A 72,089-nucleotide genomic window follows, 5' to 3' on the forward strand; every position below is an offset into this window, starting at 1 on the left:
CCTGGGATTCTGGCTAGCCTGTGTTACAGCATTTTCCTCTGGGAAGGAATGGACGTGCCCCTTCCAGGGCTCCCACAAACCGCTGCTGGGCTTGGGGACGGTCAACCACACATGGGAGACAGCCGCCCAAGGCCAGGGACATGACCCTGACAGTCCTGCAGTGCTGGATGCAGAATTTCCCTCGGGGTAGGGATAGGGACCCTGCCGGGGCTCCCTGGGACAGCCACTGCACTTGGGGATGGTTTCCCCACATGGTAGACAGCCGCCCAAGGCCAGCGACATCTCCCACAACCATCTTAGAGCTCTGGGTGGTCTGTGTTACAGATTTACCCCACCAGTGAGCCCTCTCAGTGTGCCAATATATCCCCGGAGGGAAAAGCTGCAATGCAGCCCAGCCAGAACTCCAGGACGGTTGGAGGTGATTTCTCCAGCCTTCTCCATCCGTCTCCCATGTGAGTCTACCGTCTACAAGCACAGCAGCAGCCCCAAGGAGCCACGGCAGGGTTCCCATCCTTTCCCAGAGGGAGAAGCTGTAATGCAAGCCAGACACAGCTCCAGAATAGTCGGTGGGAGATGTCCCTGGCCTTTGGAGGCTGTCTCCAATGTGGGTCCACCATTCCTAAGTGCAGCGGAAGCGGCAGAGAAAAATGTAGAGAAAAATAAAAACTAGCCTAGACATGTCAGTGAACAAAAACAAGTGGCCAAGATATGTGATGTTATCAGTGATGTCATCAATGACATTTGTGATGTCATCTTTCATGAACTGGGTATTTGTCTTAGCAGTGCACGAAGTGGTGCGAGTTATGGTTGCTTAGTTTACCATAACATGCACATATCCGGGTGGTTTCGGTTTTACTTGTAACCATATCGTCCCTTTAACAATGTTTTTTCATTGATATAGGTTATATATATGTGCAGAAAACTTGGAGTGCTTCACGTTTCCCTAATATAATACAGCAAATAACTTTTTATAATAGATAGCTAAGTTGAATCAAGTTCATGCAACACAACCCATGAAATTTGGCAAGTGTTGGAATTGATATCACATGTGAAGCAACCATTCTATTCCAATTTGACAATTTCATACAAATACTTCAAATGCGCCAAACATTATGAGCAATCCATTATTCCCAAAGTTAATAGACATTAGGTTTCACCTTAGTCGTCCCTCTATGTATATTTATAAAAGTCACAATGTGTTTGTGGCTTGGCAAAGCATTGTTCCTTATACAATTCCACACAGTTTTACCAATATGCAGCAAATTATGCATAGTTGCGTGATAGGACACTCTGGACATTACTGTCTACATGACATTTGGACACCCCACCTCTTTCCCCGGATTTCATCACCTTCACACATGAGACAGTTGCCTGAAATTGGTGAAATATCAATGTTGTCATAGAAAGAATGGGCTTCACACAAAGAACAAAACTTGAGGTCCCATAAAACACGTTTCAAGGTCCTAGGAAGCATGGTTTCCGAGATATTTGAACTGCAATGCACTGCATCACGTCAGGGTGAGGCGAGTGCACAGAAGGTCCCATGCTGTTATCAATTTGTTTAGAGGTGCAAAGACTTGCTGTTGTCCCAGAATTGCCTGATATTAATAGGTGTGCTTTCTGTAGCCCACACACTGGCCTCCAGGAGTGATAGGCCCGAGAAAGACACCCTTCTAAGTAGGTTCCCTGGCATGCAGTCCATCTGTCGTGATTTTTGCGAGCGACTCAGGTTTTCAGCATAACATTTTGGACATTTTAAATCCTGTTTTACTTTTCCCTGCTGAAAATGTCCTCCAATGAAAGCCAATGGGGGAAAGCAAACCTCCCGTTTTCAAACGTTGTACGTTCTGGTGCTGCAGAAAGAGGGAAAGCAGCCACCTATGCTTATGGGCGGCCTGGGAAAGGGGTTTCTAAATGATCCCTGGCTGGCGAGATGACACCAGGATCCCCCGAGCTCCTCTGACTGTATCCGGTGCTCATAAGAGGTCACGGGCCTCACATGCCCGGGTTATTATGATTGATTTCTGTTCTGCGCAGCCGCAGTACAGCACTCTTATTCTACGCAGCCTTAAAATAGTGGACGTGATTAGTAGCTGCAGTTCTGCGCAGCCTCAGTACAGCAGAAATGTTTGTTCACTTCTGTTCTGCGCAGCCGCAGTACAGCACTCCTATTCTACGCAGCCTCAATATAGTTGAGCTGATTAGTATCTGGCCTATAGCGCAGCCTCAGTGCAGCAGAAATGTTTGTTCACTTCTGTTCTGCGCAGCCGCAGTACAGCACTCTTATTCTACGCAGCCTTAAAATAGTGGAGGTGATTAGTAGCTGCAGTTCTGCGCAGCCTCAGTACAGCAGAAATGTTTGTTCACTTCTGTTCTGCGCAGCCGCAGTACAGCACTCCTATTCTACGCAGCCTCAATATAGTGCAGGTGATTAGTATCTGCTTTTCTGCGCAGCCTCAGTACAGTAGGAATATTTGTATCTTCGGTTCTGCACGGCGCTACTTGTGGAGTCTCCTACTGTGCTCAGCCTCAATATAGCGATAGGTTTTAATCTCATTTGTTCTACGCAGCCTCAGCACAGCAATAGCAGGACTCTGGGGTTCTGCGCAGGCGCAGTGCGGGGTCGTGACCCCACATTGGGACCCCATTACTTATCGCTCTTCGTCGTTGGTAGGACTGTAAGAGATCATTGGGAAGGAATCCAAGTTCCTGCGGAGGAATACAGCGAAGATCACTGGAGTAAAATCGAAGGTCACTGTAGAGGTCTCCATCAAGGATCACCGGAGAGAAATCCAAGGTCACTGGGGAGGAATCCAAGGTCACAGGGAAGGAATCCAGTGAGGATCGCTGTAGAGAAATCCAGGCTCACTGGAGGGGAATCCAGCAGGGATCCCAGTAGAGAAATCCAGGCTCACTGGAGTGGAATCCAGTGAGGATCCCTGGGGAGACATCCGAGGTCACTGGGGAGGGATCAAGTGAGGATCCCTGTAGAGAAATCCAGGATCACTGCAGGGGAATCCAGCAGGGATCCCAGTAGAGAAATCCAGGCTCACTGGAGGGGAATCCGGCGAGGAACGCTGGAGAAACGTCCAAGATCGCTGTGGAAACATCCGCCAAGGATCACTGGGGAGAAATGTCCGGGCAGGATTCAGAAGAGGTGAGTGATCTCCCGTGTATTTCCTTGTGGACACAGTCATTGCTTTCAGCTGGACCCGTGTCACGAGGCTCACCCTCAGCCTGGCCTGTCCTTTTAGCCATCGATGCTTTGGGTTCTGGGAGTTGTAGTTTCACATGTCAGATTACATATGGGCGCAGAAGCGCTATAATTCCCAGTTTGAGCTGCTATTGGGGAAATGGCCAGGACTATCCGAAGGTGACCTTTAGGGTATGGGGCCTCTTGCCAGCTGCGGCACCATTGCCAATCTCAGTGTTTCTAAGAGGAACAATGTGCAAAAGAAATGAATGTGAACGAAGTAATGCACACAAGTAATTAAGGTTAGCGAAGTAATGTAAAAAGTAGTTAATGTGAGTGAAGAAATACCCTAACATGAGTGCTCTACCTTAGAAAGTGTCTCGTGATCAGGAAGCAGCAAGCTGGGTGGAGGGGGGGGGCATGTAGCTGCAAGCCTGGGGCATAGCACCATGTGCATTCTTCATACTTCTTTACAGTCAGGTGTAATGGAGGGCAGCTTGATGATAGGTGGGAGGGGTGATGCCTCTGTAGCAGACTAGCCAATCTCTCTCAACTCGCGGGAGCTACAGCAGCAAAAGGCTGCCTACCACACTCCCACAATATACTTTAAACATGATGCTCCAGTGACTGCGGAGGTATCCCAGTGGCCACTCTCTCAGCCATTCTTAAAGTAAGGACTGAGCAGGGAACTCGTTTCACCAAAATGCCAGGGGTTGCAGTAGTGGCATCAAATGATCCTTGACCTCTGATGGCTTCACAGGAAGCAATGGCATTTGACCCTGCCCCCAAGTGGCATCACGGGAAGTGATGGCACACAACCTTCGCCTAACACCCGTTGTTCTCATTTCCCGGCAATCAGGGAGGTGTGGTTTGTCCATGATCACACCTCCCAAATTACATCCCTGACTGCAGGCAAAGGCTGTGCATTTCTTCTTTAATGAAACCTATATTTAAAATAATCTCTCAACTTTTGGTAATCGCCCCCATCCGCCCACTGCAAAAGGTTTAGCATGCGAGTGGTTGCATAAGAAAATAGATAATTATCCATCTATGCACTGCAGCGCTCAGCTAGACACATGCAGACACATGAAGCTTATTCAGAGAAAATAATGCAAGCCCTGCACATGAGCAGGAAGACCCGCATTTTATCCAAATCATTGGAAAACTGATGACAACCTCCTGGCAACAGAGTTGAGGTCTGACCAGCTTCAGAACGCTGCTACTGGAGTCTGCGGTGGGCACAGCAAACTTCAATATTGGGAACTGAAAGCAAGCACATAAGTACAGGGTAGGAGGTGCACCCACCCTTTAAAGCTTTGAGTCATGAGTGGTAGCTGGCATGAGCCATTCCAGGAGTTCACAACAAGAGAGAGCCACGTTTGTCCTTAGTCTTTCCAAACAGCAGCACCTTGCATTTAACATATACTTGGTGCAAGGCGGTGGTGGAGCGATGCTCAAATGGTTGTCGGGGCTGAACACAGTTTTAAAGGGAGGGATATAGAGTGGGGCCATTACTGATCTACTACTGAAAATAGGTGATGGCAGGAAAGTTCCTAATTAATCATTTACTCAAACCCCTTTGAGTAAATGTACCCAAACGTTGACCCCTTTACACAAATGGTGATTTGTCACACACTCCATTTGAATTACCCGTGTCCCGAGTATTTTTATATTTTTGTTTTGTAAAATAGCTCTTTTATACACACTTGATGCCGCAAGATGCCCACCAGGGAACAGGCAACTGACACATTTCTGCAGAAGCACAAGCATCTACAATTGTGAAAATAGTTGCAGTAACTGCATCCAATATCATTTATGAAAACCATATCCAAACACAACTTTACAAGGTGACATCAAACAAGAAAAAATACCAGGGGACATGGGTAATTCAAATCGAGTGTTGGACAAACCATCAGTAAACATTAGCATTTGAGTAAAGGCGTCAATAGTAAATCTTTAAGCGCTGAGGAAGGCCTAGAAGTGGCCAAAACATGTGTTGGCTGTAGAGGAATATATACATGTTTATAATTCATCAAGGAGTGTCGGATTGCTCATTAACCACATTTCTAGAATTGGTCTCAAGATTATAGGAAGGTGTTGGGCGCAGACGGCTTGGGTCCACTATTACATTTCTATTATCTTGTGACGTGGGGCTTAGGTCAAATACTTACCAAGGCCTTTGCAGCCCACCTTTAAAACTGTATATACAATGGGCCTCATTACACGGAAGGCGGTAAACCATGGTTCTATTAGCACCATGGTTGCCGCAGGTACCATACCGGTACCACCATGGCGGATTTGGGAATTACCACCCCATTCCGAGGTTGGCAGGGCGGTAATTCCCTATGTCGCCATGGCCCTTCCCCATTCCCATTTTTGCCCCATTGCGATACCGTAATTAGCACCAAGGTCCCTTTGCGGGTCCCAAATTTAACGGCTGGTCTACACCAGCCGTTAAGGTTGGTACCCACAAAGGGACCTCGTAGTAAGGCGGTAAGGGTTAACGGTCACCTGTACCCTTACCGGTGACCGTTAACCCTTACCGCCTTCCGTGTAATGAGGCCCAATGTCTTTGTATTTTTTATATGAATATTGACGAAATGACTAATAAGAGGGAGTGAGCTCAATCAGTTATTAGCCCTAATCCTGTTTGCCTCAGACTTACTCATAACCACTAGCATTGCAATGGAAAACCACCCAACCATCATTCATCAGTCTGGCAAGCCTTATAGAAAGTGGAAATACCATGTGCAAATCAGGCTTGGTCCCACCGCAAAGGGATAGTCCAGCCGAAACCACTTGATCAAATCCCTTCTGCATGCGACCACAGGTACACCAAACATGTTTCAGATCCATTAGACATCATCAGTGAGGTGTAGCTTGTGTCTTTGGGCCCAGCATGCTCAGGACACACGTCTGGTCATACCCGTCCCGCTCTGGGTGCCAAGTGTAGCACTGAAGGTTGATGGCTGAAGGGTTGTGAAATAGTCATAACCACTGGCAATTGCCCTGAGCAACCCTTCAGGCTATCGCTTTTCAGCCTGCTATGTCACTCATTACAGAAGTGGAAAGAGTGCATGCAATTCAGTCCTAGGGCCTCATTACACGGAAGGCGGTGAGCCATGGCGCTATTAGCGCCATGGCTCATGCCGGTAAAATACCGGCACCGCCTTGGCGGAAAGGGGATTTACCACCCCATTCCAAGGTTGGAGGGGCGGTAAATCCCCCTTCCGCCATTGCCCTTCCCCATTCCCATTTCTGCCCCATAGGGCTCTGTGGGAATGGGGAAGGCGCTAATTACGGCACCGCAATTTTGCGGTGCCGTAATTAGCACCAAGGTCCCTTAGCGGGTTGGTTTTTAAGGCCTGCAAAAAGCAGGCGTTAAAGCACCAAACCACTAAGGGACCTCGCAGTAAGGCGGTATTGGTTAACGGTCACCGTTACCATTAACGGTGGCCGTTAACCATTACCGCCTTCCGTGTAATGAGGCCCCTAGTCTCCCACAGAGGTGTGCGCTTCCCTTCAACTGTCCCACTCCAGCACCTGTGTAAAAGCTGTAAGAGTCATCCTACAGAGGCCAAATGGTAGGAAATAAAAGTGTTTGGCTTAAGAAAGCTATAAAGAAACTATATATGCACATCGACCGAGCCATTAAAGATGCCAAAATGATTGATTACTCTGTTAAAAAAAAAAGTAACATAATGTGTGATTATACAGCACACATTTACACCAGCGGAGTAGCTAATCAGTAATAACAAGCAATTATTGTTACCCAATGTAATGGTACTCGTTGATCTTAGATGGATAAAGGGCTAACTGGACCTGCTAGGATTTGAACTTGCAAGTATGAGATCACACACATAGCCCTGTAAAGGGGCTTTAAGTGGGCTGGGGCTAAATGAGGCAGAGCCCCGGCAGTCTCCAAAAACTCCCCTTGAGCTGGGGGCCCTCTCACTTCCTATAGGTAAGCACCTAGCACGTTTGTAATGTCAGCGGTCTGAGAGTGCGCACAGGTGATGTGCAGTACAGAGGCAAAGATGAACACGCTGTAAAATAAACATGTGCAGATAAGCCATCTCTCTGCTCAAGCAGGGAAGCCAGCAGCCGACTCCCGCAGCTGGATATCTCCAGGAGTACCGAATAGATCTTCAAGCACAATGGGTCTTGGTCATTTCTGTACCGCATGAAGGAGATGTACTTGCTGATTAAAATGTATTTCTCCTAAGTCTGGAAGGACGGGTTGTATTTCAGAAAAGGGGAGCTTCATTGACAGTCAGTATGCCGGACCCCGGAGACCCTGCTAGGGGGCCCAGAGAGCCTCATGAAGCATTGTTTATTTGGGACACGTGGCCCTTGCCTAAGCCACTTGCCCCTCTTTTAGGTCTCACCTAACACATTTTGGCCACGCCCCCTTTCCAGCCTGCCCCCCATGTTGAATCTCACTTAAAGCCATGCCTGTATCCATGAGCCACTGACACACTTCTAGATATGCGGCCCCCAGTGCTTGTATGTATGGTAACAGGAAGGTGATATGAAGGGGTTCGTCCACCGCAGACTCTTTCAATAGTCCTTCCATCTGGCTGCAACTGCCATTGAGGAAACTAAACTCCCTGTTTCTGAAATGGCATTAGATATTGACTAGCATGCATTCTGGGGTCATGGATGGGGTATCACTCCTGAGTGCTCACTGTATGTGTGATTTGCCCATTCATTACAGGCTTCTGGATCTTTAATCACTCACTATGAATTAATATGTTTCCTGCTTTTAATCCTTTGCTGTGCTGCCCCCACGCCCATGGGCTGGCGCGTTCCACAAGTCATAGCTCGGGCCATTGCAGGACGTGCAGGGCTACAATGCTGGAGCCCACCCCACCCCCCAGAGAGCAGATCAGATACACAGGATATGGTAAGCAGTGGGGTTGATGTCCCTAGTCTGTACACTGTTTTCACTCAAAGCTGATGGCTTCTTCAGCCACTGTGTGTGCAACAAATGTCCCCCACCCTCTGCTATGAACCCCCACCCACTCACTACTGTACACTTTCGTGCCTGAGCACAACTGGAGCTTGGGCCTAAATAATGCAGGTGAGGCTCCAGGGTGGAGAATTGCACCCAGAAGCCCCCCCACAGAGGTGGCTCTCGGTGCAGATTGGACTGGATGGGTGTTTGCCCAGCTGGGTCCCCTGCCACATCAGAGATCCTGGCATTGTCTGATCCTTGTCATACAAACACAATGTTCTCCTCTGCGCCAGCACTGGGGGCACGACCCCATTTATTATTCCGAATATACTTTACTGCAGATTGCAAAGAACATCACCTACTGTGTCCAGGCAGCTGAACTCTCTCCCAAGCGCCCCTTATACTGAACTCTCTCCCAAGCGCCCCTTATACTGCAAGGAACATCACCTACTGTGTCCAGGCAGCTGAACTCTCTCCCAAGCTCCCCTTATACTGCAAGGAACATCACCTACTGTGTCCAGGCAGCTGAACGCTCTCCCAAGCTCCCCTTATACTGCAAGGAACAGTGTCTGCTGTGTCCAGGCAGCTGAGAGCTTTCCCAAGCGCCCCTTATACTGCAAGGAACATCACCTACTGTGTCCAGGCAGCTGAGCGCCCTCCCAAGCTCCCCTTATACTTCAAGGAACATCACCTTTTATGTCCAGGCAGCTGAGCGCTCTCCCAAGCGCCCCTTATACTGCAAGGAACATCACCTACCGTGTCCAGGCAGCTGAGCGCTCTCCCAAGCTCTCCTTATACTGCAAGGAACATCACCTACTTTGTCCAGGCAGCTGAGCGCTCTCCCAAGCTCCCCCTATACTGCAAGGCGCAGTGTCTGCTGTGTCCAGGCAACTGTGAGCTCTCCCAAGCTCCCCTTATACTGCAAAGAACATCACCTACTGTATCCAGGCAGCTGAGCGCTCTCCCAAGCTCCCCTTATACTGCAATGAACACCACCTACTGTGTCCAGGCGGCTAACCGCTCTCCCAAGCTCCACTTATACTGCAAGGAACATCACCTACTGTGTCTAGACAGCTGATTGCTCTCTCAAGCTCCCCCTATACTGCAAGGAACATCACCTACTGGGTCCAGGGTGCTGAGCGCTCCCCTTATACTGCAAGGAACAGTGACTGCTGTGTCCAGGCAGCTGAGCGCTCTCCCAACCCTAGAGCATACATTATTAGAGGTTTCTCCAGACCTTGTGCAGGTCAATTCAAAGCAAATCACTTAGAATCGAGTTTTTACTCCCTCGCTTAAACACACAGCACAGAATGATGTAAAGTTTGAGACTGCAAGCAGGAGACGCAGAGCTCAGAAAAGCATTGTTACTGAAGCGTGGCAGAAAAGAAACACAATGCCCAGGATACAATGCAAATAAATGGACTAGTTGACTAGCAGCACACAGATAAAACATCAGTCTACTTGTAAGACGGTACAACCAATCTCCAACATTTTGCAGAAAACATTGCAGGTTAATAGCTCAACGAGTAGAGCAGAATCCGCAATCTCTGCGGACTTACACAAAATAGCACCCGCCATAATAACATATTTGAAATGGATGTCTCACTTAAAGAAGGCCTGCTCAATAATCCCTTGTACTTTACTGAAAGATCTTCACAGCCTCCATCATCTTCTGCTCATACTGACCCGCATAATCATAGGCAACAACATCAAGTAAAGTCAAGCAACCTTTCAAAAAGGAGCCCATTCACAGTATTCTAAAGAGACCCAAAACTGACCCTATGCTGCATCACAAATCATCGGGTGATTCAGTTCTCGACACAATTCTAGCACAACTCAAAAGTCTCGGACCTTTTCTAGAGTCAACCACTACCAAATTAGATGACTTTGAAGGGTAATTAAATAAAATGGAACTTAAACTCTCACACCCAAAATGAAAATAATGGAGATGGAAATCTGTGACATACAAAAATGGTGTGAAGACAGTGAAAACAACAACAGAAGAAATAATGTCCGCTGCCACAGAATTCCAGAAGGGGCAGAAAGGGATGATCAAAGATGTTTTCTACAATCTCTCCTACCCAAAATACTCAACTTGGACCTTAGAAACCTGAAGGTGTCTCCCGGGCTAAACCCTGGGTATCTGTCATCCAGGTGGCCAGGACACGGCCATCGCTGTTGGATCCAGTTCCTGGGGGTTGACCAGTGAGGGAGGATCACCTGGGCGGGGGGTCCTCTGGGAGTGGCAATCGACTGGTGAGATGCTGTATCCCCCTTCTTCCAACACGTTTTCCACATCTTACCACTTAGGACATTCAAAACCACTGCCCCCCACCCCCCTTTTCCGACACAAACACTTTTGAACGACACACCAGAGAATGGACTAACACCGGAGCCGTTTACCTGACGTGTCCCAGTACAAGGGTCAGGCAAAGTCAGGCAATTGATCAGAATCACACACACCTGAAATACATTTCCCTTGCCCACAGGGATAACAGGTGGAGCAAGAGAGCACAGTACAAACAAGGCAGACCGCACAACGAGACAGCTATCCAGACCAGGCAGTTCAAGAGAAGAAGAAAGGCAGTAAACATCGAGAGGCTGACTAGGAAAGACACGACCTTACCTTCTTTGACAAAACCTGGCAAACCCTCCGCTGAAAGAATCGTAATGCCGAGGACAATAGCCCAAGTGTGCTGCAGCAGATGTCAACGGTACACTGAGTGTGTTGATGCTGATAAGCGGGAGCGAGGGAAACTGGAACCGGCCTTGACTCCGGTTACGAGGAAAGCCAAGTGGTTCATCATCATAGCCGGTGAGCCGAGGGGAGAGCCGAACAGAACCGGACTGTGGTGAATGAAAGACGCAAAGTGGCAAGTTGAACCATGTTCAAAGAACTGTAAAGGTGTTGAGGTAAGACCAGCTCTAGAGGAAACCTGCACCACGTCGGTGCCAACTCGAGAAACTCTGGGCAAGCCCTGTCTAAGTAAAACTATAGAAACCAGAAGGCAGTAGGAGAGCTGCCAGATAGGTCACAGTGGTCATACAGGAGGTCAAGCAAAACCCCTGTACAGTTGAAAGCCATTGATCTATGAGCTATAAGGAAAGCAAGGGAAGTGAATCCCGCTACATGAGAACCCAAGGGAAGTAAATCCTGAATACATTGAATGTGAAGGTGGAGTTGGAAAGAGGGAACCCGGAAGAGGGATGCTGACGAGAAGGGGCAAAGTCTAAAGCACCAAGAAACTGTGTGTCGTCAAGAGTAAACCCGGCCCAGGAATGTCCACTAGAACTGATTATAAAGACATTAAGAGTTGTGAAGAAAGGAAAAGCCATGATACCCCGGTGAAGGGAGGCTAACCGTCGAGAGGGATCCGAACCCGAACGAGGGAGATCCAAGGGTGAAACTATCACCAAAAGTCCATTAAGAGAGGGAACTGTTATTTGATTTACAAAGTACGGTTTGTGGAGGGCCAGCACCCAGAAGAGGGGAACCCAGGGGTGAATTCATCACCCCAGAAATATGTAGTAAAGAACTTTGTGTTTGTTGTTTTTCATGAGAAACATGTCAGGCCAGTGGGACCAGGAAACCTCAACTCCAAAGGCCTCAATATCGATAAGAACTGTTCTAGGCTCTAAACCCAGAAAAGGGAGAACCGAGGGGTGAAACCAATCATCCAAGACACCAAGGAACAAGGGTCAGTGCCCAGACGAGGGGGACCAGGGTTGGAAAATGCTCACCCTAAGCAAAACCAGGAAACAAACTTTCTTTTTGTTCAAGGAACTTTTGTTTTGTTGTTGAATACATCAGGCCCTCGAAGGCAAGAGACTTTCAAGAGAAACAAGACTTCGCCATCGACGGTCCTCATAGCTGCAAGGGGAACTGTCGACTTGTGCTGGGTAAGCTCGAGTGTGTGCTGTGCTCCAAGGTCCCACCTTTACCCGTGCTCAAACCATGGGGAAGGAAGACCCAGGCTAACACATCCTGACATGCTATTTGTGAACACTTCTTTCTTTTCTTGAAAACCATCCCACACCCTTTTTATATTAGTTGTAAGGTTTGGCAATACATTTCTTAGTACAGGCCCTTTTATTTGACACAACTCCACAAGGACTGCTTTATTTTTCATTTGATGGTCGATGCTTGCTCCCATCTTAGATTTAGGTTTAGATTAGGAGTTTTTCCAACCGGCATGCAGTTCAATAAACACCCTTGAAGGGTGATCACTTGTGTCTGTCTTTACTGTTGCCACCATGAGTTCCTTGACCTCAGGACCAATCTAAACATTCAACAAGCCCATCTTCTGGGACAGGAAAATACCACCTCTAATATCTCCAACCCGAGACCCAGAGGTCTGGTCATGTAGTTTCTGGAATACACCCAGACCATGCAAGTCCTTGAGGCCGCGAATACAAAGAAGAGAGTAATATGGATGGCTCACAACATTTATATGACGCAGGATGTCTCAAGGGCAACTGCAGCAAGAAAAAAAACGTTTGGGATTTGCGGCGTAAAATGAGACATTTGAATTTATCTCCACCCCGGTAAATGCAAGATCACTCTCAACGACAGAACCATGATTTCTGATGATCCAAACTCCCTATCTTGTTTCTTGAATAACAACACCACAGAAGAGATGGTGATTCAATTGAGCATAACTGACAACAACCACCTCTGACTTGCCAACATCCCTGAATTGCCCATAATAACCAGAGTAAGATCTGAGCAGGAGGAACTATGTGTAGACACCACACTAGATACTTCCCTGTCTCCTGCCCCAAGGACTTAACTTTCCTAATCCCACTAAGTTTCATTTAGGTTACACATTATGAGTAGGCAAGTTAGTGTTTACCTGTTTCCTCACTCTTTGGTTTTGGTTTTGAAATGTTATCTACTCTCTAAGGTGGATGGACACCATCCATCTGCAATTAATTTGCTGACAACCATCTCCACATGATAACTGGTGTGATAATGGATACATCGCTTAATCTCTGCATTCCATGCAAGTCATTTCTATTGTAGCATCTATACCCACCGTTATGAATGTTTTGCATTCCTGCACTCCCATTATCACACCGGTTAAAATATACTTCTTAATCCCACTCAATTTCTAGATCCCTGTGCAGGAATGCACTCACAGGTACTCTCCCTCATCTACTATCAACTTCACACCATATATCACTCAGTCAGATTTACTTATTACAACAACCGCTCTCACCAAGATGCCTTTACATATTACACAAAATTCAGTCACACGAACCGTGGCCTAGTTTGAACACATATTATCCTAGAATAATTTCCTTGTTCTTTGGTGTTTACGCTTCATATGTTGGTACAATTGGAGACTTTGTGAGGAACCCAGAATGAGACAGACACAACATAAAGTACTCCTGATTGTGATTATAGGCTTTTATTAATTGATGAAGGGGTTGGAAAATGCCTCACTGTCCCAAATCTAGGAGGTATATCCCTTCCTGAACCAAAACTAAGGGTATGTACGGTGTCAAGATGTCCAAAGCAAAAATGTCCTATGTCCGAAATCCTATTGCAGCCCTTGTCGGGGTGAGTGTCCCGGAGTCTGCAGTGCCACCCGCAGAGCTCCGGGCTGGGAGGCCCCAACTCCTCCTGCGTCCCCCCCAAAATGAGCTCAGGCGCACTCAAGAAGCAAGGCTGAACTGCAATTTATTTCAAACAGCAGGTACGGTTTCCCGTATGCATGCGAGAAAAACATAACAAAACCCTGACAAAATGCTGGCAAAATACAAAAGTGCCACAAAATGCGCTCTCCTTCTGGCTCGCAGGCCTTTTTACTACAGTGTGACACGCTACCTGTGTCACTCGAGAAAGTGAGCTCAGAAACCTATCGCCACTCAGGATTGGCTAGCTGAGTAGTAGGGTTAGTATAGCTATAGGTTGGCAGGACTTTTCATTGGAAGAAACAAAATCAGGTGGTATACTTGGGCTGTCCCTAATGTTGTTACTTTAACATTGCAACAAGGGGACCCTGAATGAGTGGATGTGTGTAATTAGCCTCAGAGGTGAGTGCCCCTGTGTTCTGATTGGTTCCTCCATGAGCCCCCAAGCCTGGGACCATCGTTGTTCCCAGCTCATGGTGTACCTGTCACTAGCAACAATGTGTAACTATGTGTCATGTGCAAGCGACGGGCTGGTCTGCTCATGACCTCTTAGGCGGGTCGTTCTCATCCTTGCAGGTGTCCATCTTGCCGCCTCGCTGTTGCAAGTGACGGGGCTTTGGCACCTTGTCAGCTCGGCTTGGTCACGTGTGGAGAGACCACTGCTGGAGCAGAATTATGAGCATTTGATTTTAATGTCCTGGGTCGAGACGCTTTGCACTCGCAGGTGTAACCTTGGCGATGGTCTGCCAGTATGTATGTTGCAACATCACAGTCTTGGCTTCAGGCCTTCGTCGTGGGCTCGTTCTGCTGGCTCAGCGCTCGTATCTCATCATGGAGGGTGTTTTCGCTTACGCGGCTCAACCCTGGGGACTCTTGCTCGCGGCCTACTGAGGCCTAGTCCCATTGTTACTCACCGGACGGGAAGTAAACCAATCGGTGGCCGGAAGACACAGGACTGCACTATTGATTGAAGAGCTAGGTCGGGGCCTCCAACCTAGCCTCCTCTCTGTGAGGGCACAAGACCTTTTTAACGATATGACCCTCTGCTGGGTAGGACCAGGCAGATGGACTGATCGCTCAAAAGGGCGGGGAGGACACGCCGCCAAGAACCCAGCTGTAAAGGAAAAAACAAGAGGTGAGCAATTGGAACTTTAAGAGAATCCTTTCCCTTGATACTTCTTTCTAGTAGTACCTGAGCTATGCCCTCCCCTTGTTTAAGGCAACCGGAACCACCTATAAGTAAGAAAGGAGAATGTAACCTATACTAATGATAGTTGTCGCTAGGCTACGAGGTATGGAATCATAAATTAGAGAACCCTTACCACGGATGTTGTTGTTGAGTCTGAGTTATCCCAAAGGAGTCCAAAAAACGGAAGTGCAAAATAAGAAACGGGGTAGGTTAGTTAGGGAACTAAACCCGGGCGGAACGAGGGCCGCGCTAGAGTCGAGCGGGTGCACTTTCTGCAAGGCGTCCCTGTGCACTATTGGAGGATGTCCATTGGAAGTCTGATTGTGGAGATGATGGGAACAACAACCATAAGAGACACAATGAAATGGGAGAATTGTAGGTGATGGTTTCGGTGGCAGGCAAAGGCAGTCCGTGAGGGAGAAAAAGAGGTCTGGTACACAGGTGGGTAGTTTTCCAAAAGCAGCAGGCAGAGGCAGACCGTGAAGGAGGAAATAGGTCTGGTACACGGGTAAGTAATTTTCCAAAATCGGCAGGCAGAGGCAGTCCGTGAAGGAGGAATTAGGTCTGGTACACGGGTAAGTAATTTTCCAAAATCGGCAGGCAGAGGCAGTCCGTGAAGGAGGAATTAGGTCTGGTACACGGGTAAGTAATTTTCCAAAATCGGCAGGCAGAGGCAGTCCGTGAAGGAGGAATTAGGTCTGGTACACGGGTAAATATAGTAGGATCGAAGACGGAACTTCTAAACACCGGGATGCAACTTTAATCAGAAGCAGCGTCTTTCCCGGTTGTGCGGTTTAAATCGGGAAGGGTAGAGGCGGAACCGGACGAAACCGAGGTTCACGCATCATCGCCCATCTGCTGAGAGCGGGAGGCGGAATGCTGGGAATCGTAGTTCAACTCGCCGCAGGGCGCCGCAGAGTGAGCCGAGGCCACTATTTTCCAGGGCAGTTGCCAGTGGGCGTAGAATGGATTTGCAATGTGACGCATGCCCTTCCGAAGGGCTATAATCCTCCTCCGTGCCTGCCGAGGCGTTACAGCATCCACCCCCAAAGGCGGCACCACCCCCCTACGGGCATGAAAGCGGCGAAGCAGGGCCGGAGCATGTATGTTAGATAACGGCTCCCAAGATCTATCCTCAGGGCCAAAACCTTTCCAGTCAACCAGGTAAAAAGGACGACCCCTCCGAAGTCGGAAATCTAGGATATCTGCCACTTCGTACTCATCATTACCATCCACCCGCACCGGGGCCGGGCGTATTGGCAATCGCATGTTGGCCGGACAAGGCTTCAGCAAGCTGACATGAAACACAGGATGCTGTTTCCAGGACGAGGGCAATGAAAGACGTACAGCAACTGGATTCAAAACCTTAGTGACAGAGAAAGGTCCCACGAATTTGGGTAAGAGCATCCGTTTTCCAGGCATTCTCAGGTTGCGTGATGACAGCCAAACCTTCATACCTACACGGTAGTCGGGTGCCGGTGCCCGATGTTTGTCAGCGAATTTCTTAGCTTTGGCCTGAGCATGCAGCAGGTGTTGACGAACGACCTCATGAATGGACTTGAGGTCCCGAACACACGCATGAGCCGCTGGATTGTCAATTGGAAGATCAGGATCCAGGGGTAAGGACCGTGGATGGTGTCCGTATAGTGCAAAAAAGGGTGATACACCAGAAGCGGCATGCAGAGAATTGTTATAAGCGAATTCAGCAGGTGGTAACAACGCCAACCAAGATGACTGGAAACGAAGTGTGAGGCAGCGCAGATATTGCTCGAGAGTGGCGTTGAGCCGTTCAGTCTGCCCATCAGTTTGTGGATGGAAGGCCGAGCTGAACCTGTCATCAATGCCCAAGGACGCCGTCAGAGCCCTCCAGAAACGTGATGTAAACTGCGGTCCGTGATCTGAAACCACAATAGAGGGCAGACCAAAGAAACGAAATACGTTCCTAAGGGACAACGAGGCCAAAGTTGGAGCAGAGGGCAAACCCACACAAGGAACGAAGAGTGCCATTTTTGTGAAATAATCAATTACCACCCAGATGGTATCAAAACCGTCCACAGGTGGCAGGTCCACGATGAAATCCATAGAGACCATGTACCAGGGTTTGTGAGGAACCGGGAGTGACTGTAACAAACCCATAGGTTTAGACCGGGAGACCTTACATTGAGCACACACAGAACAGGAGGCCAGATAACGAATCACGTCTTGTGACATAGACGGCCACCAGGCCCAACGCCAAAGCAAGTCCAGAGTCTTCTTTTGACCTGGATGAGCCGCTATCAAAGAGTCATGGGATAAAGCAAGGGCTTGGAGACGTGCTTTCCCCGGGGGCACAAACAGGCGGCCCTGAATATAAGGAAGTCCTCGTACCACATCAAGGTTTAGGACTAGACATTCTTCTTTATGTGTATTCACCCAATCCGAGATTAAAGAACGGAGCAAAGGGCGTGGAGTACATGCACATACGACCCTAGAAGGCAGCAGAAGAGGGCATTCGGGTTTGCTTTGCTCCGAGTGAGAGGGCAGACGAGACAAGGCGTCGGCACAAACGTTGAGACGGGCTGGCCTATATGTGATGGTGAAATTAAACTGGGAAAAGAAGAGGCGCCAACGGGCCTGTCGGGCAGTGAGACACTTCATTGATTTGAATGCCAATAGACTCCGGTGGTCAGAGAAGACAGTAACCGGATGACGGGCCCCCAATAGATGATGTCGCCATTCGGCGAAAGCGTCCTTGACTGCCAGCAATTCTCTTTCCGTGATAGGATAGTTGCGCTCGTAAGGTGTCAGTTTCCTCGAAAAGAACGCCACCGGATGGATCTCATCCGAATCCTGACAGGGTTGCGACAGAATAGCCCCGATGGCCATCCCAGAAGCATCAGCTTCCACAAAAAATGGCAGGAGCAGATCGGGATGTTGCAGCACTGGCGCTGAAGAAAAGGCCGCTTTTAAGGCCTCAAAGGCAGATTGCGCTTCTGGTGTCCATCGGTATGGCTTTTTTGAGCTAGTTAAAGCCGTCAAAGGAGCTGAGATGGTAGAAAATGAAAAGATAAAGCGCCTGTAAAAGTTTGCGAACCCCAGGAATGACTGTAGGGCTTTGGTTGTAGTAGGGACAGGCCATTCCAAAACGGCCTTAACCTTGGACTGGCTCATCCGGATACCCCGGTTGGTAAGGTCATAACCTAGAAACTCAACCTCCGATGAATTGAAGATACGCATCTCGGCTTTGACGAAGAGATGGTTCTCTCTCAGCCTTTGTAAGACGGATCTCACATGTCGGGTGTGCTCACTCTTGGATGAGGAGTAAATCAGTATATCGTCTAGATAGACCACAACAAACCGGTCCAGACAATCGTGAAATACATCATTCATGAAGGCTTGAAAGGTGGCCGGGGCGTTGCACAACCCGAAGGGCATCACTAGGTATTCGAATAACCCATACCGGGTCTTGAAGGCGGTTTTCCACTCGTCCCCTTCTCTTATGCGGACTAGGTTGTAAGCACCCCGCAGATCAAGTTTGGTAAAGATCACGGAGGAACCCAGTTGATCCAAGAGTACTGAGATCAGGGGAAGAGGGTACTGGTTCTTGACTGTGATGGCGTTTAATGCCCTATAATCAATACAAGGGCGAAGGTCACCCTCTTTTTTAGGAACAAAAAACAGTGGAGACGCTGCCGGTGATCTCGATGGTCTGATGAACCCTGTAGCCAATGCCTTGTCAATATACTCTTTTAGCACTTTGTCTTCTGGCAGTGTGAGCGAGTAAACCCTGCCGGCAGGTATTTTAGCCCCCGGTACCAGGTCGATAGGACAATCATACGGCCTATGTGGGGGCAATTGTTCTGCTCCACCTTTATCGAAGACGTCCCGAAAAGAAGCGTATTCCACAGGGATGCTAGGTTCAAGGGCATTGGTAATGGCACCAATCAAGGCCATTGAGGCCACCAGGGCTTGACAGGAAGTGCCGGAAATGCTACTAGTCTGAAAACAGCTTTCGTTACAGACAGAGGAAGGAAACTGTACCACCTTCCTGGCCCAGTCAATGTCAGGATTGTGATGTTGTAACCACGGAATGCCCAAAATTACACGAAGCTGGGGGGCCTTAATTAGGTCGAATGTGAGTGTTTCGGTATGTCCATCGTTCGTCTGCATACGGACGAGGGACGTACTTTGAGTAACCAGACCCGAGACCAGAGAAGAGCCGTCTACCGCATGTACGGCTTCAGGTTGTGGTTTAGAAACCACAGGAACGTTATTGCTCAGGGCATAATAATAATCCATATAATTCCCAGTAGCACCGGAATCAATTATAGCCTGAGAAGAGAAAGAACAGTCAGTTGAAGTGGTAAATACCACTGGCAGACTGACAGGCACGGTAACTGCCATATTCGAGTCCAAAGATAATACCCCCGGCATAGGGACTCCTGCTATCGCCGGGTTCTGGCGTTTCCCTCCTTCTTAACGGGTCTCTTTGGACAATCCTTGAGGTGGTGCTCCGACGAACCACAGTACATGCATAAATTGTTGGATCGACGGTGTTCACGTTGTGCAGGAGACAACGGCCCACGTACCGCCCCAATCTGCATAGGCTCAGAAGAAGCAGAGGAAGGAGGGTTAACAGAATCAAGGGGAAGGGGAACTGGAGTCATATTTTTCCGTTCTCCCTTCCGTTCAGATCTTCTAGCATCTATTTGTAGTACTAAATCAAGTAACTCCCCGAATGTAGTAGGAATCACCGGCACAGTAGCAAGGATGTCTTTTAGTTCCTCAGACAATCCTTTTTAAAATACCGCAGATTTCTTTTCTTCCGGCCAATCCGTCTCGGCTGCCAGCTGATTGAACCTAGTGAGGTATGTAAACAGGGAAGACGTACCCTGGCGTAAATTCAAGAATTCTAGATCCGTGGCTTGTGACTTGTACCGGGTATCGAATACCCTATTCATGGCTGTAATAAGAGCATCACAGTCATACAAAACATAGCTATTGGATTCAAGCAAGGGATTAGCCCAAGCTGCCGCCGTCCCTCCGAGGTGCGAAAGGATAAAGGCCGCCTTTGTGGTGGGATTGGGAAAGGCCGAGGGGCGGCAAAGAAAATGCAATTTGCATTGGTTGATAAATGTCCGGTACTGCTTTGGGTCACCCGTAAAGCGTTCCGGAGGAGCCAACGGGAATTGGGTGGCCATCAGAACAGGGCCCGAGGAAAACCCAGAGGCAGAGGCTGAATGGGTTCCAGAACCTGAGGCAGTAGCACCGGACGGATCAATTCCCAGTGTCTGGGGTGCAGGAAAGGGCCTCATGTTGTCAATCCGTTGGTGTAAGGCATCATGTGCGGCAGACATGTCTGCCCGTAGTTCGGATACCAAATGAACTAAAGTGGCCAACGGATCCGCTTCTTCCATGGCTTCTGATTTTGTTACTCACCGGACGGGAAGTAAACCAATCGGTGGCCGGAAGACACAGGACTGCACTATTGATTGAAGAGCTAGGTCGGGGCCTCCAACCTAGCCTCCTCTCTGTGAGGGCACAAGACCTTTTTAACGATATGACCCTCTGCTGGGTAGGACCAGGCAGATGGACTGATCGCTCAAAAGGGCGGGGAGGACACGCCGCCAAGAATCCAGCTGTAAAGGAAAAAACAAGAGGTGAGCAATTGGAACTTTAAGAGAATCCTTTCCCTTGATACTTCTTTCTAGTAGTACCTGAGCTATGCCCTCCCCTTGTTTAAGGCAACCGGAACCACCTATAAGTAAGAAAGGAGAATGTAACCTATACTAATGATAGTTGTCGCTAGGCTACGAGGTATGGAATCATAAATTAGAGAACCCTTACCACGAATGTTGTTGTTGAGTCTGAGTTATCCCAAAGGAGTCCAAAAAACGGAAGTGCAAAATAAGAAACGGGGTAGGTTAGTTAGGGAACTAAACCCGGGCGGAACGAGGGCCGCGCTAGAGTCGAGTGGGTGCACTTTCTGCAAGGCGTCCCTGTGCACTATTGGAGGATGTCCAATGGAAGTCTGATTGTGGAGATGATGGGAACAACAACCATAAGAGACACAATGAAATGGGAGAATTGTAGGTGATGGTTTCGGTGGCAGGCAAAGGCAGTCCGTGAGGGAAAAAAAGAGGTCTGGTACACAGGTGGGTAGTTTTCCAAAAGCAGCAGGCAGAGGCAGACCGTGAAGGAGGAAATAGGTCTGGTACACGGGTAAGTAATTTTCCAAAATCGGCAGGCAGAGGCAGTCCGTGAAGGAGGAATTAGGTCTGGTACACGGGTAAGTAATTTTCCAAAATCGGCAGGCAGAGGCAGTCCGTGAAGGAGGAATTAGGTCTGGTACACGGGTAAATATAGTAGGATCGAAGACGGAACTTCTAAACACCGGGATGCAACTTTAATCAGAAGCAGCGTCTTTCCCGGTTGTGCGGTTTAAATCGGGAAGGGGAAAGGCGGAACCGGACGAAACCGAGGTTCACGCATCATCGCCCATCTGCTGAGAGCGGGAGGCGGAATGCTGGGAATCGTAGTTCAACTCGCCACAGGGCGCCGCGGAGTGAGCCGAGGCCACTATTTTCCAGGGCAGTTGCCAGTGGGCGTAGAATGGATTTGCAATGTGACGCATGCCCTTCCGAAGGGCTATAATCTGTCATGACCACTGCTTTCAAGGAGTCAGGACCTACCCAACACCCTTGGAAACAGGCTCATAACATGCCTTATCGGCACCAGCAAGTCCCAATAGGGACCTTTTGGACCTTGTCCTGGCACCGGTGGTGCCAGGCTCATAGTAAGGACCCGTCCCGGCACAGGAAGCGCCGGGCTCATATCAAGTGTAAAAGTGCTTGGGTGAACCTACCTGAAGCAGACCATGCTGCTTACTTACCAGCCAGATGATGCTTTACTCTCTTCTAACAGGAACTACTTTTCTTTCTGGGTGGGGCAGGCACCACTCCCTGGATCACTGATGCTGGAACTCTTCTGGAAGCAGGAACTCTTTTACCTGGGCGCGGCTGCTGTGGAAGAAGACACCTAAGTACTCCTATGGGCTATTTAAACCACACCCGATTGGTACCACATGCTTCGCGTTATTCTGCATCTGCAGCAGGACGCTCACCGTGTCAGCTCTAGCGAATCTTCAGCTCCGGATCCTGTAGTTACGAAAATTACCTGCTGGGAACCAATCTTCAATCTTCAGCAGCTCCTGCAAAACAAAAGGCACAGGTTAGACAAAGGCAAAGTTAGCGCTTCAACTCACCCGAGCCATCGGAAGCATCCAAGTCGTTTTCTTTTCTGCATTCCGCGTCCGGATTGGTTAGTAACGTTCAGTTACTATACTGCTTACCTGTGTTGCGCTTGCTCCAACTTTGTTCGCGCTGCATTCCGGCACCTGTAAAAACAAAAGGGGACATTAAGGTGCATTCTACGGCCCTAAAGCAGTCTTCCTACTTACGTGCCTTCGAATTCACCATCTTCTTGTTACGCTCTCTGCCACGAATCTGGGAGAGCATCTTCTTTGGCATCGACAGCATCCTAAAAGCAAAAGACATAGACATAAGGAAAAAGACATTTAAAGAGAGCAATCCAAAGAGAACTTTAATACTTACAAGTCACGCTCGTGCAGCAAAACGGCGGCATCGCTCTCACCTACCCTCTGCAATCAAGAGGCGGAACGCACATCCAGTGAAGTAACTGGACCCAGCGCCCCTGCACAAGACGCAGGATGGAGAGCTCAGCATTCACTTACTTAAGGTGAGCACAACAATCATCTGAGTACCACGGGGAGAAAGGGAGAGAGGGGCTGGGAACTTCTCTCATCCTTCCAGCCACTAATACCTTGATTTTCCACTTGCAGACACCTCACTCTGCAGGTCAAGCTTTCGGTGAGTAAGGGGCCAAATCCGGGAGCCAGACGAACCCTACGCCTAACTTTGAAGACGTTTGCAGCGCCCAGCCCAAGACCAGCGCCTCCGAGGGAACCAGGTGAGCGTTACAGAACGCGAAGCCTCCCAAACATTTCCCGCCCAGGCGCAATGGAGACTTCAGACACAGACCAATTGGCCCAGTTGATCGGGGAGTTGAGAGCAGAAGTACACGCAGCACGCCAGGAAACAAATGCCCTAAGGAGAGATCTAGTGGTTTCTAAGGAGCGAACAGACGACTTGGCTAGACAATTGTTACAAGCCCAAGCGGGACAGACTCCTCTGCCTACCCCTGGTGGAAGCCATGCCCCAACGGCTTCCTCTAATCCGGTGCAAATTAATCTACCAGGAAATGTACCTTTGGCTCCGCCCGAACGCTTTTCAGGTGATCCGAAAAGGTTTGCTGTGTTCATCAATCAGTGTCGTTTGCACTTTCTGTGTAGACCTGCCGCTTTTCCAACAGACCAGGCTAAGGTAGCCTTTGTGCTCTCATATCTTAGTGGCAGCGCCGCAGATTGGTCTATTCCTTTAGTGACTCAGGATAACCCTATCCTTTATAATTTCCAGGACTTCCAAGCTAGTATGGAAAGATTGTTCGCAAGGCATTCTCAGGGACAGGCTCTGGACAATGAACTTCTTTCACTACGACAGGGCAATCAAGATCTTCTGGCCTACATTGCATCATTTAACAGACTAGTGGTTGAAACCGGATGGCCTGAGGATAAGAGAATCACCCTTTTCTATAGAGGCCTTCGTGGAGAACTTAAAGACGTTCTGGCCCAGGTGGTGAATCCACCACAAGACTGTTCCGAATACATTGATCTGGTGGTGGAATTAGATCATAGAATACAAAATCGAAAAGCCGATCGTTCCAGGTTTGAAAATCGAGTTTTTTCAAGACCACAGAGCTCCGTTAAAGGAAATGATACCGTGGAACCCATGCAGATTGGGGTGGTGAAAGGACCTCTAACCCAAAAGGAAAGAGAAAGGAGAAGACAACTACAATTGTGCCTCTATTGCGGGAACTCAGGGCACTTCCTCCAAGATTGCCCAGTGAAACCAAAGAAGAAGACAGTAGGAGCTTCCGATAAGGGTGCCAAAGGTTCAGAGTCGGAAAACGACCTCGCCCGACAAGTGTAGAGGTCCGCTTGCCGAGCGTAAAAACCAGTTCTTTGACCTCGCATTTTACCATGCCCATGGTCCTCGTGAGTCCGGAACAACCCAATCGTATGCATGCCATTAAAGCATACATTGATAGTGGCGCAATCGGCAATTACATGGACTGTGAATTGGCCGCCAGGATGAATCTGTCTCTTTGTCCTAAGTCGGTGAAAGACGTCATCACAACCGTGGATGGTACGGAAATAGCTTCCGGACCAGTTACTCACACCACCATGGAAGTGACGTTGGTAAGCCAAGATGGACATCAAGAGAAAATCGTGTTTGACGTGATCAAGGCTCCACAGTTTCAAGTTATCCTGGGAATCCCTTGGCTGGAAAAACACAATCCTCAAATTGATTGGCGAGCAAAGACAATCCGGTTTCCAGAATGCGCACCTACCTGCTATCCACAGCCCCCCACGAAACTAGCTGCAACTGCTTCTGAGAGTCCTCACCTGCCTCCTGAATACCGGGAATTTCAGGATGTCTTTCGAAAAGATCAAGCTAATTCACTGCCTCCTCACAGATCATACGACTGCCAAATAGACTTGGTTCCAGGATCCACTCCTCCATGCAGTCGAATTTATGCCCTCACAGAACCTGAAAATCTTCACCTAAGGCAGTATTTGGATCAGTACCTGGCTAATGGATTTATCCGTCCCTCGAAGTCCCCAGCCTCTTCAGCTTTGTTCTTCGTGCCAAAAAAAGAGGGAGACCTAAGAACATGCATAGATTACCGTGCCCTGAACCAGATTACGATTAAGAACAGATATCCGTTACCATTGATCCCTGAACTTCTTGACCAAGTTAAAAGTGCCTGTATCTACACAAAGCTGGACCTCAGAGGAGCTTACCATTTAGTACGAATAAAAGAGGGCGATGAATGGAAGACGCCCTTTCGTACTAAATATGGACTGTTCGAGTATCAAGTAATGCCCTTTGGGCTTTGCAACGCTCCGGCAGCCTTTCAGTATTTTATGAATGACGTCCTCAGAGAGCTCATTGATGTATGTGTAGTTGTCTATATTGATGACATTCTGGTCTACTCGTCCTCTGAGGCGGAACATCGAAAACATGTCACCGCAGTACTGGAGCGGCTCTGAAAACACAGACTCTTTGCAAAATTGGAAAAATGCGTTTTTCACGTCACGGAGGTCGAATTTTTGGGATTCATTTTGTCACCAAATGGAGTCCACATGGACTCAAGAAAAGTGGACGCTATCATTAAGTGGCCCTCACCAACGTCAGTGAAAGGAGTTCAAAGCATGTTGGGCTTTGCTAACTTTTATCGAAGATTTATCCCAGATTTTTCTCGAGTTGTCCAACCCATTACAGCCCTCCTCAGAAAGAATAAACGTTTCGAGTGGTCTACAGAGGCTGAACAAGCCTTTCTGGAACTAAAAACAAAATTCACCTTGGCTCCAGTTCTAAAACATCCGCGCCCGGAACTTCCCTATATCGTAGAGACTGATGCTTCCAGTCTCGCAATGGGAGCAGTGCTTTCGCAAAGAGACCCGGAAACAAATCAGTTACACCCAGTGACATTTTGGTCCCGCAAATTTTCAGCTTCTGAAATCAACTATGGGCCTCATTACGACCCTGGCGGTAAGGGGTTAACGCCAGCGTTAGCTGCGCCGACCCCTTACCGCCAATTACGAGGTCCCCTAGCGCCATGGTGCTTTTAACACCTGCTTTTAGCGGGTGTTAAAATCCATGGCGCTAAGGGACCATGGAGTTAATTACGCCACCGTAATTTACGGTGGCGTAATTAACGCCTTCCCCACTCCCATTATGCCCTATGGGGCAAAAATGGGAATGGGGAAGGGTAAATGGGGATTGGGGACTTACCGCCCCGCCAAGGTCGGAATGGGGCGGTAAGTCCGCCAACCACCATGGCGTAAACGTAGTTTACGCCATGGTGGTAAAGTCACGGCCCAGGCGGTAACTTACCGCCTGGGTCGTAATGAGGCCCTATACCATTACAGATAAGGAACTTTTGGCGATTAAGTCCGCCTTTAAAGCTTGGCGGCATTATCTCTTGGGAGCCCGACACACAGTCACCGTCATCACGGATCATCGTAATTTACAGTACCTTAAATCAGCCAAAGCTCAATCCTCTAGACAACTTCGCTGGGCATTGTTTTTCGCCGAATTCGACTTTGTGATAACTTACCGACCAGGCAACAAGAATGGTAAAGCAGACGCTCTCTCCCGAATTGGAGTAGATGAACTCACGACCAATCTTGAACCCGTACCTATAATTCCGGAACAGAGAATCCTGGGTTTAATAGATGCACAATCCATTGAAGACATTGAAACTAAAGTTAAAGATCTTCTGACTCCAGCAGAAGTGCAAGACTGGCAGCTCAAGGGAAATGATTTCACAATGGATAAGAACCTATTATACTTTCGAGGAAGATTATATCTACCATGTACCGATTTACAAAGACAGGTGATCTCTTGTTACCATGACTCCTTAATGGAAGGACATCCCGGCATTACCAAAACGTTGGAAAAGATAAAGAGACATTTTTGGTGGCCATCTTGGAGAAAGGACATTAAGGACTTCATTAATTCTTGTGGCGTGTGCGCTCAAAGCAAAAGCCAGAAGGAGAAACCAGCAGGCCTCCTACATCCAATAGACATTCCTCCACATCCATGGCATACTCTCTCCATGGACTTCATCACGGATTTACCACCATGCTCCGGATTTAATACAATCTTAGTGATTGTGGACCTATTCTCGAAAATGTCTCATTTCATCCCATTGAAAGGGTTACCTACAGCTCCAATTTTGGCCCGAGAATTCCTCGAAAACATCGTTCGGTTGCACGGCTTTCCTTCAATTTTAATCTCAGATAGAGGGAGTCAATTTATTTCTCACTTCTGGCGGAGTTGTTGTCGTCTAGCCCAAATTGACATAAGGCTTTCGACCAGCCACCATCCCCAGACCGACGGGCAGACCGAGAGGACCAATCAAACCTTGGAACAGTATCTACGCTGCATGTTACAACAATCAGAGGGCACTTGGAAAGACATTCTCTGGATTGCGGAGTACGCTTATAATAATTCAGTCCACGCCGGAACAGGAAAAACTCCGTTTTTTCTTTCATATGGAATCCACCCTCGCACCTCAAATCTTGACCCACCTCAGACTCTTGGAACACCCGCTGTAGATCATCTGCATTCGACAATCACTCAAGCCTTTAAGGAGGCCACATCTCACCTTAAGCAGGCCAAGGAACAATATAAAAAGAGTGCGGATCTACATCGAAAGGAAGCTCCTCAATATCTTGTGGGAGATCAGGTCTGGCTATCCACCAAACATTTACCCCTAAAAGGACCGCGTACTTTCAATCCACGATACCTGGGGCCTTACCCAATCACTGCCATAATCAATCCAGTGGCGGTAAAATTGGGCCTACCTTCTCATATGAAAATACATCCAGTTTTCCACGTTTCACTACTGAAACCCATGCACCCTGGAACCCGTTTGACAAAATCTCCAGACCCTATTCTCGTGGACGGAGAACTAGAATTCGAAATACAAGACATATTAGACTCCAAGATTTCCAAATCTAAATTATACTATCTGATTGACTGGAAAGGTTATGGCCCCCAGGAACGATCTTGGGAACCGTCGGAACATGTTCATGCACCCCGTCTGGTTAAGAAATTTCATCGAACTTTTCCTGATAAACCAAGACCCCCGGAGGGAACAAATTTGGGAGGGGCCTTGAGGGGGGGTGCTGTCATGACCACTGCTTTCAAGGAGTCAGGACCTACCCAACACCCTTGGAAACAGGCTCATAACATGCCTTATCGGCACCAGCAAGTCCCAATGGGGACCTTTTGGACCTTGTCCTGGCACCGGTGGTGCCAGGCTCATAGTAAGGACCCGTCCCGGCACAGGAAGCGCCGGGCTCATATCAAGTGTAAAAGTGCTTGGGTGAACCTACCTGAAGCAGACCATGCTGCTTACTTACCAGCCAGATGATGCTTTACTCTCTTCTAACAGGAACTACTTTTCTTTCTGGGTGGGGCAGGCACCACTCCCTGGATCACTGATGCTGGAACTCTTCTGGAAGCAGGAACTCTTTTACCTGGGCGCGGCTGCTGTGGAAGAAGACACCTAAGTACTCCTATGGGCTATTTAAACCACACCCGATTGGTACCACATGCGTCGCGTTATTCTGCATCTGCAGCAGGACGCTCACCGTGTCAGCTCTAGCGAATCTTCAGCTCCGGATCCTGTAGTTACGAAAATTACCTGCTGGGAACCAATCTTCAATCTTCAGCAGCTCCTGCAAAACAAAAGGCACAGGTTAGACAAAGGCAAAGTTAGCGCTTCAACTCACCCGAGCCATCGGAAGCATCCAAGTCGTTTTCTTTTCTGCATTCCGCGTCCGGCATCGGGCCTGCAAAGACAAAGAACATTGGTTAGTAACGTTCAGTTACTATACTGCTTACCTGTGTTGCGCTTGCTCCAACTTTGTTCGCGCTGCATTCCGGCACCTGTAAAAACAAAAGGGGACATTAAGGTGCATTCTACGGCCCTAAAGCAGTCTTCCTACTTACGTGCCTTCGAATTCACCATCTTCTTGTTACGCTCTCTGCCACGAATCTGGGAGAGCATCTTCTTTGGCATCGACAGCATCCTAAAAGCAAAAGACATAGACATAAGGAAAAAGACATTTAAAGAGAGCAATCCAAAGAGAACTTTAATACTTACAAGTCACGCTCGTGCAGCAAAACGGCGGCATCGCTCTCACCTACCCTCTGCAATCAAGAGGCGGAACGCACATCCAGTGAAGTAACTGGACCCAGCGCCCCTGCACAAGACGCAGGATGGAGAGCTCAGCATTCACTTACTTAAGGTGAGCACAACAATCATCTGAGTACCACGCGGAGAAAGGGAGAGAGGGGCTGGGAACTTCTCTCATCCTTCCAGCCACTAATACCTTGATTTTCCACTTGCAGACACCTCACTCTGCAGGTCAAGCTTTCGGTGAGTAAGGGGCCAAATCCGGGAGCCAGACGAACCCTACGCCTAACTTTGAAGACGTTTGCAGCGCCCAGCCCAAGACCAGCGCCTCCGAGGGAACCAGGTGAGCGTTACATAATCCTCCTCCGTGCCTGCCGAGGCGTAACACCCATGGTGACTGTACATATACCCTAATATGGTGGCCCAGGAACGGTGCATCATCATATGTAATGCAAAATCTTCATAGTAGACAGCGTTTCATAAAGATGGGCGGCGAGGAAGCATCAGCAAGCGTGTACTCAATCGCTTCATGTGTCTTGCGTTTCTGCGTTCGAAGAAAGGCCTATGTGAAAAATAAAAAAGATGCACGTCCGTGGATGTAACTGTCTGCTATATCATTACATTGGTTATGTTCTTCGTGTAGGCTGGTGTGTGAGTGATCAGGCATTGTTGTCCGTCGGCTATGTCGTCATGGCATCTCTAACGATGTGAGGACTGCGACCGTAGTTTAAGTCGAGTTCATGCATGCTGCAAATGTCATTGCGGTCTGCGGAGACAGGTGTTGGTCGTGCCGGTGGGCACACTCCTCTCAGGTGTATGTTCTTGAACCAGGGTATTCTGCCATTAGGCAGGTAGGCAAATTCATCACGTGGGGGTGTCTGGGTCGTGACCCTCTAGGCCAGGGTCGAGACGAGATTGGGGGGAGGGTGCATTCCAGCTCTCCCTCAACAGTCCCCACTCTGGTCGACTTGTCGACCACAAACTCATCCTTTTTTTTTATCTCCTCACACTCTCCATACTTTAGTTACTCCAGCCAAATGATCATAGTGGTTGACATGATCTTTAAACGACCAGTACATGTATACACATGTCCCGTTAGGTCTGCAGTATACCCATCTTCCTATGTAGCTTCTCGAGTTCCTTGGGTTCTCTACCTTTATTGACACTGGATCCTTGTGTATATCGAGAATCTGTTTGCAGAGTCTTTCCCTTTCTTGTATTATGATGTCTGTATTGGTTGCATCATCAGCTGGTAGTAGAGCATGCATCCCGGCCATCTCTATCATCTCATCCATTGATTGCGCTTTTCTTGCTTTCCAGAACCGTACCACCAGTAGTAGTGCTATCCCCAGTATTATTACTCCTACCAGTAGCTTTAATCCTTCCGATAACCATGATGGCATCCAGGACCGGAGGAAGTAAAACCGTCGCGAAGATGAGTCCAGGTATTTTTGTCTACTAACTTGACAGCTCTAGGAGCCACTTTCTCTACTACATAAGGTCCGGAGAACCTGGGTTGGTTCCACTTCCTATTGAAGTTCCGTAGGAGCACGCTATCGCCCTCCTCTATAGTATGTTTCTATTGCTTGTCGTTGTCTTCTGTTGATTCGTCGTGCTGGGTGTTCTTTGACCCGCTCCGCGTGTGCTCGAGCTCTTGAGAGATAAAAGCGATACTAGTAATCAAAGAAGACGCATATTGATGCATTTCATCACCAAAAACAGTTGCAGTGTTCTCACTATTTATAAAAGCTCTTGATGGGGGCGTTAAGGGAAGGCGCATTTGACGACAAGTCACCACCTCGTGGGGGGTGAGGTGGTGGTCGGCACCAGGTCTATTCCTCGACTCAAATAATGCAAGCGGAAGGCAGTACAGCCAACTCCTCTTGGTTGTCTGCTGTATTTTAGCTATTTCTTCCTTTAAGAGACCATTTAGGCGTTTGCACACGCCATTAGCTTGTGGATGGTAGGCACATGCAAATTTATGCTTGATGCCCAAGAGAGTAGTAATATGCTGAAATAATTAATTTGCGAAATGCGGGCCATTGTCTGGCCGCAGCACCTCGCAAACGCCCCACCTTGGGAAAACCTCACGCACTAAGAACCTTGCTGCCCTGAAAGCATCTGCATGTGTGCACGGCCCAGCCTCGATCCATCTAGATTAAGGGCATACCACAACTATCATATATCTGTATCCTTGACATACGTTGATCATGTAAATGTAATCTATATGAAGGTGCAGGAAAGGTCCCTCTGGCCGGGGTATAATTCCCTTTATCGCTTGCAGCGTATGGCCAGCCGTGAATTGCTGACATGTCAAGCATCTGCTTATGAAGTACGCAACGTGATAGTTTAGATCGGGACAAAACCAGTTCTCTTTGATTTGGGCTGCGATAATTTCTTTACCCGTGTGCGCCGGATAATGTAATTGCGTGAGTGCCGTTTTCAATAGTGTCAAAGGCATAACTAGTCTCCCTGTGTTATTTTGTCACCACAAGGCGTTAATAGGGGACATGGTACACCCCCTTTTCACCCATAGTTCCTTTTCCGTCATTGGTGCTGACGCCTGCAGTTCCATAATCTGTGTTGCAGGGAGATGTGTGTACCCCTCCTTCATTAGCATTTATCTCGCTTTCATTCTTCCCCTTCCTCTCTCTGACTCTGGTGGGGACCACCTCTCACCGAAATACGCAGCGTGTTTTGCATGCGCGTCTGCTACTTCATTACCCTTCGAGATATAATCATTACCATTGGTGTGTGCACGGCACTTTACCAACACCACTTCTTCAGGGTCGTTTATTACCTCTATCAATTCAGCCAATATGAGGGCATGTTGTACCGGAGTACCGTCTGCTCTCCTGAACCCTCTTCTCTGCCATTTAATTAATCCTGACTGTACCGTTAATGTAACATATGCACTATCGGAGTATATGGTAACCCTTTTACCAACGCTTTCTTTTAGTGCCAAAATCAGCGCCACTAGCTCGGCCGCTTGGGCCGAGTAATGCTGTGGTAATTGGACGCATTTTATTGGGACATACAACAAATCCTCGGTCATTCTTACTACCACTGCTCCTGTCCTTCTTATCCCATCTGTCTGATCAATCATCGAGGAACCATCTATGAACAACAGGTCCCCTCCCACCAGCGCATCTTCTTCAACTTTCCTTGCGCATGAATAGATCTCATTTACTTGCGTGCAGTCATGAGCGTAATCTCCTTCCTCTATTACTTCTGCTAGAAACCTGGCGGGATTTACTGTGCTACACCTAACGATAGTTAGTTCTGGTCTAGACAGTATTATCTAATAACCTGATGCTCGCTGGGTCGTTAAGGTGGATTTTGGCTTATTAAGAACTGAAAACAGCACATGCTCTACAAACAATGTAGTATGACACCCCATTGTTATTGATGATGCTTTTCCAACTGCAAACGCTGCTGCTGCAAGACCTTGTTCGCATGGGAAATGACCCAACATTACTGGGTCCAAATGGCCGCTATAGAATGCAATTAGCTTATAGCCCATGCTTGTTTTCTGGGTAAGAACTGCTTTCATAACTGCCGAATCACAATGTGAGAAAATAAAAAACTGGTGCCCATAGTTTGGGGTAGCTAGTACTGATGCAGATGATATGGCTTCTTTCAGCTCGTTAAATGACTCCACCATCTCTCCTGTCCACTTCAGGTTCCAATCCCCCTGCTGCACTTCCCTCAGTGCTTCAAGCAGCGGTCCTATGTATGAGCTATAGTTGAAAACCCACGCTCTGCAATAATTACGCAATCCTAGAAACTGTTGTAATTCTCGCACTGTTTGCGGCTGTGGTGTGTTCTTTATTGCCTGTGCCCTCTGAGGTGCTATATGCCTTCCATGCTGCGATATCAACTGGCCAATGTATAACACTGGTTCCTGACAATACTGTAACTTTCCCTTGTCCACCTTGTACCCCTTCTCCGCCAATATTGTCAGCATTTTGATCGAGTCCTCTCTGCACCTTTCTTCACTTGTGCTACATATCATGATATCATCTACGTACTGTAGCACTGTACTTTCTAAGTCAATATTTACCAAGTCCATCTGTATCACTCTGTTAAATATTGATGGCGACTCCCAGTACCCCTGGGGCAATCTAGTGTGCTTCCACTTTGTATTCCTATATGTGAAACTCATGAGATCTTGTGAGTCTGGGTGCAGAGGTATGGAGAAAAAAGCGTTTTTGAGGTCAATCACTGTGAACCGTGATGCCTCTGATGGTATCCCACACAATATAGTTGCGGGATTCGCTGCTATAGGGTACTCCGCTTCTACTATATTGTTCAAGGGCCTAAGGTCCTGGATGAAACGCCATGACCCACCCTTCGCCTTGCGCACTGGGTACACAGCTTTGTTGCATGCTGACTCAGATGGCACCAATATGCCGTTGTTTATTAGAGCCGATATTGTCTCGTATATGCCCTCGTCTGCCTCCTTTGATAGGGCGTATTGCTTTACCCGCGGCATGATTGCTCCCTTTTTCAACTTTATTTTTACTCCCCCTATGCTCTTTATGCATCCTACATCATATGGACTAGTGGTCCACAAGGAAGCTGGAACCTTTGCCATGTCTTCTTCAAAGAACAGAACTGGCGTTGATGCAGGCGCTTCGAGTGCCATGGCCATTTTTTGCGCCACCTCCTTGTATGTTACTCATAGCCATATTTCGACACTCATCATGAATACCATCACCCCCTCTCCCTTGTCATCTGTGAACAGCTCTTCATCGGAAACCTGTGTAAGCCTGCATCCCTCAGTTAATGCAACCACTTGGGCATGAACTGCAATGTAGTCTGGGGTGGCTATCATACTTTCGATCGCCACAGATATTACCTTCCCCTCTGATTCATCTGCTGGTGTCTCCGATCTGAATAAGTAAGCTGCTGGCCTCCTCCAAACCTTCCCCTCAATTCCAGGCATCCATGCGAACGCCATATCTGTGCCTTATTGGAATATCTCACCATCAACTGGCTCTGCTCGGGGTACTATTCTACCGCAATATGCTTGCAAAATTTGTCGCGCTGTGAGCATGTTTATTACTGGCGTAGAGCAAATTATGCCATCCTCCGTGAAAGATATGGTCATGTTCAGTCTGCTCATGATATCTCTACCAAGTATGTTCACTGGTGACTCCCTTGAATACAGGCGTGGGACAGACATTTTGTTATCTCCTATCGATAAAGAGATGTTATCAGTAAAAGGAACCAACCCTCGAGCCCCAGAGAACCCTTGAGTGTGCATGGCTTTGCCTGATATTTTGAATTTACCTTCCCTTATACACGACCTAGCGGCCCCGGTATCAACAAGGAAAGAAAACTTTTTGTTACCTATCGTTACCTGTATGCGTGGTTCCCCCGCACTATTGGGTGTTACTGATAGGATGGGACACATCAAGGGCATCTGTGGGCTGTCCTATTGTGGATATAATGACATGCCACCCCCAGTATAGGGGTTATGTCCCAATATCGTTACCTTCCCAAGCTGTGTTTGTGGCAATGCTGTATCGGTTGTTGACACCTTGTTGTCCTGTACTGGGGGTTGTTGTGGCTCTGGCTGTGGTTGTTGTGGTACCGGTTGGCCCTGTACCTGAGGTGGCGGTGCAACATACTGCACCGGTTGCTGTTGCTGTGTACCGTTCTGCTGCATGTCTTGTTGCTGGTACACCTGCTGTTCTCCCACACTCCCGTACTGTCCTTGGTCTATCACTACTGTGGGCCTCATTCTACATTTGCGCGACATGTGTCCCACCGTACCGCAGACCCAACACACCGGTGGTTCCCTAGTCTGCCATGGGAAGGTGCCTGTTTTATCCTGGTACACGGGTTGCGGATTTGCGAAATAACCTCTGAATCCCCCTGTCGGTTGTTGTGTAAATTGGCATATCCCCTTCTTCTCATCATTCCACCCCTTCCTCGGGAGGTATTGTAGTAACCGTTCCCAGGTTGCCTGTATCCCCCTCCCGCTGTGGCTACGTACAATGGGGGCGGTGGCACCTGTTGAGGTATAACTTGTCCCTGTTGTGGTAACTCGACCATTGGTTGCTGACCTGTACCTGGTACTGCTGCTACTGGCGCTAGTGCCTGAGTAGCTGTAGCTGGTGCGGTAATTAATGCTCCTTCCATTGAATATTTTGTTAGTTTCCTCTGTACCAGTTTTGCTTCCTCTGCCTTGCTATCTTCCTCCTTTTGTTTCATCTTTTCTTGCCATGCCCTACAGTGATGTATTATTGTTAATTGTATCTCTGACCATGGTTTCGCTTCTATTCCCACCACCTTCTTCAGCTGCTTCTGTACGGCCTCCGGGAGCCCCTGTACAAGTATGTGGTAAAATATTGCTGGCATTTTATCCCACTGCTCTCGAGTTTACAAGCGCCACTTCTCCTGAATCTCCTGGATGTAATTAACAGGATCCTCAGTATCGCGCAGCTTGTGCGAGGTAATGGCTCCTATGTCTGACGTATCTGGATACTGGACTCGTAGGGCTTGCCACAGTGCATGCCTGCAATTTGCAAATGGCGCCCTGTCATGTGACGTATCGGTGGTAGTCACCCCTGGGAAACCTGCCCTTTTCCAAATGTCATCTGCTGCATCCCCCAATATTGATATTAGGAGCCCCTTCACGTCTCCCACCGCCAATCTTTGCCCCGCGGTATGCTTTTCCATTTCATATATCCACTTCCCCCGCTCCCTCACTCAACGACGGAAACCTACACTTTATGTTTTCCTTATCTGTATGCTTCCAGGGAACATATTGTGGTCGGACCCCTCCCCGCTCTAAAAGGGGCATTAAATTATACTTCCTTTGTTCTTCTCTGGGCTGTGGGACAGCATCATAACACTCGTCCTCGTTCTCCGTGTCTGGAGATTCCGTGATCATGTCTATTCTATGAACCCCTGTCGCGCTCTCTACTTCACCCTTCCTTCCCTTCCTATTACTATCATGTTGTACTGTAGGTGCGTGCTGCCGCTCCCCCCTCCTACGTTGAGGGAGGTCTCTAAGCCTGCCTATATATGAGTGGTCCGGTGTGGGTGTGAGCGGGCGTGGCGACTGTGTTGACGCAGGAGTTCCCATTGTCGTTCCGCTCCCTTCTTTCTTACTTACCTGTTCGTCACCCCCTTTCTTTTCTCCTCTTTTCCCGCACGTCCATGGTGATTTGCCGTTCGCACGCGTAAGATACAGTTTATCTACACTCTCTCTGCTACCTCTATTTCCCCTTTCAATTTCTTCATCCTCTTCAATGCAAAATTCAACCAATAGCGACGATCCCCAGTCGGTTCTTTTCCCTCCTACAGTCACCGTTCTCAAATCTATTAGATCCGTTTCCTTCTCTTCTTCCTTCGTTGATGTTGTTGGCATCTCCGAGTCCGAACGGGTATACCTTATCCCTTCATTCTCCGCCCCCTTAATCATACTCTCCTCATTCCCCCTTTTCGCTATCTCTCCCCCAATTTCCTCTCCCTTTTTCCTTAGCTGCTCCATTACTTTACTACTTACTCTCGCTAATATCCGCTCTTCCTCATTCTTCCATTTCCACTCTTCCGGACCTCGTCGCAATATGCTCTCTATCACCTTTCCCTCTTCGTATCTTCTAGTGCTTTCAGATAGTATCTTCTTCTTCCATTTCTCCATTTCCCTTGCGCTCTCTTTCTCTCTCTCCTTCTCGTATTTCGCTGTTCCGCACGGGATGTCCTTTCCGCCGCTGCCTTTATCCTCTCCACTTCCCTCTTTGTTTCCTCTGCAAGTTCTTTTATCCTCTCCCGCTCTTCCCTATCTTCCTTCTTTTCCTTCCTCCTGTCCTGTGTCTCTTGCTCGAACTGCCGGATCAGCGCACTCCGCACATTTCTCAATTCCGCCAGCCGGTTCTCTTCCTCCTCTTGCGTCATCTCCCTGTCCTTTTCTCCGCTTACCTCGTCTCCTTCCTGTGAGTTCCCCTCGTCATCCTCGTACACTCTTCTTACTGCACTTGCTTCTTCTCCCGTGAGCGATCCCCATAACCTTAAAAGCACCTGCCCTGCTACCCATTCATCTTGTCCTATGCCTAAGATGCGCTTCTCGCCTTTCCCCTCCCCTTTCTCGTCTGATCCTACAGCGCATGAACCTACCATGCTCGTTATTTCCCCCCTCTGGTTACTACTGGTTGCGGTATACGGTGGAGGGCTGTAAATTGGATTAGTGTACCCTTCAGCTGCCGTTAGCTGTTGTCTCGCAGCTTCCCGTAACTCCGTCACTGGATACAACCCACCTTCCTCTTTCATCACCACCTTTGCTAAGGGCATTTCTTCGACCTTTTCCTCCTTCATCTCTGTGCCATGCGTGGCGTTACAGTCTCCGTCCTTCCCCTCGTTCTTCTCCCCGTTGCCGGTGCCGCCAACCTCCACCTCCGCTCTCTTCTCCTCCTCCTTAATGCCCTTTCTTTCCTTTGTCTCCTTACTACCCTTTTCCTCCTCAACCCCACCTACTGTGTACATACCTGTTGGTCCTGGCCTGGACCCTTGGAACATCCTCCACAGGTTGAACATTTCCATATGACTAGCTAGCTTCTTCCCTTTGGAAGTGTTGTTTATGTGTGTTAGCAGCATGTGTTGAACATATGGGTCGAAACTACCATTTGGTGGCAAATGTACGGTCATCTTATTATCTGTTCCTTGTGTCCACGCAATGCTGTACTTAATGAGTTTGTCCTTATGAGGCGATAACGTTTTACATATATGCTGGAGGGGAGTTGTTAAGGTGTTCGACCATCCCGTTGATCCCGACTCATAAAACATAATTGCACTCATATTGACACTCATATTGTAACCTTCCTTACCTGACCCCGTAAATGTGGGGACATCCGACCGTCTGCTAAGAAATGATCAAGTTCACAAACGTATGGCTTCCTTTCCCTTTTGATATTGCTTATACAGTCCCCTGCGGCCGCGGCGCACGTAGCCCACTGCGACTGCGTGCCCTGGGTGACGTGCTTGTACAGCCGTCTCCCCCTTCACCGTTCATCTTTCAACCACCACGTTCAGCGCAACCGTCCCTTTCTTCTTCTGCTATTCTGCCCCTCTCCCTGTCACTCAACTCTCGGTCACCGCCTCGGGCAACCTCGAGCCAAACACCAGGCAGCCGCGGAGTCCTATGATATCCTATAGGTGACGTCACCAACCCTGTTAATCTATTACCGGTAAGGATGTTCACAAAAGTCACACAATGTACTTTACTCAATAACCCCAAAACCCCACAGCTGTCTTTTTGTCTCAATGGGAACACGGAAAACCACCAACACAATACAATACGTGTGATACGCCCCTCACCTAGGGAGCTTAACCAGTCAATTATCTTCCGCACTCGGCAACTCTTTAGCTACCTCCTACGGGGAAGCATCATCTACCTAACGAGTTTCAACACTCCGTCAGTAGGTATCCACATCTACTCATTGACATAAAACGCCAATTCATAGGAAATCCACTTTTCCCCCATACATGCACGCTCGATCCAAACAATTCGGTGCCTTTTAGCGATCTTGTGTGGTGCCGTCGGCTCGACCCACCTTTCTTTGTGACGCGGCGGGGACGGCTCTAGTGCCGGGCCGCCGCTCGCCTACGTACTGCCACCTGTTATTCAAATCAGCGCACACAGTACAAACCTCCCGCCACCCTTTTCATCAATCTTTTCCCCCCTCTTACATATTATCGCGTTGCTTGTTGGGCACGCTATACTCGGCAAGTTACCTCGATGCGGGGCCGCCCGACCGTGTGCACCCCTCCAAGCCGCTCGCCACCTCCCTTCTTCCGGACTTGTCCGGACACTCGCCAACCGAGGGCGGGATACTTCTCAATCGGCTCCCGAGGGCCAATATCCGGATTGCGCCGTCCGGTCTTCTCGCAGTTCCGCGATGGTCCTGTAGTCCTCAAATGGGGCAGCAGCAGAGGGGGCCGCTCTGCCAGTCGATCTCACAACAGGAGGCCTGGTATTAAAAGACGGGGGGGGGGACGAGCCTCAATAAAAGATCTAAGCAGTGCCTCCAACTTGTTGGGGTGAGTGTCCCGGAGTCTGCAGAGCCACCCGCGGAGCTCCTCCCCAACTCCTCCCGCGTCCCCCCAAAATGAGCTCAGGCGCACTCAAGAAGCAAGGCTGAACTGCAGTTTATTTCAAACAGCAGGTACGGTTTCCCGTATGCATGTGAGAAAAACATAACAAAACCCTGGCAAAATGCTGGCAAAATACAAAAGTGCCACAAAATTCGCTCTCCTTCTGGCTCGCAGGCCTTTTTACTACAGTGTGACACGCTACCTGCGTCACTTGAGAAAGTGAGCTCAGAAACCTATCGCCACTCAGGATTGGCTAGCTGAGTAGTAGGGTTAGTATAGCTATAGGGTGGCGGGACTTTTCATTGGAAGAAACAAAATCAGGTGGTATACTTGGGCTGTCCCTAATGTTGTTACTTTAAAATTGCAACAAGGGGACCCTCGATGATTGGATGTGTGTAATTAGCGTCAGAGGCGAGTCCCCCTGTGTTCTGATTGGTTCCTCTATGAGCCCCCAAGCCTGGGACCATTGTTGTTCCCAGCTCATGGTGTACCTGTCATTAGCAACAATGTGTAACTATGTTTCATGTGCAAGCGACGGGCTGGTCTGCTCATGAGCTCTTAGGCGGGTCGTTCTCATCCTTGCAGGTGTCCATCTTGCCGCCTCGCTGTTGCAACTGACGGAACCCTGACTGCTCCATTGTCCCGTAGGCTTTGGCACCTTGTCAGCTTGGCTTGGTCACGTGTGGATAGACCACTGCTGGAGCAGAATTATGAGAATTTGATTTTAATGTCCTGGGTCCAGACGCTTTGCACTCGCAGGTGTAACCTTGGCGATGGTCTGCCAGTATGCATGTTGCAACATCACAGTCTTGGCTTCAGGCCTTCATCGTGGGCTCGTTCTGCTGGCTCAGCGCTCGTATCTCATCATGGAGGGGGTTTTCGCTTATGCGGCTCAACCCTGGGGACTCTTGCTCGTGGCCTACTGAGGCCTAGTCCCATTGTGACTGTACATATACCCTTATATGGTGGTCCAGGAACGGTGCATCATCATATGTAATGCTAAATCTTCATAGTAGACAGCGTTTCCTAAAGATAGGCGGTGAGGAAGCATCAGCAAGCGTGTACTCGATCACTTCATGCGTCTTGCGTTTCTGCAGTACGAAGAAAGGCCTATGTGAAAAATAAAAAGATGCACGTCCGTGGATGTAACTGTCCGCTATATCATTACATTGGTTATGTTCTTCGTGTAGGCTGGTGTGTGAGTGATCAGGCATTGTTGTCCGTCGGCTATGTCGTCATGGCATCTCTAACGATGTGAGGACTGCGACAGTAGTTTTAGTCGAGTTCATCCATGCTGCAAAGTTCACCGCGGTCTGCGGAGACAGGTGTTGGTCGTGATGGTGGGCATACTCCTCTCAGGTGCATGTTCTTGAACCAGGGTATTCTGCCATTAGGCAGGTAGGCAAATTCATCACTTGGGGGGTGTCTGGGTCGGGACCCACTAGGCCAGGGTCGAGACGAGATTGGGGGAGGGTGCCTTCCAGCTCTCCCTCAACACCCTCACATTCTAAAAGTAACTCTACAGTGTTAGGGGTACTGGCTTTGGCTTTAAAACTGCACAAATGTTCAAGTTCAACAAAAATATATAACTCCAACAAAAGTTCCAAATGAATGGTGTTCACAGTTCCAGGAAATGTCTCCCTTCCCCAGTTTCTCACCGCAAAACAAAAGTTCAAAAGAATAACCAAGTTCTTCATAGCCCAAGAGAATAACCCTGTTGTAATCTACTCCAGAGGAAATGACTCCCTTCTCCAGGTCTTTTCTTTTCCACATTAATACAATTCAAAATCCTATGTACATGGCTCTTCCTTGGCATTCTCTTTTAAAAAATACCACAGATCGAACTCCAAATCCTAAGGGCGTGAATCTTCCTTGGTATCACAACTTGTGTGCAGGTCCAAGACTCGAAAAACACCTGATATACTCACCTGCCAGGTTATATCATACAGTTCCTTTACACAGGCACCTGGTATACTCTCCTGCCAGGTTCATTCTACAGTGTCTTATGTGTGCGAATCCCAGATCTGCAGTTCGCCTGGTATACTCTCCTGCCATCCTTTCACTCTCTCAACTCAACTCCTTTATTGATTCCCTGGCTGTGTGGCATTCACCGCAACGCACCCATTGTACGTGTATTTGCTAATCCCAGATAATTCCATGTTATATTGCTGTATACAATCTAATACTATTACATCTCTATTAGCATTAACAGTTAACTAGGTTTTATGCTAGAATGGATAAACCCTACGAATTGCTACAGTTTATCTTATCTCCCTGCTCATCTTCTATTCTCATAACATTCGCTGGATGGAGTTTACAACGTTAGCTGTTCAACACTGAGCCGCTCACCTCAGCATTCCATCTTTGGAATTTGAAGGCTCCCTGTCCTTCTCACATTCATAATAGCCCATTTGGCTATCAATGAGACCATTAGCTATTCTCTAATTCCTATATCTAGATTTCTCTTTCTATTTTCTTTCCTTTTTCCATACTGTCTCCCATCCATCCACGTTTACCTTAATGGAAGTTGGGAACTATTTTATCAATGCTTATTGAAGGAATAGTGTATTGGGTGGCGCGACCTACAACATAACAGCCATTTCTTTACTTTATTGCATTTATATGGTGCACCATAAACCCAGGGGTATGAGGGTGCATACAGTACATGCAACATGAAGGTTACAGATATTAACATATGTCAGACCTGGAAAAAAAATGGAGTACACAGGACTAGAGCCAAACACTGAGGTACACATCAAGTTATAAGATTATACAAGGAGGATCCTCTGGGGAGATATTTGCATCTTCTTAGAAAGGCGGGTAAGGAGCTGCCACCACAACCCACTAGGACACAGACACGGTTGGGTTGTGTACACAAGTCTCCCCAGTCCAGTCTGCGCAGGATCTTCAAATCCGACATTATGACCTTAAAGCGTAATGCTTGTCTTGACTCTATAACTTCAGCCTTTGAAATGTTAGTAATAATCAGATTCCTATCATCCATGATGAAGTCATGGGAGCTATTGACATGTATTGTTGGCATCTGTGATTTCCTTAGATGCAGGCTTCGCAGAGCTACCCTTTTAAAGTTGGCATTAACGTCTATAAGAGGTTTAACTGCTTTGTCATCAAAAAGGATAGTCGATAATGCAAGGGGTTTTTCTTGTCTTAAACCTTTGATTTCGCTACTGGATGTTTTCACCCTCTCATTGGATGCCAATGTTAACCCCTTGGATACCGGAGCCTCCTCAATAAGGTGGACAGTTTGTGAAGCTTGGTGTCTCAGTTCCCTTTTCATGCTGACTTGACAGGAGTTATCCAACTTTTTTGGCAAGGCGGCAGGATTGCAATGCATGTTAGTCTGAGAAGCAATATTCGTACCAGATTGACATAAATCTGCTACCCAATCATTCAATGAATCAACCAGTATACCCAAATCAAAAGGGCTGGTACATAATAAAAGCTCTTTGGCAATACGGGCCATAAGGATAGGCCATTGCGGGGAAGGAACACACACACTGACTGTGTGGAAGTAGCTGAAAAGGAGGTTACATCTGTTGATCCCAAAATATCAGATTCAACATTCATATCCAAGGGTAAATGTCTGATGGCACCAGTCTTCAGTAATGGACTGCTCCCACCTCCACCCTTCTCAGCTAGCGCCATAACTTGGCTGCAGTCCTCCAATGGGGGAGTGAATTCGCAGGCACAAGGCAAAGCAGTCACAAATCAAGCACAGAGTGGTACACGAAGAACTATTCCACCCGCGGGAGCAAAGTGCCTTCAACGCCGGGCGTCGAAATAAAAGCCCAGTGCTTCCCGCAATTTTGAAAACAAATGATCGAATAACAAATTGATCGAATGAAAATGGTCGAAAGCTACTAGGGGAACACACAGTGCATCAAATTTACGCATTTGGCCAATCCAAAGCAGTTGCTAAGGATTGGTGCATGTCAGGACTATTTGTCCCTATTTTGAGTTCATCTTCATTTGGAATGGGGCGGTGATTCTGCCATCCACCAAGGCGCTGCCGGTCCGGGTACGGCGTCAACCAAGGCGTTAATAGCGCCATTGGTTAGCGCCGTACTCGGAATGAGGCCCACTGTCACTCGAAAACCGACCAATGGCAAAAAGGAAATACAGAGACCATGAAGAAAGAATAGCAAGCATAGAGCAGAATTTTTAAAATACAGAGCCAATACAGTACCTTGAAGCAGTAGCATACAATTTGAAATGTTAAATGAAAATAGAATTAACTCACCAAACAGAGAACACCAGCTCCATGCAGGAAAACCATTCCCAAAGTACATACATCCAGAAAATGAGAATCCAATGTACAATCCACCAAATCCATTGAAGCATCCATCCACAAAAAATTCCATCGAAAAATGCAAGCAGAAAAAAAAAATCCCATGTAAAATCCACCAAGTCTTTTTAAACATCCATCCACGAAACGATCCAACGAAAAAATGCATCCAGAAAGTGGAAATCCAATGTAAAATCCAAAGAAACACAGCGATCCAGAAGTTGCAAAAAAAACCCATCTGTTGCGATGAAAAAAACAGATCCATTAAAAAAAACAATCAAAGACACGATCCAAGGCGAAAAAAAACATCCAAAAGAAAAAAAAAACCATTGCAAAATCCATTGGATAATCCAAGAAAAAAAAATCCATAAGCAGGTCCGGAGCGTGAGCAACAGGCATCCAACCGGGAAGAAGGAACTTCTAAAATGGCGTCTACGTCGCGAACGTATGACGTCATGCGTAACAACAACAAACTTTATACAAGTTGAATTTACAATAGTATTGAAAAATGGTCAAATAGCACCACCTAGCGTTAAAACTTAGAAACACACTTATAACTTTTTTTGTTAAATAAGACGTTGGGAATATTTAATTATTTTACAAGTTACACTACAGAATGTTTAAATTAATTTAAAAAATTACAATTACAAACTGCATTAATGTACCAAAACATATATATTTAAATACATAACTTTTTTTGTTTAATAAGACGTTGTAAGTATTTAATTATTTTACAAGTTACACTACACAATGTTTAAGTAATATGCTTGCATTTCGACCAAAAAAAATATAAACAACCAAAATGTATTTCGACATAATTGTAATTCGACCAAAGAAAATTCGACCAGTTTTCAGTCGACCATTTGTCTGGACACCTAGATAAGCATATAGTGATGCGAGCTTTCAGCTCAAGTTTGTTTATGCCTTACTTCACAAACAGCGGCCACCCAGCCAAGCCATGGGGCAGCTGAGGACTTTCCACACAGCGGGCAGAGAGCGCGTGTGGGTCCCGTATGATCCCGACACGGAGCCCCAGCAACCAGCCCACATGCCGGCTCTGCGAGAAAGCTTAGAGGAAAGGCCCTACCCTACCTGACATCAAGCCGCATGGCACCCGAATGATGCCGCCGCCTCCGACGTCCCTCCATAGAACGCTTATATAGCAACATCATTCTTCAAACAGCGTACTCCTCTCAAATATCACGTCGCAAGATGGCCATCTATTATACCAATTAAATCCATGTCAGGGACACAAGGGATGTACACCCCAGAGCAGCAAATCCCAACAGGGGGAGAGTAACCCAGTCAAGGCTTGCCCAGCCACTCTTACTTAAAGCACAGTGCTACTTAACAAAGCCTCTTGGACAATCAGGAAATCAGCCCAATTAAAATACAAACCTCCTTCCACAAATTAAGAAACTAACAGCAGACATGGGCCTCATGCCGAGTTTGCCGGTCCGGAAATACAGTTAGCTCACATGCACCCTTGCTTCTGGACTGGCAAAATGCTGCTGTGCCCGACAGGTCTGATCCTGCCGGTCAAAGTAGGCAAGGCCGCCACAGAAGCACCGGCACTGTTAACAACGGTGCTGTTGCTTCCATGTCTCCACTCCCACAGAGTCCATGGGATTCTATGGGAATGGGGATTAACAAAAATACCAGCACTTGACTTCCCGTCCGCCGGACTTGTAATAGGCCGGTGGCACCAGGAAGTCAGGCACCGCTAATTTCTTACGGGTCCGACGGCAACACGCTGGTAGCACCAGCAGGGTTAACGCCAGACCCATAATTAGGCCCAATGTCCTCCTCCAAAAAACACCTTTCGGAAGTTGAAGCTATTAATTAAAAAAAAAAAGACCCTTGGAATACTGTCTTTAGGCAAGAAAAATTGGGTTATTACTCTCATTAAAGCATCGATTACGGTATCCATCACCCATACTGATACTGATTCAGAGGGAAGACGGTTACTCTGCTAATTACTAATAGACGGCAACAAATACCTCATAATGAATATGTATCCGCTTTCTTGTAGCAAATCATCTTCTGGAACTCACTAAGTAAAAGGTTTGAAACCCTAGTCGATGGGAATCCCATCATTGGAGTTGACTGCAATTTCTCAATTGACCCAATTCTTGTTAGAAAATACAAAGTAATGCTCTCACGAGGGAAAGCTCACAAATCACTTCTAAAAATGGTAGGGAAACTCCATTTTACTGACATCTGAAGATTAGGGAACCCAGAAGAATACAATTACATGTTCTACTCCTTTTTATTAGTGTCCTGGTTCAAACAACAAGTGTAAAAACCTTTCACTTATTACAAAAGTAAGAAATATAATTTTTACATATCCTGTTATGCATTAAACATTTTGCATCACTCAAATCAACTTTTCATCATTAAAATGTTTCTTCCCTGTAGTTATTACTTGTTAGACCATCCATTGAATTCAACGAATTTGAGCTGGTTCTCAGCACTTCAGTGTTCCTCGAGGTACAGCCAAGAACCTATAGAGTGCAATTATCAAGCTTTGTTGTTGTCCTCCCCCCATCAAACTAATTTACATGGCATCACTCACACATAATGTCCCAAGATGTCTTTTTCTGTCCTCTCCCAATGCTGGACAGTTTGTCACCAGGTGTTTGATGGATTTCTTAGCAGAAAAGTTTGTGCAAAATCTACATCTCGAATTTCCCAAAACCAATTCCCACTTACTCGTTCTTTCTAGCTTACGGAATTGATTAAGTCGGAAGCGTAGGTACATAGCCTGCATTTTCTGGGCATTGGAAAATGAGAATGTGTTTTGAGATCTCCCTTTTTGTGTGGAATGTTGTGTACTCTCCGTAAAGAGAGTATGTACCCAACTGATTAGTAGTTTCCGCCCAGTCACGTTTAAATAGCTTTTTGTTTACTTTAGCCAAGTTAATGGTAAGCTCTTCCCTAGAGGAGCCAATGACTAAAAGCAATTTGGGCATTTGTGCCTTAAATTTAGTGATGGTAGAACCTAGCCTCTTGTCTGCTCTGCCCGCCAGGTCTCACTTGAGGGACATCGGTGGTGGGTTTAGTAATTTAGCAATTTCTGCTAGTCTCCTGCACTTGGCTCTGGTTTTCCAGGAGATTAAACCAAACTTGTGTCTGATGATTGAGTTTGGTACTGAATTAGCCAGCCCCAATGTTTTTCTTGAAGAATATGCCCTGGGTAAGGTAAGGTAATTCTGAAATTACCGGGCCTGCAAAGGTCAGAATGGCCCGGTAACTGACAATCTGCCTATCACTGGTGTATTAAATAGTACACCATATTCAAGATGGTGAGTGGTATTTGGTAGACACATAGTTAGGATTATTGGAAAGTGGTTACTGCCTAGTGCATCCTCCCTGACCAAGGGATCACATATACAGCCAGATCAGTGGACACATAGAAATAATATAGCCAGGATCTCTTAATCCCTCTACACCATGTGTAGAACCCATTAATGGATTTTCCCCCAGGCAGGCAAATCTGATGGTCCCATGTTGCAAAATACTGGTCTGCACAGTTAGGGAACTTATCTCATCAGTAGGTGGGAACCCTCCTGCAGACTGTGCTTGAATACAGGTTTCATTTAGGTCCCCTGCCACAATGACAAACTAGTTTTTACCCGTCCCTAACCATTCTGTGAACAAGGCATCAAGTTCCAAAAGCAAGAGTTGGATGTCAGTTTGATTCCAATATACATTGACAAATCACGGATTTGCTTTTATGCATGGAAAAAAATGTTAATAGCCATCGGATCTATAGACATAAACTCAATCACTGAATGGATACAGTTGCAGTTTATGTCAATTGCAATCAATAGGCCACCTTTAGGTCGGCCCTTAGGACCTCTGTTTACTGGCTTGCCGTAGGTGTGGTAGGCTTCCAACTCAAAAATATTTAAGGCCCTGGTTTTCCTGGAGTAGGATCACGCTTCAAGCCGCCTTCAAGTCCTTTCCAGAGTGTCCACTTAATTTCTGGAACCCACACATGTTCCAGGATTTTACTTTCAAAGGACCTCCCTCAGAGATTCGTCTGCTTGGATTTGTTTTCTTAAACATCTCCATTGCAGCTCCGAGCCAAGACCAGTCCTCTGAATCGGTTCTTGCCACTACTGAGCTCCAAGACTTATTTGATGTAGCATTTGCCAATTCTTGTACTGTTGGCACTGGGTTCAGAAAGGCCTCCACATCCTCATGTGATTGTAATTCTTCTAGATAATAGCCAAGGCTATTGAGAGCTTCTCGATTATTCCACACAATTTGTGCAATCAGATTTGAGGTATAGTAACATACTGACCTCTCCGCTCCTTTTTCGGGAATACTATCCTTTTTGATTTTGTCCGATTGCAGGGCTCGAAGCTCAGGGATAGCCTGAAATCCTTTGATCATTTGACCCCCATTTATATGGAGTCAGCCGCATATTTGTGAATCAATTCGCAAGCTCATTATTGTTCGCAGAAAGTTCTGGCATTCTGATTATTGCGAGGTGGGACCCAACTTCTGGCCTGAATGACATTTGGTGCCAGCCCCATCAGGTCCAGAGTAAGCTGAGCCAACAAGGTGCGAGCCAAGTTCGTCAATGTAGTTGAAGGTGCAGGCTCATTTTCCCTGTTGTTGAGTGTAGAGGTACTCTGTAAAGGGTAGGCGTCTGTATTTCGTGCCTCAGGGTTCTCCAGGAATACCGTTATTTTTGGATTGCTTTTTGTTAGTTGTTTTCTTACAGGCAGCTCCCTTATTTCCTGAATTTGTCAGCAGTAAGTTTTGAGCTGGCTCACTTTGGTTTGTTGCTTCTTCTGATAAGGCATTGAAGAAATGTTTTGAGTTGTTTTGTTTGTTGCCGTTTGGGGCTGGAAGATTTTTGGTCTTTGTCTTCTTTTGAACTTTGCCTTTTCTTTTTTGTCTGTTCATTCTATCCGTCCCTTTCAACCACTTTCCTCTTTTACTGAGTCACTGATAGTGTGTACCTCCACTTCCTACACCAGGCTGGGTATACCCAGCATTGTTCCCTTTTCCTTAAGACATAGTTCCACCAGCAGTGTTGGGCTGTCTGGGGATTTGCTGGTTAATCTTGAAATGTCTTGTGACTCCATCTGGCCGTCCCTTAGTTCCACCCAAGTCATCTCTTGTTGTTGAATTTCGCCCCTGCTTTGGACCACTTCCTTAGTTGGAAGTTCAATGCCAACCGTCTTGCATTGGCAGGTGGTTTCTGCCCTAATAGCTAGCAGTTGTCTCAGCCCCATATCTAAGGAATGTAGCTTTAGGGCATTTTCTTGCACCACCACTTTAACATTGTCATATATCCTAAGCAAGGATTCCAGTACTAAGTGCAATGCTGCGATAGAAGCTGGACCTAATGGTTCCATCTGTGGCATAATGTTGTCCCGCCGTAGAGTGATGTTCTTGGGGGTGAAATTGTTGTCATTTAGTCATTGATTCTGGGTTTGCCTCATCCTCTGAGTTCTCTAATAATCGAGTTTTGAGGTATTTAGTGGGCTCAGATCACATTTCTGACTGCTCCCAGTCCTTCCATGTTCTGGGTGGTAGTGCAATGTCCCTTTATTGCAGGTTCGGTGAGAGCATTCCATGATACCATCCATATCACTGCAAAGCCTCTCAAAGGATCGGTCCAACACACTCAAGCTTTTGCTATTTAGGATGGTGAGATTTTGCGTATTGCTGTGGTTTTCCATAGTTCAGCAGTTAGTACAAGTGAGTGGGTGCCTGTACCCACCAACGCGCCGTCTGGTTTGCCGTGGAAATTGATTAGGGAAAGGTGACCTGGGCTTTTTCCGGGACCGGCACTACTGCTTCCTTTCCCCCTCACTCTGGGATAGAGCCTCCCCACTTGAAGCGTGGCTAATCCCGAGCACTTCTGAGTACAGACTAGGCGTGCTAGTTTGTTTGAGGTTCGTGTCACACTGCGTTCCTCCGTTGGCTACCTTGTCTGCCTCAAGTGCCATAGAGATATCAGATTGACATTCGTTAATGTTGAATTCCATGTCAGTGGGAGCAGCGTTTAAGTCTCTGGGAACTGTTCCCATTTGGAGCTGCAGCCCTTCCTTCATCCCTTTTAGACCCTTCATGTGCTTGGAGCGCTGCCTGCCCCTTTTCAGTAATTATTAGTTTTCCATTCCGTAGTTTAGGCATCTGTATTACCACACCATGTGTGTAGGTCAGTCAAATTGCTTAGTGCAAGATGCTATTACGTGAGGTGTCGACTTTCTTCAGACACCTTAGCCAGACTCAAAGGGAAGAAAGATCCGCCCGGCAGTTACCCAGTCACCAAGAACATGCCAGATGATATTACGTTAGGTGTCGGCTTTCTTCAGACAACATAGACCAAGCTCAAAGGGAAGAAAGATCAGCCCCACAGTCGCCGAGTCACAATCTGATAGATTCTCAATAGGGGTTGTGTAATCATTCCGTAGGCGGTAGGTTGACAGGTCTCCCTACGTAGTTTTAAAATTGTGAGTAAGTCAATGGGCCTCATTCTGACCTTGCTGGTCCCGAAAGAAGGGTGCTGGTAAGCTTACCGGCACCATTGTTTCTGGACAGGCATATTACAGGTCTGCCTGCCAGAGGCACCGTGCCTGCTAGGTCTGACCCTGCCAGGCAAAGCGGCCATCATAGGCAGACCCATCACAGAAGCACCGGCACCCTTAATGACAGTGCCGGTGCTTCCGTGTACCCATTCCCATGAAGTCCTATGGGACTCCACGAGAATGGGGAACAACAGTTTACTGGCACCTAGCTCCCGCTCCGCCGAGAATAGTAATGTCCCGGTGGCACTGGGAAGCTAGGTGCCAGTAACTTTTACGAGTTTGGCGGCATTCCGCCGGTAGCATCGGTAGGGTTACCGCCAGACTCGTAATGAAGCCCAATGTCTTATACGCTTTGCAGGAAGGTCCAGGGCAGAGTCCTCTTCCTTCACTCTCCAAAGACCACACAACTCTGCACACGACTCTGCATATGCTATGCGTTCTGTGACAGTTTTTATGAAGTAGATCATCCTCCTGCTCAAATAGCACTGTGGAAAGGCTGCTCACTGCTCTCTGCTTACTGTCAAAGACTACACTACCCTGCACACGCTCTGTGACAGTCTTTATGGAATATCTCCTCCTCCTCAAATAGCAGTGTGGAAAGACTGCTCACTGCACTCTGCTGGCCGCCAAAGTACACACGACTCTGCACATGACTCTGCCACTGGCTGCTGCGTTATAAATAAGATAATTGATACCAAGATAGGTCCAACTGTCCTGTCCGACAATGCACCCATCTCAATTGCTATAGATGTTAACCATACCGATAATCAAAATAAAAGATGACGTTTTAACACAGCTCTACTTAAAGGTACAATTTGTACAAAATAATTAACTGAATCTTATTGAGAGTTTTTCTTAATCGAAGATGGAAACAACTTAGGACACCTTCAAAGCTACTTTGGGAGGTGAGATCGTCAACTGAGTTGCATTAAAAAAGGATATTTGAGACAGAATTACAAGACTCCCTTTCAAAAGTCAAACAACTAGAGAAACAGTTTCACACAGATAACACAGATTCTACGCTAATAAATCTGATGAAACAAAAATCAAGTTAAATAAAAAATCAGCCATAGCGGCCAACATAATGTTGTTAAATATAAAGTGAAAATATAATGGTGGCTCAAATAAGGCAGACAGACTTTTGTCGAGTTACTTGAAAGGAAGAAAAGGTATTCAAGATATAGATATTGCTCGGGTATTCGTGGTCTACAATCGCACACTTTATTCATCTGAAAACTCTTCAGATCCCAACATCCAAATAGACGTAGGTACATTTGTAACCAATATCCCTGAAAAAATAAAAAAAATAGAGACCTGAAGAGCCTAGACTCTCCAGTCACAATCACAGAAATAATGAAAGCAATCTCTTCTACGAAGAAAAGGAAATCACCAAGACCGGATGGTTTCCCCATAGAAAATTTCATAAATATTGTAACCCCAAATCTACTAGATTTGTATGACCACTTCTGAAACAAAGCCCTACTTTCTGGGACTTTCGGAGATGCCAACATTATTGTCTTACCGAAAACCAATAAAGATTCCACCGATCCAAAAAACTACAGACCCATATCATTAATAAACGTAGACTGTAAGATGTACGCCAACATTCTTGCCAGCATTTTCTCTTCTCTGCCTTTCAAGTAACTGGCCAAAAGTCTGTATGCCTTAGTTGAGCCGCCATTATATTTTGACGTTATATTTAACATTTTGTTGGCTGCTATGGCTGATTCTTAATTTCATCAAATTTAGTAGCGTGGAATCTGAGTCTGATGTAATCGGCAGCAGAGCCAACAAAACTACTCACCTGAGCCTTCATGGACAGTGTTTGGTCAAAAATCACTCCCAGTGTCTCTATTTTATCCGTCATCCTAATTTCACAATCAGCAATTTGAAATCTTTTATATTCTGGGCTGAGAGTTTTCAGTCTAGGGCTGGAACAAATAACCATAAATTCAGTTTTATCGTGGTTGAGTGCCACACCACTCATGTACATCCACTCCTTGATGAGCTTAGAGGTCTTGTTTACCACTCTTACATCTTCTTGATAATCCCCAGTCAGTGTGTAAGGTGCTGGGTATTGTCTGCATAATTTGAGAGCCCATAAATTAAACATTCAGAGCCGTTATTTAACCAACTGTCCATCACAACATCATCGCAATCAGTTTCTAAAACTCTGTTTGAATGCACTGCAGACCAAAGAAATTCAAACCCTTCGCCACAAGAATGAGGTGGCAGACAATTCCTGTCGATTCTGTAGCCTCGAGATTGAGTCAACAGAACATCTGCTTACTGGTTGTACAGCGCTAGTAGCCCGGCGGATGTGCCACTTAGGCAGCTTCATCCCAGCTACCTCGAACAATCGAAATTGGTGGTAATATGCTTCTTCTGGTCAAAATGTTAAATTGACATGTGCTGTCGTAGACTTTATGGATTCACTGAAGCTTAATGACAAACAAGTAATGTTGTGAGATGTTAACAAGGCTCTTATACCACTAAAGGGTGGTCTGTCTAATGGCAACAGAGCATGTACAATGGACTAGAAGCTCTTGTTAACTTTATAGTTTAATGTGTAATAAAAGCACGGTGGTCTGTATGTTTACATGCAGGCTTGTTGAGCTGAAATTTTACTGATAAAAAATAAAAATAAAAATAATTTGAGAAGAATATCTTGTTCTCCAGCAATTGGAATAGTGGCATTGTGAAGATATTCTATAAAATTGGTGACAGACAGGCTTCTTAAGGCCTTCAAGTCACATTCCTTTCGGGAGATGCCTGACTAGTCCTGATGCTAGGTCTGTCTAGAGTGTGCTTTATGCACACTGCCAGATCTCTTGAGGAGAATATTAGAAAGGGGCAATGCACCAGTCACAGCTGATTTGTGATGTAGAACCAGTCACGCCCCTTCAGTGATAAAAGCCCAACGTGTGACATGTACATTGTATAAAATAATGAAGCAGTCTCCAGAGGTTGCTGGCCCCTCTCCTCTGATGCACACTGCACCCTGTGCACTTTAAGCATAGTCCACATTCCCTTTTCTCCCCTAATGATGGCATAATGTTTAACATGAGCGATGTCCGAGGGGAGAGCATGCATCCGGTACACCATCTTAATCAGTCATAGTTTTGTCATGTATGGCTTCCATTGAAACCATCAACAACTATTCCCTTTCTCAAATGCGTTATCCTCCTGATGTGATCTCACGGAAGAGGATTTCAAAATTCAATATCAACTGCAGTAACTTCAGGGCAGGGGGATAAACAATGTAGTCACCCTCCCCTGGGTCTCAAAGACATGATGGAAGCAGAGAGATCCCGGGCACCCACCACATCACTGACAGTGCTGTTTGTGAGCGATGCGGCTCGTGGGAGGTCAAAGGACACACTGCCTTTAACAGCCCATCAGCCACAGATCTTCCAATCTATCTGACTCACGGCTCCTGCACTGCCAGGGAGCCGCACCAGTAGGGAGGGCGTGGCTTATTTTATTCTGTATGTAGTACATCGTTCCTTCATCCCTTTCCACTCCACCCCCTGCAATACCGTTCCAGGGAGACACTACAGGGTTGCAAAAAGGATGCATAGGGGACATTGACACCATAGAATGTTATATATGGGCAGCTATCAACTGCAGGGTTCATTCAACGTCGGGGTCCATATACAACTCGAGTTTCACTCTCACTATCATTTTTCACTCTGAGCATCGCTGCAGTTGAAGGCTCCCATCTGTAATTCTACATTCTTCCCATGAATGTACTAGCCATGCATGTTGCTGACGAGCAATGTTGACTAGACGTCCATTCAATATTGTACATGTACATCAGTATATAGTCACCCTACAAGAATGCTTTCTCAATTTCTCTCTCCTGATTGGTGGGGGCTCCTAAGTGTTTTTTGATGACTGGGCTGTGCGTAGTTCCAGGTCCCTGCTTCTTACTCCTGAAATTGTTCTGCAGCAAGACACAAACGCCTTCTCTCAGCATCACCCAGTGAGTCTGTGTGTGAGGCGTAAAGGGAGAAAAATAGCTCTGCCCTGGGTCTGTTGATTATTAAGCTGCACCGTGATATATCTACTAATATGTAGAATCTCTGCTTCTTTCAACAGGGAATGAGCGGCCATGGATGGATACATGTTCTGGAGAAGTTCCACGAGAGTACGCAATGTGATGAGCCTTTTAATCGGGCGTCACACCTGGAAATACATCAGAGATCCGACACAGAAGAAAGACCGTTCAATTGTGTGGAGTATGAGCAAAGCTGCACACAGAGCTCATATCTGTACAAGGATCAGACCAGGGAGAAGCCCTATGAATGCACTGAGTGCAAGAAAAGCTTCACAGACTGCTCATCCCTGCTAAGGCATCTTAGAATCCATACTGGAGAAAAGCCTTATAAGTGTATGGAATGTGGTAAGCACTTCAATCGAGCATCAACCCTAAGGACTCACCAAAGAGCCCACACTGGAGAGAAACCCTACCAGTGTACAGTGTGTGAGAAAAGGTTCAGTCACAGCTCAAATCTGTACCAGCATCAGAAGAGCCATACTGGGGTACGACCATACCAGTGCACCGAGTGTGGGAAAAGGTTCACTGTGAGCTCAGCACTGTGCCTCCATCAACAAATCCATATTGAAGAGCGAGTACACCAGTGTATGGAGTGTGAGAAAACCTTCACTCAGAAGGCAAATCTGTACAGACATCAGAAGATCCATACTGGGGAGCGCCCATACCAGTGTATGGAGTGTGGGAAAAGCTTCACTCAGAGCTCACACCTAAATCAGCATCAGAAGCTCCATACTGGGGAGCGACCATACCAGTGTACAGAGTGTGAGAAAAGCTTCACTAGTAGTAGTTATTTGTATGAGCATCAGAGAGTCCATACAGGGGTGAGGCCCTATGAATGCACTATATGCAAGAAAGGCTTCAGGGACCCCTCAACCCTGAGCAAACATCTAAGGATCCATACTGGGGAAAAGCCCTATGGGTGTGTGGAATGTGGCAAGCACTTTAATCGGGCATCGAGCCTGAGGTCTCATCAGAGATGTCACACTGGAGAGAAACCCTACCAGTGCACAGAGTGTGAGAAGAGCTTCAGTCACAGCTCAAACATGTACAAGCATCAGAAGTGCCATGCGGATTCACGCGGTGTCCAAGCCCCTCAATGTGGTATCAGTCTTGAGGCAACATCAGAGATCCCAAGCAAGGTGTTTGCCCAGGGTGGTTGCAACAGTACTGAGACTTCATACATTCACCAGGTACCTTATTTGATGAACAGTGCTTATGTCCCACACCAGCAGCCACCAGAGTAGAACCTCCCGCAGAAGATGCAGCGTTGAGCACTGTGCAGAGAGAACAGGAAAGGTACAATAAGCAGATTTGCTCTCCTTTCTAGTGCAATGCATTTCCCCCATTGCACCCTGATTGTGAGCACCTCGCTGTCATCACATATATTAAAAGGTCTCCTGAACCAGCAGATATTAACCCCAGAAGAAGAATACACAATCATGAAGAAAATAAACAATAGAAAAACAATGTAGGAAAATAAACCTTCAGAAAAGACAAGATGGCCCACACCTACCCCCCACCCAGGTACAGAGAAATATTCCAAGACACAGTAAAGAAACAGATACTGATGAAGAAATAACACAAGACTGGAAACACAAATTTAATCCAAAATCTAACAATGAGATTAATGCTCGCAGGGAAGGATGGTGGCATCAGACTAAACGAACGATGTACTAATGCCGCAGAAAACTATGGACACTCAGATGGTGCAAATTCTGCCATTCACCTGCCAGTAAATAGATAACTATCAATGTATAATATATTCACCAGAGTACAGACCGAGCTGGAGATGAGTGCCCCATTAATGACTGAAAAAGGCTGTAATTCCAAACCCTCACAGGTGTTTTAGGGTCCAGGACCTTAGAAAACTATACTGCAGCTAAGGCAGTAAAAGAATGCACATCAAATTGCATTTATTGCTCGTAATAAATGAAATAAAATACTAAGTCAAGTCCAGAGTATAATAATTGATAAAAGCACGTCCATCCCTTCACTGTGAAGGGGATGGAAATGCCTGCTGGGGTAGTAGTCGTTCATACTGCTACAGGTGTTAAGGTAAAGTAACTGCACAGAAGGCTCAAAAATTGGCATTTTTTCAATTGTACCTTCCCCTGCTGCTTCTCCATATAGTCAGGCCTTTTAATGCTTGTTTATGAATACAGGGTGCACCCCAGAGTGACTGGAAATGCCCCCTCATCCCGAAAGGCGCCCTGGGGTGAGTAAAGATAATGATTGTGTGCATCGAAGAACCCCCCCACATCGTGAGACCTTTTGTTAACAAGATGCTTCATATGTTCCTGGAAGTGAAGGGGTTGCACGTACAGCAACATATCATCAGCATAGAGACACCAAGTTCACTAAGAAGTGCAAATGAATACTGTTATTCTGATGGCATCTGCTAGGGTCGTAGGCTTGGCATCTCCTAGGGTAGCAGGCTTGGCATCTGCTAGGGTCGCAGGCTTGGCATCTGCTAGGGTCGCAGGCTTGGCTTCTGCTATGGCAGCAGGCTTGGCATCTCCTAGGGTAGCAGGCTAAGGGCTCAATAGCTATGGCAAACAGGAGGGGAGATAACTGTCACCATTGCCATGTGCCCATAGTTGGAGAGAAGGCTTCTGACCTTATTCCATTGGTTACCATGAATGTTGTAGGAGAAAAGTGTAACCGACGTATCCATGTTGTGAATGGTTTACCCAGGCCCGAGCACTCAAGCACTACAAAATTGGAAGACCATTCCACAGAGTTGGATGACGTCTCCACACCCAAGCCGACAGCCATTGCTGGGGTGTTTTAGTCAGCATTGTAGAGTATCCACAGAGTCGGATGACTTCTCCACATCCAAGCTGACACCCATTGCTGGGGTGTTTTAGTCGGCATTGTAGAGTATCCACAGAGTCGGATGACTTCTCCACGTCCAAGCTGAGACCCATTGCTGGAGTGTTTTAGTCTGCATTGTAGAGTATCCACAGAGTCGGATGACTTCTCCACTTCCAAGCTGACAGCCATTGCTGGGGTGTTTTAGTCCGCATTGTAGAGTATCTACAGAGTCGGATGACTTCTCCACGTCCAAGCTGACACCCATTGCTGGGGTGTTTTATTCCGCATTGTAGAATATCCACAGTCGGATGACATCTCCGCATCCAAGCTGACAGCCATTGCTGGGATGTTTTAGTCGGCATTGTAGAGTATCCACAGAGTCGGATGACTTCTCCACATCCAAGCTGACAGCCATTGCTGGGGTGTTTTAGTCAGCATTGTAGAGTATCCACAGAGTCGGTTGACTTCTCCACATCCAATCTGACAGCCATTGCTGGGTGTTTTAGTTAGCATTATAGAGCATCCACAGAGTCGGATGACTTCTCCAAATCCACGTTGACAGCCATTGCTGGGGTGTTTTAGTCGGCATTGTAGAGTAGTATCCACAGATTTGGATGACTTCTCCACATCCACGTTGACAGCCACTGCTGGGGCGTTTTAGTCAGCATTGTAGAGCATCCACATTCGGATGACGTCTCCACATCCAAGTGGACAGCCACTGCTGGGGGGTTTTAGTCGGCATTGTAGAGTATCCACAGAGTCGTATGACTTCTCCACATCCAAGCTGAGACCCATTGCTGGGGTGTTTTAGTCGGCATTGTAGAGCATCCACAGAGTCGGATGACTTCTCCACATCCAAGCTGGCATCCATTGCTGGGGTGTTTTAGTGGGCATTGTAGAGTATCCACCGAGTCGGATGACGTCCAAGATGACAGCCATTGCTGGGGTGTTTTAGTCAGCATTGTAGAGTATCCACAGAGTCGGATGACGTCTCCACATCCAAGTGGACAGCCACTGCTGGGGGGTTTTAGTCGGCATTGTAGAGCATCCACAGAGTCGTATGACTTCTCCACATCCAAGATGAGACCCATTGCTGGGGTGTTTTAGTCGGCATTGTAGAGCATCCACAGAGTCGGATGACTTCTCCACATCCAAGCTGACACCCATTGCCGGGGTGTTTTAGTCGGCATTGTAGAGTATCCCCAGAGTCGGATGACTTCTCCACGTCCAAGCTGAGATCCATTGCTTTGGTGTTTTAGTCCGCATTGTAGAGTATCTACAGAGTCTGATGACTTCTCCATGTCCAAGCTGACAGCCATTGCTGGGGTGTTTTAGTCGGCATTGTAGAGTATCCACAGAGTCGGATGACTTCTCCACTTCCAAGCTGGCATCCATTGCTGGGGTGTTTTAGTCCGCATTGTAGAATATCCACAGTCGGATGACTTCTCCACATCCAAGCTGACAGCCATTACTGGGGTGTTTTTAGTCTGCATTGTAGAGTATCCACAGAGTCGGATGACTTCTCCACGTCCAAGCTGACACCCATTGCTGGGGTGTTTTAGTCAGCATTGTAGAGTATCCACAGAGTTGGTTGACTTCTCCACATCCAAGCTGACAGCCATTGCTGGGTGTTTTAGTTGGTATTGTAGAATATCCGCAGAGTCGGATGACTTCTCCAAATCCACGTTGACAGCCATTGCTGGGGTGTTTTAGTCGGCATTGTAGAGTAGTATCCACAGATTCGGATGACTTCTCCACAACCACGTTGACAGCCATTGCTGGGGTGTTTTAGTCGGCATTGTAGAGTATCCACAGATTTGGATGACTTCTCCACATCCAGGCTGACAGCCATTGCTGGGGTGTTTTTAGTCTGCATTGTAGAGTATCCACAGAGTCGGATGACTTCTCCACGTCCAAGCTGACACCTATTGCTGGGGTGTTTTAGTCAGCATTGTAGAGTATCCACAGAGTCGGTTGACTTCTCCACATCCAAGCTGACAGCCATTGCTGGGTGTTTTAGTTGGCATTGTAGAATATCCGCAGAGTCGGATGACTTCTCCAAATCCACGTTGACAGCCATTGCTGGGGTGTTTTAGTCGGCATTGTAGAGTAGTATCCACAGATTCGGTTGACTTCTCCACATCCAAGCTGACAGCCATTGCTGGGTGTTTTAGTTGGCATTGCAGAATATCCGCAGAGTCGGATGACTTCTCCAAATCCACGTTGACAGCCATTGCTGGGGTGTTTTAGTCGGCATTGTAGAGTAGTATCCACAGAGTCGGATGACTTCTCCACATCCAAGTGGACAGCCATTGCTGGGGTGTTTTAGTCAGCATTGTAGAGTATCCACAGAGTCGGATGACTTCTCCACGTCCAAGCTGACAGCCATTGCTGGGGTGTTTTAGTCCGCATTGTAGAGTATCTACAGAGTCGGATGACTTCTCCACGTCCAAGCTGACACCCATTGCTGGGGTGTTTTATTCCGCATTGTAGAATATCCACAGTCGGATGACATCTCCGCATCCAAGCTGACAGCCATTGCTGGGATGTTTTAGTCGGCATTGTAGAGTATCCACAGAGTCGGATGACTTCTCCACATCCAAGCTGACAGCCATTGCTGGGTTGTTTTAGTTAGCATTATAGAGCATCCACAGAGTCGGTTGACTTCTCCACATCCAAGCTCACAGCCATTGCTGGGGTGTTTTAGTCAGCATTGTAGAGTATCCACAGAGTCGGTTGACTTCTCCACATCCAATCTGACAGCCATTGCTGGGTGTTTTAGTTAGCATTATAGAGCATCCACAGAGTCGGATGACTTCTCCAAATCCACGTTGACAGCCATTGCTGGGGTGTTTTAGTCGGCATTGTAGAGTAGTATCCACAGATTTGGATGACTTCTCCACATCCATGTTGACAGCCATTGCTGGGGTGTTTTAGTCAGCATTGTAGAGTATCCACAGATTTGGATGACTTCTCCACATCCACGTTGACAGCCATTGCTGGGGTGTTTTAGTCAGCATTGTAGAGCATCCACAGTCGGATGACGTCTCCACATCCAAGTGGACAGCCACTGCTGGGGGGTTTTAGTCGGCATTGTAGAGTATCCACAGAGTCGTATGACTTCTCCACATCCAAGCTGAGACCCATTGCTGGGGTGTTTTAGTCGGCATTGTAGAGCATCCACAGAGTCGGATGACTTCTCCACATCCAAGCTGACAGCCATTGCTGGGGTGTTTTAGTCAGCATTGTAGAGTATCCACAGAGTCGGATGACGTCTCCACATCCAAGTGGACAGCCACTGCTGGGGGGGTTTTAGTCAGCATTGTAGAGTATCTACAGAGTCGGATGACATATCCATATCCAAGCTGACACCCATTGCCGGGGTGTTTTAGTCGGCATTGTAGAGTATCCCCAGAGTCGGTTGACTTCTCCACGTCCAAGCTGAGACCCATTGCTTTGGTGTTTTAGTCGGCATTGTAGAGTATCCACAGAGTCGGATGACTTCTCCACTTCCAAGCTGGCATCCATTGCTGGGGTGTTTTAGTCCGCATTGTAGAATATCCACAGTCGGATGACTTCTCCACATCCAAGCTGACAGCCATTGCTGGGGTGTTTTTAGTCTGCATTGTAGAGTATCCACAGAGTCGGATGACTTCTCCACGTCCAAGCTGACACCCATTGCTGGGGTGTTTTAGTCAGCATTGTAGAGTATCCACAGAGTCGGTTGACTTCTCCACATCCAAGCTGACAGCCATTGCTGGGTGTTTTAGTTGGCATTGTAGAATATCCGCAGAGTCGGATGACTTCTCCAAATCCACATTGACAGCCATTGCTGGGGTGTTTTAGTCGGCATTGTAGAGTATCCACAGATTCGGATGACTTCTCCACATCCACGTTGACAGCCATTGCTGGGGTGTTTTAGTCGGCATTGTAGAGTATCCACAGAGTCGGATGACGTCTCCACATCCAAGTGGACAGCCATTGCTGGGGTGTTTTAGTCGGCATTGTAGAGTATCCACAGAGTCGGGTGACTTCTCCACGTCCAAAGTGACGGCCATTGATGGGGTGTTTATAGTAAAGCAAACAATCTGCACAGGTTATTTTGGTTGGAGTGGCCAGGAGCTCATCCGGCTTGATCCTTGTTATTGAACAACGACCTCAAGGAAAGGAGTGCATTTGCTATAGGTTTGTCAAGTAATTTGTTGTCTGCATTAAGATGGACAGGGGACCACAGGAGGAGCACTGGGCACGAGGTGTATTTAGTGGTGTAGTACCATTAAAATGCTGTTCAAGTAGTTTGTGGTAAAAGTAATTTCTGAAGGGGTGCTGAACATTTTCAGCAGGTAGGGGGATGTCTCCTTAGAACATTCTTTATAGATGCCCCAAGTTATGCCAGGGGCGTTTCCCTTTGGATAGTTTTTTTAATCTTTTCAATTGTGATTGGTTCATTTAATCGCAATCTCTGGTCTGGATCCACACATAGTAGCGTGATCTGGTGAAGGAACTGGGATATTTGTGCCACTGGTTTATCAATCCGGTACGTGTAGAGGTGATATAATATAACTCAAACACTTCATTAATCTTTAGATCACCGGACACCTATATGTCGCTATCTGTCTCAATCATTGCCATAGTGTTGTCTCATTCCTGCTTTACCAATCCCTCATGTAATCGTGTGTCCCCAGGCTCTCACCCTCATAGTAGCGCTGTGATTTTTTATACTCTATCGGCTTCCAATCCCTCATGTAAGCGTGTGTCCCTGGGCTTTCACCCTCCTAGTAGCGTTGAGCCTGTGTAGACTCTCTATCAGCTTCCAATCCGTCATGTAAGCGTGTGTCCCCGGGCTCTCACCCTGCTGGTAGCGTTGAGCCTGTGTAGACTCTCTATCGGCTTCCAATCCCTCATGTAAGCGTGTGTCCCCGGGTTCTCACCCTCCTGGTAGCATTGAGCCTGTGAGACTCTCTATCTGCTTCCAATCCCTCATGTAAGTGTGTGTCCCTGGGCTCTCACCCTCCTAGTAGCACTGAGCCTGTGTAGACTCTCTATCAGCTTCCAATCCCTCATGTAAGCGTGTCTCCCCGGGCTCTCAGCCTCATAGTAGCGTTGAGCCTGTGTAGACTCTCTATCGGTTTCCAATCCCTCATGTAAGCGTGTGTCCCCGGGCTGTCACCCTCCTAGTTGCGTTGAGCCTGTGTAGACTCTCTATCGACTTCCAATCCCTCATGTAAGCGAGCGTCCCGGGCTCTCACCCTCATAGTAGTGTTGAGGCTGTGTAGATTCTCTATCAACTTATAAACCCACATGTAAGCATGTGTCCCCGGGCCCTCATCCTCATAGTAGCGTTGATCCTGTGTAGACTCTCTATCGGCTTCCAATCCCTCATGTAAGTGTGTCCCCGGGCTCTCACCCTCATAGTAGCGTTGGACCTGTTTAGATTCTATCGATTACCAATCCCTCATGTAAGTGTGTGTCCCCGGGCCCTCACCCTCATAGTAGCATTGAGCCTGTTTAGACTCTATCGACTTCCACCCTGAATTTATTTAATTCCTCACCAAGTATTCTTACTTTATCAGATAGTCTCTCCTGAGCACACCTATGCTCTGCACCATTAAGTGATGAGCCCACATTTGTGAGGGGCTGCCTAATGGATTTGGAAATGCAGACCCCCCTAAAGGCTCCCCATGACACATCATCACCCTTACCAGTGCCTGCAATTGCAGAACAGAGCAGGGCTTCAGATTTGGCACCCATGCTGATGTATCTTTAAAATACACAACAGAACTAAGGACAGAGGACCCTGGAAGGGGGTCTAGAGCAATGGAATAGAAACAATCCAACATACTCATGTTTCCTTCACTTTGTTAATAGCTTTGGCTATTCAGTGGTGCTTCAGTACCACCTACAAGCTGGAACAGTTGCATTGGAGTACAGATGGGAGACAGATGTGATATGAGGAGGGACACACAGCCTGTGGATGTTGTTTGGTTATTGATTCACTCATTGATAGCTCGTATCCGTGATAATCCAAAGTCCATTATCACGCCACTACAAGCCTCTCCACTCTCTAAACCCACCACCCGACCTCCCCCAGGAGATCTTTAAACTAACTCTTTCATGCAGTAAAAGCAAACCTTGTGCTGTATAAGGACTAAGCAAAAACAAAAAGGTGATGGCTGGAAGGTTTAGAATGAATCTTATCCGCTGGCATTGCTCTGGGCAACCCTCCAGACCACCGTTCTTCGCCTGCCAAGCCATTGCAGAAGGGGAAAGACCATATGCAAATCAGGCTTAGCCCCACCCCAAAAGGGGCAGTCCAGCCCGAACTGGTAGGTCACATCCCTTCTGCACGAGACCACAAGCATACCCAAACATGTTTCACCCTTGTTGGGACTCATCAGTGAGGAGTAGCTTGGGTCTCTAGGCATCCTTAGCGGATCCTGCGAGCGGACCTTGTAATAGGGCGTAAGGGGTTAACCCCTTACTGCCCTCCTCGTAATGAGACACAATTGCTTAATTGCTGCTGTAACTCCTGCTGTAATACGTGTATTAACCAGGGGTGATTTATCTGTTAACAACTAGCATTAGTAAAGCCAACAGTGTTTGCTTTTGTGTTGGCATGGGATCAGCGTTTATCAGGCAGTGCCACCATGGTACTACTACCTGGGCATTAGATGGCGACAGCTGGCAAACTGTATTATCAGCTGGGAATTTTATGGCAGTATCTGACAAATGTCTATCTAATGCCAGTACAAGAGCCATAACTGTTGGCTTTGGCAGTTCTAGTTGCTTATTGGAAGCGTTTATAGAGGTGTGTGCAGAGATTTTTTGCATTTTTTTAAAGCGCTCACACAGCCCGCGGTCATCGAGGAGCTGTTACAGGAATGGTTTTTCAGTTGCATAATTGTTTTTTTTTTGTCTTAGTTGCGTATTCATAATGCGCTTAAATACCCAGAGGTTTCTAAGCACTGAACCGGGGATCGAACCTGTATTGCTTTGTGTCGTCTTGCTTCCAAGGCGTGCACGTTACCGCTGAGCTACCCTCCCGGGAAAACATCATGGGCTAACATCCAGGAAAAGTGAAAGTGCGGATGGTCCATAGCTTAATTCTCCTTTTTCTCTGGGGCATCTGAGCAGGGCAAGTCCCTCGGTAGCTCAGCAACACCCACCTGGTCACTAATTAACCCCTTAAGTGCCATGGGGATTTCTCCCCAGTGCCAAGGCCTTTTTTGGTGATTTCGGTATGTGGCCATTCAATGGCTTGTAACATTTTTGTTACATGAGATATCTCGGCCAAATTTGCCTCCTTTTTTCCCCACATGTAGGCGGTCGTAACGCCACCCAGGAATCCTAGCTTGCTGTAGGGCGGTGAGAGAAAATAAGCAAAAAGGGCGAACATTTTGGGTTTTTTCAAAAAATGCCAATAAAATGATGTACAAAGAAGCCTCTGTTTTTTTCCTTGTAAGAGCTAGGAACAAATGGTTTGCTGGGCTGAGTTCCCCAATTTCCTGGCTTGCAAGAACAGGTTGAGTGGAAATGAAAAGAAAATATTTTGATGTGGTTATCAACCGTTTTGTGAGAGGTAGGTGATTTTGGCCATTTTTGCCAATTGGACATGCATGGACGGAATGGATAAAAAGGGTAGGAAAGCCGAATTCGAGGACAGAAAGGCATATATTTCTGAAAAGTAGACAAAATTCCAAGTTTATGAAGGGGTGATTTGTGTAGGTCAGGCAACAACTAGGTAGGGGAAACTGTCATAGATTGGGGGAAAAGCGGGAAAATGACCGAAAAAAAGGTATGTGTTGGACATGGTTGGCTTGGTACGGCAATGGCTTCTATGCATTTTGAGAAAAGCAATGCTCCGCTACATTCCCCCGACTCTTGCAGTTAGGAGAGCACACATTTCTTATAGTGTTTTACAAAACAAGCAATACCACAAGCCAAACACTGAGCCATGGTACACAGGAGTTTTACGCTCACGGCCTGAACAGACGCACTTAGCATGTGTAAATCGGGAAAACCAATGTGGTGAGGAACGCCAAGTATACATTTTTTGAAAGAGCACAGGCAGACCTTTTCAAGGGTAGGTGACTTGTGCATGTTTCAAAAGAGTATGGTGCCTAAAGCAGCAACTAAATGTAGGTCACCTTTGGGAAATGAAAGGGTTGTGTGACAAAGGGCACCAGCAAATGGGTCAAAACGTTTTGAAAACCACACAAACACAACACATGGCCTACCGTCCGCGTTCCACAGGTGTCCCGATGAAAACGGTACCTCACATGTGTGGGTGCACCTACCTGGCCGCCAAGGGGAAAGCCTAAAACACAATTAACCCCAAGTCTGTTTTCACATCTGAATTTGAGACGCTCTGCCGACCGGCACAACATACAGATATGGGCCTCGGGTGTCCAAGCCACCAAGGAAAACAGGGAACCCCATGCATTTCCGAAAGAGGACACCCGTGGGAATCCGCAGAGGTATGATTTGCGCACATCGCCCCAGAATTTATTACCCAGACACCCCCTCAAAGTCCGAAATGTGGGGGGAAAAAAACGCATTTTCAGCACATTTTGCTCGGCGCACCCATCGAAACACGCACCCAACAACACATGGCCTACCGTCCCGCGTTCCCACAGGTGTCCCGATGAAAACAGTACCTCACATGTGTGGGTGCACCTACCTGGCTGCCAAGGGGAAAGCCTAAAACACAAGTAACCCCAAGTCTGTTATTAGAGCGGAATCTCAGACATTCTGCCGACTGGCACAACATACAGATATGGGCCTCGGGTGTCCAAGCCACCAAGGAAAACAGGGAACCCCATGCATTTCCAAAAAGAGGACACCCGTGGGAATCCACAGAGGTATGATTTGCGCACATCGCCCCAGAATTTATTACCCAGACACCCCCACAAAGTCCGAAATGTAGGGAAAAAACGCATTTTCTGCACATTTCGCTCAGTGCACCCATCGAAACATGCCCCAACAACACATGGCCTACCGTCCTGCGTTCCCACAGGTGTCCCGATGAAAACGGTACCTCACATGTGTGGGTGCACCTACCTGGCCGCCAAGGGGAAAGCCTAAAACACAAGTAACCCCAAGTCTGTTTTCACATCTGAATTTGAGACGTTCTGCCGACCGGCACACCATACATATATGGGCGTTGGGTGTCCAAGCCACCAAGGAAAACAGGGAACCCCATGCATTTCCGAAAAGAGGACACCCATGGGAATCCGCAGAGGTATGATTTGCGCACATCGCCCCAGAATTTATTACCCAGACACCCCCACAAAGTCCGAAATGTAGGGAAAAAACGCATTTTCTGCACATTTCGCTCAGTGCACCCATCGAAACACGCCCCCAACAACACATGGCCTACCGTCCCGTGTTCCCACAGGTGTCCTGATGAAAACGGTACCTCACATGTGTGGGTGCACCTACCTGGCTGCCAAGGGGAAAGCCTAAAACACAAGTAACCCCAAGTCTGTTTTCAGAGCGTAATCTCAGACATTCTGCCAACCGGCACAACATACAGATATGGGCCTCTGGTTTCCAAGCCACCAAGGAAAACAGGGAACCCCATGCATTTCTGAAAATAGGACACCCGTGGGAATCCGCAGAGGTATGATTTGCGCACATCGCCCCAGAATTTATTACCCAGACACCCCAGCAAAGTCCGAAATGTGGGGGAAAAACGCATTTTCCGCACATTTTGCTCGGCGCACCCATTGAAACACGCCCCCAACAATACATGGCCTACCGTCCCGCATTCCCCCAGGTGTCCTGATGAAAACGGTACCTCACATGTGTGGGTGTACCTACCTGGCTGCCAAGGGGAAAGCCTAAAACACAAGTAACCCCAAGTCTGTTTTCAGAGCGGAATCTCAGACATTCTGCCGACCGGCACAACATACAGATATGGTCCTTGGGTGTCCAAGCCACCGGGGAAAACAGGGAACCCCATGCATTTCTGAAAAGAGGACACCCTTGGGAATCCGCAGAGGTATGATATGCCCAAATCGCCCCAGAATGTATTACCCAGACACCCCTGCAAAGTCCGAAATTTTGGGAAAAAAACGCATTTTACGCACATTTCGCTCAACTCACCCATCGAAGCATGCCCCAACAACACATGGCCTACCGTCCTGCGTTCCCACAGGTGTCCCGATGAAAACGGTACCTCACATGTGTGGGTGCACCTACCTGGCCGCCAAGGGGACAGCCTAAAACACAAGTAACCCCAAGTCTGTTTTCACATCTGAATTTGAGACGTTCTGCCGACCAGCACAGCATACAGATATGGGCCTCGGGTGTCCAAGCCACCAAGGAAAACAGAGATCCCCACGCATTTCCGAAAAGAGTACAACCGTGGGAATCCACAGAGGTATGATATGCCCAAATCGCCCCAGAATTTATTACCCAGACACTCCCGGAAAGTCCGAAATGTGGGGGAAAAACATGCATTTTCCGCACATTTCGCTCGGCGCACCCATCGAAACACGCCCCCAACAACACATGGCCTACCGTCCCGTGTTCCCACAGGTGTCCCGATGAAAACGGTACCTCACATGTGTGGTTGCACCTACCTGGCTGCCAAGGGGAAAGCCTAAAACACAAGTAACCCCAAGACTGTTTTCAGAGCGGAATCTCAGACATTCTGCCGAAAGGCACTCCATACAGATATGGGACTCGGGTGTCCAAGCCACCAAGGAACCCCATGCATTTCCAAAAAGAGGACACCCGTGGGAATCCGCAGAGGTATGATTTGCGCACATCGCCCCAGAATTTATTACCCAGACACCCCCGCAAATCCGAAATGTGGGGAAAGAAATGCATTTTCCGCACATTTCGCTCGGCGCACCCAACAAAACACGCCCCCAACCAATACAAGGCCTACTGTCCCGCGTTCCCACAGGTGTCCCGATGAAAACGGTACCTCACATGTGTGGGTGCATCTACCTGGCTGCCAAGGGGAAAGCCTAAAACACAAGTAACCCCAAGTCTGTTTTCAGAGCGGAATCTCAGACATTCTGCCAACCGGCACAACATACAGATATGGGCCTTGGGTGTCCAAGCCACTGGGGAAAACAGGGAACCCCATGCATTTCCGAAAAGAGGACACCCGTGGGAATCCGCAGAGGTATGATATGCCCAAATCGCCCCAGAATTTATTACCCAGACACCCCTGCAAAGTCCGAAATGCGGGGAAAAAAATGCATTTTCCGCACATTTCGCTCGGCACACCCATCGAAACATGCCCCAAGAACACATGGCCTACCGTCCTGCGTTCCCACAGGTGTCCCGATGAAAACAGTACCTCACATGTGTGGGTGCACCTACCTGGCGCCAAGGAGAAAGCCTAAAACACAAGTATTCCCAAGTCTGTTTTCAGAGCGGAATCTCAGACATTCTGCCGACCGGCACAACATACAGATATGGGCCTTGGGTGTCCAAGCCACTGGGGAAAACGGGGAACCCCATGCATTTCCGAAAAGAGGACACCCGTGGGAATCCGCAGAGGTATGATATGCCCAAATCGCCCCAGAATTTATTACCCAGACACCCCCGCAAAGTCCGAAATGTTAGAAAAAACCTGCATTTTCCGCACATTTCGCTCGGCATACCCATCAAAACACGCCCCCAACAACACATGGCCTACTGTCCTGCGTTCCCACAGGTGTCCCGATAAAAACGGTACCTCACATATGTGGGTGCACCTACCTGGCCGCCAAGGGGAAAGCCTAAAACACAAGTAACCCCAAGTCTGTTTTCACACCTGAAATGTCACACTCTCACATCATACAGATATGGGCCTCGGGTGTCCAAGCCACCAAGGAAAACAGGGAACCCCATGCATTTCCGAAAAGAGGACACCCGTGGGAATCCGCAGAGGTATGATTTGCGCACATCGCCCCAGAATTTATTACCCAGACACCCACTCAAAGTCCGAAATGTGGGGGGAAAAAAACGCATTTTCAGCACATTTTGCGCGGCACACCCAACAACACATGGCCTACCGTCCTGCGTTCCCACAGGTGTCCCGATGAAAACGGTACCTCATATGTGTGGGTGCGACTACCTGGCTGCTAAGGGGAAAGCCTAAAACACAAGTAACCCCAAGTCTGTTTTCAGAGCGGAATCTCAGACATTCTGCCAACCCGCACAACATACAGATATGGGCCTCGGGTGTCCAAGCCACCAAGGAAAACAGGGAACCCCATGCATTTCCAAAAATAGGACACCCGTGGGAATCCGCAGAGGTATGATTTGCGCACATCGCCCCAGAATTTATTACCCAGACACCCCCGCAAAGTCTGAAATGTGGGGAAAAAACGCATTTTCCGCACATTTCGCTTGGCCCACCCATCGAAACACGCCCCCAACAACACATGGCTATACTGTCCCGCGTTCCCACAGGTGTCCCGATGAAAACGGTACCTCACATGTGTGGGTGCACCTACCTGGCTGCCAAGGGGAAAGCCTAAAACACAAGTAACCCCCAGTCTGTTTTCAGAGCGGAATCTCAGACATTCTGCCGACCGGCACAACATACAGATATGGGCCTCGGGTGTCCAAGCCACCAAGGAAAACAGGGAACCCCATGCATTTCCGAAAATAGGACACCCGTGGGAATCCGCAGAGGTATGATTTGCGCACATCGCCCCAGATTTTATTACCCAGACACTCCCGCAAAGTCCAAAATGTGGGGTAAAAAAATGCATTTTCCGCACATTTCGCTCGGCGCACCCATCGAAACACGCCCCCAACAACACATGGCCTACCGTCCCGTGTTCCCACAGGTGTCCCGATGAAAACGGTACTTCACATGAGTGGGTGCACCTACCTGGCTGCCAAGGGGAAAGCCTAAAACACAAGTAACCCCAAGACTGTTTTCATAGCGGAATCTCAGACATTCTGCAAACCGGCACTCCATACAGATATGGGACTCGGGTGTCCAAGCCACCAAGGAAAACAAGGAACCCCATGCAGTTCCGAAAAGAGGACACCCGTGGGAATCCGCAGAGGTATGATTTGCGCACATCGCCCCAGAATTTACTACCCAGACACCCCCGCAAATCTGAAATGTGGGGAAAGAAATGCATTTTCCGCACATTTCGCTCGGCGCACCCATCAAAACACGCCCCCAACCAATACAAGGCCTACTGTCCTGTGTTCCCACAGGTGTCCCGATGAAAACGGTACCTCACATGTGTGGGTGCACCTACCTGGCTGCCAAGGGGAAAGCCTAAAACACAAGTAACCCCAAGTCTGTTTTCAGAGCGGAATCTCAGACATTCTGCCAACCGGCACAACATACAGCTATGGGCCTCGGGTGTCCAAGCCACCAAGGAAAACAGGGAACCCCATGCATTTCTGAAAATAGGACACCCGTGGGAATCCGCAGAGGTATGATTTGCACACATCGCCCCAGAATTTATTACCCAGACACCCCCGCAAAGTCCGAAATGTGGGGAAAAAAATGCATTTTTTGCACATTTCGCTCGGCGCACCCATCGAAACACGCCCCCAACAACACATGGCCTACTGTCCCGGGTTTCCACAGGTGTCCCGATGAAAACGGTACCTCACATGTGTGGGTGCACCTACCTGGCCGCCAAGGGGAAAGCCTAAAACACAAGTAACCCCAAGTCTGTTTTCACATCTGAATTTGAGACGTTCTGCCGACCGACACAGCATACAGATATGGGCCTCGGGTGTCCAAGCCACCAAGGAAAACAGGGATCCCCACGCATTTCCCAAAAGAGGACACCCGTGGGAATCCGCAGAGGTATGATTTGCGCACATCGCCCCAGAGTGTATTACCCAGACACCCCCGCAAAGTCCGAAATGTGGGGGAAAAAACACATTTTTTGCACATTTCGCTCGGCGCACCCATCGAAACACGCCCCCAACAACACATGGCCTACTGTCCCGGGTTCCCACAGGTGTCCCGATGAAAACGGTACCTCACATGTGTGGGTGCACCTACCTGGCCGCCAAGGGGAAAGCCTAAAACACAAGTAACCCCAAGTCTGTTTTCAGAGCGGAATCTCAGACATTCTGCCGACCGGCACAACATACAGATATGGGCCTTGGGTGTCCAAACCACCAGGGAAAACAGGGAACCCCATGCATTTCCGAAAAGAGGACACCCGTGGGAATCCGCAGAGGTATGATTTGCGCACATCGCCCCAGAATTTATTACCCAGACACTCCCGCAAAGTCCGAAATGTGGGGTAAAAAAATGCATTTTCCGCACATTTCGCTCGGCGCACCCATCGAAACACGCCCCCAACAACACATGGCCTACCGTCCCGTATTCCCACAGGTGTCCTGATGAAAACGGTACCTCACATGTGTGGGTGCACCTACCTGGCTGCCAAGGGGAAAGCCTAAAACACAAGTCACCCCAAGACTGTTTTCAGAGCGGAATCTCAGACATTCTGCAAACCGGCACTCCATACAGATATGGGACTCGGGTGTCCAAGCCACCAAGGAAAACAAGGAACCCCATGCATTTCCGAAAAGAGGACACCCGTGGGAATCGGCAGAGGTATGATATGCCCAAATCGCCTCAGAATTTATTACCTAGACACCCCTGCAAAGTCCGAAATGTGGGGAAAAAAACGCATTTTACGCACATTTCGCTCAACTCACCCATCGAAACATGCCCCAACAACACATGGCCTACCGTCCTGCGTTCCCACAGGTGTCCCGATGAAAACGGTACCTCACATGTGTGGGTGCACCTACCTGGCCACCAAGGGGAAAGCCTAAAACACAAGTAACCCCAAGTCTGTTTTCACATCTGAATTTGAGACGTTCTGCAGACCGGCACAGCATACAGATATGGGCCTCGGGTGTCCAAGCCACCAAGGAAAACAGGGATCCCCACGCATTTCCGAAAAGAGGACAACCGTGGGAATCCACAGAGGTATGATATGCCCAAATCGCCCCAGAATTTATTATCCAGACACTCCCGCAAAGTCCGAAATGTGGGAAAAAAATGCATTTTCCGCACATTTCGCTCAGCGCACCCATCGAAACACCCCCCCCAACAACACATGGCTTACCGTCCCGTGTTCCCACAGGTGTCCCGATGAAAACGGTACCTCACATGTGTGGTTGCACCTACCTGGCTGCCAAGGGGAAAGCCTAAAACACAAGTAACCCCAAGACTGTTTTCAGAGCGGAATCTCAGACATTCTGCCGAACGGCACTCCATACAGATATGGGACTCGGGTGTCCAAGCCACCAAGGAAAACAAGGAACCCCATGCATTTCCGAAAAGAGGACACCTGTGGGAAACCGCAGAGGTATGATTTGCGCACATCGCCCCAGAATTTATTACCCAGACACCCCCGCAAATCCGAAATGTGGGGAAAGAAATGCATTTTCCGCACATTTCGCTCGGCGCACCCAACAAAACACGCCCCAACCA

The 72,089-nt window shown here is 47.7% G+C and overlaps 1 protein-coding gene across 1 annotated transcript; it reads left to right on the plus strand.

The window, feature by feature from the left end:
* The first annotated feature begins 2,466 nt into the window (after nucleotides 1-2,466).
* LOC138489415 (zinc finger protein 436-like) lies at nucleotides 2,467-55,779 on the plus strand. Its single transcript, XM_069617134.1, has 2 exons — nucleotides 2,467-3,157; nucleotides 53,875-55,779. Exons 1-2 carry the CDS (start codon nucleotides 3,134-3,136, stop codon nucleotides 55,075-55,077), a joined length of 1,227 nt encoding a protein of 408 aa, XP_069473235.1. The 5' UTR covers nucleotides 2,467-3,133; the 3' UTR covers nucleotides 55,078-55,779.
* Nucleotides 55,780-72,089: the final 16,310 nt, after the last annotated feature.

Source organism: Ambystoma mexicanum, chromosome 9, assembly GCF_040938575.1.
Source record: "Ambystoma mexicanum isolate Mex_15411 chromosome 9, UKY_AmexF1_1, whole genome shotgun sequence".
Lineage (NCBI taxonomy): Eukaryota > Metazoa > Chordata > Amphibia > Caudata > Ambystomatidae > Ambystoma > Ambystoma mexicanum.

What these genes read in the sequence shown, in the direction of transcription:
- LOC138489415 (XM_069617134.1), top strand. Translation starts at nt 3,134, where the DNA reads ATGTCCGGGCAGGATTCAGAAGAG. An exon ending in CCGGGCAGGATTCAGAAGAG is followed by an intron (nt 3,158 to 53,874) that starts GTGAGTGATCTC and finishes TTCTTTCAACAG; the next exon opens with GGAATGAGCGGCCATGGATG.